The 72,089-nt window shown below is 38.9% G+C and overlaps 2 protein-coding genes across 5 annotated transcripts in view; one reads left to right on the top strand and one right to left on the bottom strand.

The window, feature by feature from the left end:
- LOC104228892 (B3 domain-containing transcription factor VRN1-like) overlaps positions 1-5,368 on the bottom strand; it is a 10,667-nt gene extending 5,299 nt beyond the window's left edge. Inside the window, exons 1-2 of the mRNA XM_070168219.1 lie at positions 5,153-5,368; positions 3,441-4,023 (exon numbers count right to left, since the gene is read on the bottom strand). Of these exons, the coding sequence (XP_070024320.1) occupies positions 3,441-3,984 (544 nt within the window). The 5' untranslated portion in view covers positions 3,985-4,023; positions 5,153-5,368. The remainder of the gene's footprint in view (positions 1-3,440; positions 4,024-5,152) is intronic.
- Positions 5,369-41,742: 36,374 nt separating this feature from the next.
- Positions 41,743-48,714, top strand: LOC104247636 (uncharacterized). 4 transcript variants are annotated; one of them, XM_070167499.1, is made up of 6 exons: positions 41,743-41,957; positions 42,937-42,994; positions 45,351-45,418; positions 46,315-46,390; positions 47,172-47,239; positions 48,452-48,714. In XM_070167499.1, exons 1-6 carry the CDS (start codon positions 41,782-41,784, stop codon positions 48,474-48,476), a joined length of 471 nt encoding a protein of 156 aa, XP_070023600.1. In that variant the 5' UTR covers positions 41,743-41,781; the 3' UTR covers positions 48,477-48,714. The 4 variants fall into 4 exon arrangements, 2 of the variants coding, with proteins under 2 accessions (XP_070023600.1, XP_070023601.1); XR_011405123.1 differs by lacking the exon at positions 45,351-45,418; XM_070167500.1 differs by lacking the exon at positions 47,172-47,239.
- Positions 48,715-72,089: the final 23,375 nt, after the last annotated feature.

The following is a 72,089-nucleotide window of genomic DNA, read 5'->3' on the forward strand; positions in this document are numbered from 1 at the left end:
CTCCGAATGAGGTATGGTCAGGTGAACCCTCTAACTATTCATACTTACGAGTATTTGGGTGTCCAGCTTATTATCACGTTAATGAAGGAAAGCTTGAACCAAGGGCTAAAAAGGCCATATTCGTAGGGTATGTGGATGGAGTAAAAGGGTACAAACTTTGGTGTTTGTCTTTACTCAAATTTATAGTTAGTAGAGATGTCACCTTTGATGAATCCTCTATACTTGATCCCCGTAAAGTTTCCGTGGAGTTTTCAGGAAACAAGAACGACGAGCAGGTGGAGCTTCCGGTGGAGCTTGCCAAGGAAAAGGATCAAGAGACTCAGGTTAAAGATGAGTCAGAAGATGTAGACCTTGAAGAACTTGCTGTCAATGAACCATACACAATTGCAAAGGGGAGGGAGAAGAGGCAAACACGAGAACCGGAACGCCTTATAGATCAAGCAAACTTGATTGCATATGCGTTCGTAGCTGCACAAGAAGAGATTAAGGATCTGGAGCCCTCCTCGTATATTGAAGCAACTTCTTGCAAGGATGTTGTACAATGGCGGTTAGCCATGACTGAAGAGATGGAGTCTCTTCACAAGAATCAGACATGGGTCTTAGTGAAAAGACAAAAGGGGAAGAGGACAGTTGGATGCAAGTGGGTCTACCGAAAGAAAGAGGGAATTCCTGAAGTGGAAGATGTTAGGTTTAAGGCGAGATTGGTTGCAAAAGGATTCGGTCAGAAGGAGGGAATTGACTACAATGAAATTTTCTCTCCAGTCGTGAAGCATAGCTCAATTCGCGTGCTACTAGCATTGGTTGCCCAATTTGACTTGGAGCTTCAACAGCTTGATGTCAAAACTGCTTTCTTACACGGTGATCTAGAAGAGACAATCTATATGGATCAGCCTGAAGGTTTCCTAGCTGAGGGAAAAGAAGATCACGTATGCCAACTAAAGAAGTCTTTGTATGGTTTGAAGCAATCCCCTAGACAGTGGTACAAGAGGTTTGATGCATTCATGACTACACATGAATTCTCAAGGAGTGCATTTGATAGCTGTGTGTATCACAAGAAGATGTCTGGTAACTCAATGATTTATTTACTGTTGTATGTTGATGATATGCTTATTGCTGCTAACAACATTACAGAGATAAATGCTTTGAAGAAACTGTTGAGTAAGGAATTTGACATGAAGGATTTAGGAGCTGCAAAGAAAATCCTTGGTATGGAGATTTCAAGAGAAGACGGTGTTGTACATCTTTCTCAGAAGAGGTATATTGAAAGGGTTCTCAAGAGATTCAATATGCATACGTGCAAGCCTGTAAGTACACCATTAGCTCCTCATTTTAAACTTTCAGAGTTACAAATGCCTCAGTCCGAGGATGAGGTGGAGCATATGTCAAAGATTCCTTATGCCAGTGCAGTTGGTAGCATTATGTATGCTATGGTATGCACACGTCCAGATATTGCTCAATCTGTAAGTGTGGTAAGTAGATACATGTCCAGCCCAGGAAAGAGGCATTGGGAAGCTGTCAAGTGGATATTGAGATATCTCAAAGGAGCTTCTGGTGTTGGTCTGACCTTTCGAAAAAGTGGTGGAGGTATTTCAATTCTCGGTTATGTAGATTCTGACTATGCAGGAGATCTTGACAGAAGAAGGTCCACAATTGGATACATCTTTACCCTCGTTGGCAGTGCCGTTAGTTGGAAGTCGACTCTGCAGTCGATTGCCGCTTTGTCTACGACAGAAGCAAAATACATGGCAGCAGCGGAGGCGGTGAAGGAAACTATCTGGTTGAAAGGTTTAGTAGCGGAATTGAGTTTGGTTCAGCTGGAATCAACTCTTAGATGTGATAGTCAGAGTGCTATTCATCTAATGAAAAATCAGAGATTTCATGAGCGCACTAAACACATTGATGTCAGATTTCATTTTATTCGAGATGTTGTTGAAGAGGGAACTATCAAGGTCGTGAAGGTTACCACAGACGATAATGTTGCAGATATGTTGACCAAGATAGTCTCACTCGCTAAGTTTGCACACTGCAAGGACTTGGCGAGGGTGTGCATCAACTGATGCAACTCCGAAGAAAACAGTTGTTAGGTGGAGGTGGTATGTTCAACAATGGTTTGATTCTTCTTGTTTCTTACAACGGGGTTGCCCAGTAAGCTTAGAAGTTTTGGCCAGAGTTGTTCACACACACGCTCGAAACACAAACCAAGGTGGAGATTGAAGGTGTTGATTTATGTTTAGTCAACAATGGCATGCCAATTGGAAGAGTTGGTGGAAAGAGTTGGTGTGGATGCTAGGAGGAAGCTTCCTCCTTTGATGTCACTCGTGACATCAAGAGGAGGTAGTTTGATGTCACCAATGACATCAAGAGGAGGTCTTTACCTCTATAAATAGATGCACTCCTTCAATTGTAGAAACCATCCCAAAAATAATACAACACATTGTAGTGAGTAGAGAGTTAAATGGAGAAATTCTCTTAAGTGTAATTGGGAACTCTCCCCTTCCTTTGTTAATATTAAAAAGGCAACTATTCTCTGGTGGACGTAGGATTATTTTGATCCGAACCACGTTAAATCTTGTGTTCTTTCTTTTACGTTTCCGCTAACAGAGAGATTTCAACTTTATCACCTTTAATTTTTTAGTTGAAACCATATGAAACTTCTCTCCGCTGTTTTAATTTCTTGGTTTGAACTACTTTAGGCTTGGAGTACATGGAACAGAATTATCAGTTTTGAAAATCTTGTTTTTACTATCAGAAATCTCTGGCACTTCTCGGCCATCTGTTTTATACACTCGTGTGCTCCCCAGCTGCTGGAAATATGGTAGCATCTATGAAGAGCTTAGTGCCCTTAATCACTTAAAAATATAAACATCACCAAATTTTAACTTGTTGTCCAGCACGAATGCCTCCCCTGCCGGGGACATGAAGAACTAAATCACCATAGTTCTCGAGGAAATACTTCCTATCAAATTTCAAAGGTATGGACTGCCAAAGGAGATGGCTCAGTACATTGATTTTTAGCTTGTAGCTTACCAGTTTGAAAGGAGAGTAGACGTGTGATGGTTTGCATAAAAGATACAATAAATGGATTCTTAGATTTAAAAGCTTTTGCTCTTTGATATGCTTGTCCCACTCTTTGTCCATTTCTATCTTGTTCAAACATTAAATTAAGATCATTGTTTTAATACTAAATGGAGTAAATTATATACAACTGACAGTGTGAAGATTATTTACACCGTCAATGTAGTATAACCTGTGACAGTAAGCAGTTACCATTTCATCGAGTTACTAAGATACCTATCATAAAGATTTACCAGTAATTACCTAATAAGTGACTTGATATTGTGTAAATATATTTGACACCATCAGTGCATAGAACTTAGACTTTATTAAATTATTATTTTTCAGTTCAGTTCATAGCCAAAAACAGCAGATAAAATACTCACTTTGGCCCTCTCTTGAGAAAGAGGGTGAAGCTACATCCTCTTGCAACTTCTCAACCTTGATTCTTTTGACATGCACGTCAACTGAAACATCATGCTCCGCATCCCCTTCTTGTCTTTTTCTTTTGCTGCATTGTCCTAACGGACAATGGCCTGGGTTTTCAACAGAACGCTCAACCACATCTGGAATTTTTGCTTTCGCTTTCTGGCTTCTTGGAATATCCTCTACGATCTCTACAGAATCATCCGACCCGGACTGGTCTCTTTTTGGTACATGGTGTGTTTCATGGCAATGGAAAATGGGAGTGTGTATACCATGTGCAGAACTGTATGGATATTCAATTTCTGATGCACTCAAATCAAATATACTGACATTAAAATGGGAACGAGCATTGTATCCAAACATCAAAAAGTGCCCGCAGCTTATTGAATAGAAGTCTCTGAAATCTTGCCATCCAATGCCTAGACAAATTTGGCCATGAGAAAGAACCACTTCAACCTCCCATACTTCTCCAGTGGGAACCTCAAGATACACAGGGTTTAGCATGTTCTTGCAATATTTGCTGGCAAAGTCTTCCGGAATCCTCTGCGTGCAAAGGAGATCTGAGCTCAGTTTCATACATCTCGAATTACAGTAAAATATGCCTGTTTTCTCGAGAAAATCCTGCAATATACTTGCATAGTGTATTCTCTGTTCTTTCAGAAATAACTATCAAAAGAAAAATATCCACAGTAATCTAATTAGGCCAACTAGAAAAGATAGTGGATATTTTGGATGTAATTAACATGTGAATTGTGCTATCTCAGTTGTACTATAGATTAGGTGACAGATATGATTTCATTCTTCTATATCAGACTATCTAAGCAAGACGTGTGTGAAAATAAAATAACGTATTCCTATAAGATTAACTATATATCTTCATAAAGTTGCTCATTCATGCTATTAGTGAAGCCTTAACCCCTTAATGTAGCTACCTGACTCTTCCATCGAAGTCTACACTTAAAATTGACAATGAATTCCTATAACTTGTAAAAAAACATAGGCCTAAATTTGTTAACGACCTGTGTTAGTTTCTCCACTATACTCTTTTCCCAACTTTTATATAACTTATTTCTCATTTTGTATCTTTGTCAGCAGACTGGCCCACAAGTTTTTTCTAACAGATCTGCAACTACTAGCCATGGGAAGTTAAATTGTATTTCTCTTTATTCAAACCAAATATTTGTAAATTCAGCGTCATTAGAAGCCTATATTCAAATTAGAGAAATAAAAAACTCTAAACATTTTCAGTAATACTATTTCCTTTTTACTAAGTTGAATGCACTTTTCTATACATGGAAACAATTTAACTTTGAACTTTCCCTTTTAGTCCTAATGACATGCTTGTATAGCCACAAAAATTAAATGAAATTTAGTACCACAAGTTTCAAAAGTTTTTATTTTTCTTCAAATTCTGTAGCAAGTACAACACTTCGGCCCAAATAGTCTGAGAGGGGATTTATTTAACTCCAAGGAACTAAATCTCTATTTTGCTTTGCGTGAAGTCAAGACATAAGATCACAGGTGAAATAAGAAGAACTAAATGATACAAAAAGAAATTGATAGCAGATGCATGTATACCAAAATCTTAGGTTCAACACACATAAGACATAGATTACAAATAGCAGCAAAAGAAGGAAAAAAAGGAAGAAGGAAGAAGGAAGAAAGTGATTACTAGACGGCAGCATTAATATAATCTTGAAGAACTTTGGTTGCGGAATTTTAGCAGTAGAAGATTTCCAATGGGAAGAGCCTTCGCCACTTTGCAATTGGGGCTTAGCTGCCATGACTGATCTAATTTGGAAGTTGGTACTATGTGATAGTAGAGCAACAGAGTTAGTTCTCTTTGTTTCTTAATTAATTAATGCTTAATAGGTAGGTAAATAGAGATATTATGATCCTTGATGTGATAGATTAACCCAGGATCGAGGAGACAAATAAATCTAATCCATATATATATATATATATATATATATATATATATAAAGGAAGGCCAACAAAAGTTGAGTTGGCAGCTCTCTTGAAGTCACCATTAACATTTATCGTTTTTAGCATCTTTTTGCCATTCTTTCCCCTTATTACTTCTTTTTCCTATTTAAAAACCGGTTGATGTCATATTCTTTTCGGTTCACAACAAGTGATCAATTTATTTTTAGCACGTCTGTTAAGAAAATATTACATTATATACAAAAATACCTATTATGACTAAATTACCCCTAATTAAATATTTACTATGAAGGGTAAAAAAACATTTTAGGGATATGTATATAGAGGTTATTTATAAAAATAAATTGAACTCTTTCTTGATTACATGATTTGAAACTTATTTTGAACCAAAATAAAAAAGCAAATTGATCACTTGCTAATTCAGAATTCCAAACGTTGCATCTTTAGCCAAAAGTTACCTCTTTAATTTTTAAATAATTACACTTTAAATGCCTTTTTAACAGATTTTACAAAGAGTCCAAGCGTTGCCTCTTTCGCCAAAAGTTTCCTCTTCAATTCCTAAATAACTACACCTTAAATGCCTTTTGCAGACTTTACAAAGATATTTCGAAATCCACTACCCAATATTATTTATCCATATTTTCCAAAGATGTTTTGGTAACTTATTATTATGGACCGGAGGAAGTATTTGTCTTCGACATCCCTGCAATAACCTCTTTCACTTTCTCATGTTCAAGTAATCAATGGGTTCTGGCGTGGACACCACTTATATGCAATTTCTCGACAGTCATCATTTTTGACTGAACAGGATGTCTGCACTACTTGAAATTAAGGATGTTTAAATTTCTCAAGTTGAAAAAAGTTGGGTGTAAATATCATTCACCGACAAAAAATCCTTCCTCGTATTCTATGGTAGTATAAATTTTTTTTTTGAAGTCACATGTTTTTTTAGTTTTTTATCTGCCACGTATATTTTTCGCTTTCTCACATGTATTACTTCAGTAAATGCACACATGATAATTAAGTTCGTCTAAGCTATACTTAAAAAATATTTATCTTTTTAATTTCATCGTTACATATTCTATGTCGACTAAATTTATAAAAAAGATTATTGTAAGTATCATTTATAACCGTGGAAAGTGCGAAAATAACGAAATTTATAAAGATATTATTTGACGACGCAAGTGCGAGCTACTTAACTAGTTACTTATAAGTGGCTTTTGGTTCATCATCATAAGTTGCCGCCATTTCTACGAAGACGGAAAAATCAACATCACATTAGAGATATTAGTAGTACTCCCTCCCTTAAGTTTTACTTGTCACGTTTTAATTTTGGTTAATCAAACTACATAAACTTTGATTAATATTATATATATATTACCATATTGATATGAGAAAATAAGGGTGTACAAACCGAACCGGAAAACCGCACCAAACCGAAAAGTCAAACCAAACCGATTAAAAAATCCGACTAGGTTTGGTTTGATTTGGTTTGGTATTGAGCAAAAAAATCCGAACCAACCCGGCACATAAATATATAATTTTTATATAGAATTTACTTTAAAAAATGTCTAGAAATATTTGGGATTCTCTTGCGTGATATAATATTTAATAGTATACTAAGTGCTACATATTTATTAACCTTAAATAATGGGTTGTATGATCACTTTCTCATCAAGTATTACTGAAATGCGTCAATCTCTTTGTTCTTTCATATTCATATCATATGTTAACATCTATTAAATTATTATATCTTTTCGGATGTGAAGTGATCATTATTATTTAGGTATCATATTTATTTTTATGTTTAATTACTAAATTCGGTTAACCTTGAAAGTGTGCATCAACGAAACATTATTGTCAGACGACTAAAAAAATAACTATTATATATTACTAAGAAAATTCTCTCGTAAGAATATTTTAATAGATAATATATTTGTCAATTTTTTATATTTTTATAAACATATATTTACTTATTAAAAAATTTACAAAGTAAGATCGAAATAATATTTAAGTAACAAAAAAACCCGAAAAATCCGACAAAACCGAACCAATCCAAACCGATATAGTTGGTTTGATTTGGTTTTGATAAAACCCGAACCAACCCGGTTCATGTACACCTCAAGAGAAAAATATAATTACAAATTATAAAACTTTTTATATAGTTTCTGAATTTTTAAATTTTAATTTTACAATATTAAGAAAATATAATACTTCCTCTGTCATATTGTATTTCTCTTTTACATGCCCCTTAAGAATTATTAATTAGAAAATGGATTTAACTATTCTACTCTTATTTATAATCTCTCGTCATTAAATATTTATTCTACTTATGTGTTATTTCCATCTTCAAGCACAATTATTATTAAGGGTAAAAAAGAGTAAAAAACAATCAATTTTGTTTTGAACTTCTAAAATGACAAATAATTTGAGACAACTATTTTTAGTAACCACGATTATTAATATGAGTCGGAGGTGGTACAATTTAGCTTAAAAGATTAGTCAATTTGATTCACAAAAAACGAAACGTGATAAGTAAAAGTGAACAAAGGGAGTAATTGTTTGAGAAACTAACCCTCTATAGCCCCTCAAAAATTTAATAGCCCATATTTTTTCCCATTGACACGAAATGGCCCTCCGACCCAAACATATTACATCTATTATCCCGAAATATCTATTGTATATTTTTTGTATAGTGACAGTCTATTATATATATTTTTTATATAATGACAGTCTATTTTGTATATATTTTGTATAGTGACAGTCTATTTTGTATATGTTTTGTATAGTGACAGTCTATTGTATATAAATTGTATAGTGACAGTCTATTTAGTATATTTGTGTATATTGACATTCTACAACAACAACAACAACAACAACCCAGTATAATCCCACTAGTGGCGTCTGGGGAGGGTAGTATGTACGCAAACCTTACCCCTACCCTGGGTAGAGAGGTTGTTTCCAAATAGACCCCCGACATTCTTTCCTCCAAGAACTCCCCACCTTGCTCTTGGGGTGACATTCTATTTTGCATATTTTGTATAGTGACAGTCTATTTAGTATATTTTTTGTATAATGACATTCTATTTTAATTTTGTATATATTTTGTATAGTAATAGTCTATTGTATATAAATTATATATTAATAATTTATTTTGTATAGTGACAGTCTATTTTGTATATATTTTGTAATATATCAATATTCAAAAGAAATGCTCTCCGGTCTAATACATAATCTAAATATGTAAGATGTAGGGTCTACCTCTACATTTGTCAAACTTTTGGGACTACTACTTGATTTGGAGTGATTTTTTTCCTTGTCTTTAAGTTGAAGGTTTCAAGAATTGAATACAAGATTTGTCAAATCTCAGCAGTTGCGGTATTAATACTAATGGTGTACAGGCTCCAGGTTCGACCTTATCGCAAATCGTGAAATCGAAATCAAAACCCAGTCAATCTAACCCACTGTGCTCGATCTCATTGGCTTCAGATCTAGACGGAAACTCACACACCGGGAACCCTCCATTAAATCCGACGACTCTTTCTTCTCGTTTTATTAACTATTTTTGGGGCTTTTGATATTATAAACAACCTTGCATATGGATGAATCCGGTTCGTCACCGGTTTCACCTTATAATTGATTTTGGGCTATTAATTATATGACTTATTTTGTGGCTACCGATTGTCATTAATTTTTTCAGCATGGCTATAAATGATAATTGCTCGATTATTTTTCGTGGAACTCAATTAGTGATGTATTCTGGACCGGGCCTAAATGGGCCAAACGGGCCAGGCTTAATGGGCCTGGGCTTAGCGGTCCCGGGCTCTGGCGGTCCCGGGCCTCACGGTCCCGGGCTTCTTGGGCTCAACGGGTGGAACCAGCCCGTGACGAGCCTAAGCCCATTTGTAATATATATATGTAGAAATCAAATTATTAAAGTGCTTGACGAAAAAGTAAAATAACAAAACAATAGTAAAACTAAATTGCCATGCATAATAAATTAATAAGAAAGTACAACATGAAGCATAAATATGTCTAATAAGTTTAAAATAACACAAATTGTTGAAATATCTTAAAGACGAATTTGCGGATAAATACCATCAACACAATACGTTATATGCCTCCTTAAAATGCCTGTGGTACACCCTGAACGAAAATTTAAGACTCTTCCACAGTTCTTGCATTTTAATATTTGGCCTTCTTCATTTTCTTCAAGCACTTCATAGTAGTGCGAAACAAATAAGCGCACTCTTTCCGAACGAGGCATGATGTAACTTGAAAATTAAGATTGAGACTTGAAGTCTTGAAAATTGGAGATTGAGAGAAATTTAGATTGAGAAATGAGTATTGAGTATTGAAATGAAGAAGAGGGAGGGAGGTATTTATAGTGTTAGAGAAGGTTAGTTTTGTAAATTGCAAGTGTAACGGCTATTTGTGCAATATGGCCGTTGGTGGTCATTGGGGGTGGGGCCCTCATTTTGAATTTTGAAAAATCTTGTTTTGTAGTATATATATATATATAGTATACTATATATAGTATGTTATGTATATATATTTCCAAATATAATTTCTTATAATGTTTTGTAGTATATATATATAGATTTTCTTGTAGTATATATTGTATGTTACGTATATATATTACCGTATATATATATATATATATATATATATATATATATATATATATATATAGAGAGAGAGAGAGAGAGAGAGAGAGACATAACATACAATATATACTACAAGAAAATTTATAAGATAATATATATACATAACATACAATATATACTACAAGAAAATATATACGGTAATATATATACATAACATACAATATATACTACAAGAAGATCTATATATATATACTACAAAACATTATAAGAAATTATATTTGGAAATATATATACATAACATACTATATATAGTATACTATACATAACATACTATATATATATACATAACATACTATATATAGTATATATTGTATGTTATGTATATATATATATATATTTTCTTGTAGTATATATTGTATGTTATGTATATATATTCCTTTATATATTTTCTTGCAGTATATATTGTATGTTATGTATATATATATAGTATATATTGTATGTTATGTATATATATTACCTTATATATTTTCTTGTAGTATATATTGTATGTTATGTATATATATTACCTTATATATTTTCTTGTAGTATATATTGTATGTTATGTATATATATTACCTTATATATTTTCTTGTAGTATATATTGTATGTTATGTATATATATTCCCTTATATATTTTCTTGTAGTATATATTGTATGTTATGTATATATATTATAGCTTATAAATAATTGCAAGTTAAAGACAAAAAAATATTGCAAAAAGATATTCAAGGGCATGTCTTATAATTTTTATTACCAAAAATGGCATATCTTTGTTAGTCTTCCTCCCCCCAATGGAATGAGCACAACAAGGTAGTAATACCACCATTAAAAGGGAAAAAAACAAAAAGAAGATATGCCAAAGTACAAGGTACACCATAATCTACATGGTATCTCTAACAAATTTCATAAATCCTTCAAGGTTCGGAGGAGGTTGCGTTGGTGGTGGTGGAAAAGAAGTTTGTTCATCACCACTTCCGGGCGAAGCAGCATCCTCCGCAAGTTCCACCATCATTTCTTCATAAGCTTCATCTATCGCTGGTTGTGATTCCGCAATTCGAAAGTTTCTTCTTTCCGAGCGGATCCAATCTCTGAACAATACAGATTTTTCCAAGCTCTCCCTCATTGACGCTCTATGATCACCTATTTGAAGTCTTGCTTGACTGAAAGCGCTCTCTGATGCAACAGTTGAAGCTTGAATAGATAAAATATCCTGAGTCATCCTTGCAAGAACCGGGAAATGTTTTTCCCTTGCCTTCCACCATTCCAAAAGATCAAAAGCGTCGTCTGGATTTTCATTTTCAAGTCCATGCGACAAATAAACTTGAAGCTCATTTAGATGTGAAGTTTCATCATAATTATCACCTTGAGAACCCCTGAACTCCGTCCAAGATTTAAGTGTTTTTAAGCCCGCAACTCTTTTAGACGATTGTGAACTAGACGAAGTAGGGGTTGGAACATTTGGCCTAGCATGCTCTAAGGCAAGTTGATAATCATTATAAATTGTTTGAGCATTGATTTTAATTGAGGCTTTTGCATCTGCAAGTGTAGCAAATTCCTCATTTGAAAGATCTAAAGCCTTATAAATATTTGAGTACAAAAAATGAGGACCTCCTAATTTCATTGTAGGATTTAACATTGAAGCAACACCATAAATAGGAGAGATATGGAAAAAATATTTTTTAAACTTTTCTTTCATTGCATTTATAGCAAGATGATAAATTTCCCCACCCTCCGAAAATTCAACAAACAAATCACATAGTGCTGCAATATGAACTAAACAGTTTGAAATAGTAGGATAATATTGCCCAGAAAATGCATTTGTAGCAATTTAAAACTGTTCTAAAATTTTAACATTCGTCCAATCTTGAGTAGTAAGCATTTCATCATCATCCTCACCACCTACCCGAGCATTAAACGTTGCATTAATTAGGTTTCTATATTCATATGCAACTACTAAACTTTCGTACATATAATTCCATCCAGTCGGGCAAGGTTTAGGAACTTTTCTTTCTCTAAGGCCATATTCATCACATTTTTTAAAATATTTTCTTAGTCTACTTCTACGGTTTGAATAAAAAAGCCAATTAAGAGCCATTCTAACCTTTTTAATTTCTAAATTTAAAATTCGCATACCATCACCGATAATTAAATGATAAATATGACAAATACATCTAACATGGAATATATTTCTAAATGCGAGATTTAGTGTTGTTGTAAGTATGCCTATAGCACTAGTGTTACTAGAAGCATTATCTATAGAAATTGATATTATTTTATCTCTAAAGCAAAAATATCTACAAATATCTGCAACAGTGTTAGCTATAAACTTACCTGTGTGACATGAATTAATTATTCTATACGCAATAATGCGTTTTTGCATTGTCCACTCCTCATCTATCCAATGACTTGTAACAGTTAGATAATCACAATCATTACCACTTCTACCAATATCAGTAGTAATAGAAATCCGATTACTTATATGAGTAAATAAATACCGCAAATATTGTTCATATTCATGTTTATATTTATAAATATCGCTCTTAACTGTTGCGCGAGGCCAACCTTTATAAGTAGGATTAAAAACTCTTCTAATATAATGCACCCAATTAGGATTAGAAGGAAAAGAATTCGGTAAGCACATAACGGTAACCATCTTTGCAAATTCTTCACGTTCTCTATTTGGATCGTAATATAAAATACCTCCGGTCATAGTGTTAATTCCTGATTGAACTAGATTTGAACCTGTACTAGGGTTAACATCAGAATCTACATGTGTTCCCTCTAGCTGCGCTTTCATTTGTAAATATCTAGCTTTATCTCTAGGGTGTGTTTTTATGTGCCTAGTCAAACTACCCGTGCCGCTACAGTCTCCAGTATATTTATGCGCTAGTAACTTCCCACATGTTTTACACTTAGCCTTATTTTGTTCTCTTACTTGAGTAAAAAAATTCCAAACTAATGATGTTTCTAGGCGTTTAGAAGGTTGTCTATTAAAATTAGGGGTTTCTACAGGTGGGTCGGACGGTACATCAGTTGGGTTATTAACAGGACTAGTAGGTATATCATCTAAATCCGGTTGGGTTTCATCTTCATCCTCATTTAAATCATCATTTTAAAAGATAGTTTCATTAGGATAAAGAGCATTCATAGTTTCATCATCTAGATTTTGACCTGGTGCAACATTATGGCAAAATTGACTATCGGAAAATTGAAAACAGGGGTTATCACTATCAAGAATAATAGGAGCAGCAGGACGTCTACCAGGTCTGGGTCGGGGAGCCGGGGGATGGGTAGTAGGTTGGCCACTACTTGTGAGCACGTGACTTTTGCCCTATATGAGAATTACTCCCAAAAATTCAAAATAAAACAATTTTCCTTTGTGTGCAATTTTTGAATTTTCGTGGCATTTTTGATAATTATTTGTATTTTTGCATGTGCATGTTAATGTGTTAAATTAATAAAAAATATAAAAATATGTCGCATTTGCATTTGATATTTATTTAAGTTTTTTTTACAAAATGAAAAAATCATAAAAAATAATGTACGTTGCATTTTAGCATTTAACGTCCAAATTGTGTGATTTTATCGTTAATTGCTACTTAAATGTGTGATAATTGTTATTAGGAGTTAATTAGTATTTTGAGATAATTTTGGGTTTTATAATTTAATCTTAGCATTTTTAGCTTTATTAATTAGGAAATTGAATAAATAGAAAAGAACAAAAAATAGAAGAAAACCGGATTGGGCCTTTTCTTCAAATTTAAACCACAAGCCCAAAAGAAACAAACCCATACCGGGTCAACCCGACCTGGTCCGCCCCATAAACCCAAAGATCCAACTCCCCCTCTTCATTTTCATTTTCATTTTCCCAAAATAAAAAAAAACCCCAAACCCTAAAAAAGCCACCCCCCTGTTGCATCATCTTCTTCGCAGCACCCTCCCTTGCCCCCTCATCTCCATCTCCAGCTCCAAGCCACCACCCCCATGGCAGCTGCTGCCTCTCCATCTACCCCAAGCGACCCCTCCAGCAGCAACCAAGCAACTACCCCCATAGCTGCTGCTTCGCTCATCTTCGTCCAAACAACCCCTCAAGCTCCCATGACTGCCCTCCTCACGTCCAGCTCCAACGACCAGCTCCTGTCACGACCCGGATTTCCCACCATCGGGTGTCATGATGGCGCCTACTATCGGAGCTAGGCAAGCCAAATATTTAAAACACCTTTCCTGCTTCTTTCAAACAATATAATAAACGAGACAAAATTTAAGCGGAAAACTTTAAATCTAAAGCAACTGAAAACCAAAAATGCGGAAGTTGAATACACATCACTACCCAAGGTCTGGTGTCACTAGCCCACAGACTACTACAGAATACTACAAACAATGTCTGAAAGGAAATACATCATGTTTGTCTGATACAAGATGAACAAACAAAAAATATGGAAAGGGACTTCGGCCTGCGAACGCCAGCTAGGCTACCTCGAGAGTCCCTGGACTGAAGATAGCTCCCAGAAGTCCTACTGCTACGGTCCGTAAGCTGCTCCCTGATCTGTGCACCAAAAATGCACAGAGTGTAGCATCAGCACAACCGACCCCATGTGCTGGTAAGTGCCTGGCCTAACCCCGGCGAAGTAGTGACGAGGCTAGACAGTACCTACCACAATTAACCTGTACAGATATATATACAACAAGTGCAAGAAAACAATAACAAGATAATACAAAGTAAAACTGGGAGGGGACATGCTATCGAGGAGTAACAGATAAAAATAAAATATAGGAAATAAGCAGAAGAGACTCCGGTTCCCATGATATATATATATATATATATAAGTGGACGGCGTGCCACACGATCCCATAATATCATATATAAGTGGACGGCGTGCCACACGATCCCATAATATCATATATAAGTGGACGGCGTGCCACACGATCCCATAATATCATATATAAGTGGACGGCGTGCCACACGATCCCATAATATCATATATAAGTGGACGGCGTGCCACACGATCCCATAATATCATATATAAGTGGACGGCGTGCCACACGATCCCATAATATCATATATAAGTGGACGACGTGCCACACGATCCCATAATATCATGTTTAAGTGGACGGCGTGCCACACGATCTCATAATATAGTTCATAATATCTGACTTCATATAGTAGACCCCTTCAGGGGAGAATAACAACTCAATACCTTTAACCCGGCAAGGGTACAACTAACAGCCCAAAATATCCCGACAAGGGAGAATATATATATCAGTCTACACATCCCGGCAAGGGAGTATTCACAACACATTCTCCTTTTTAAATCCATTCTTCCTCAACTAACACATTCATGTTCGAGCTAACGCTCCAAAAGTACACCAATCACAATTTTACTTCAACCGTTCACATTATATGAAACTCATCAAATAAACAAGGAGCTTGTGTCACATTATTCGAATTAAAAGCAATCAAGACTCATGGTCATGCTAGACTCCGGTGCATAGATAACCGTCACCATGCCTATACACCGTACTACACATTAGCAAGTAGCAAATATCATCCTAACCATATTCCCTCAAGCCAAAGTTAGAACAAACACTTACCTCGAATGCTCCAAACTAAACTCACGCTTCTAGTATAGCTTTACCTCTTGATTCCACCACCAATCCTTTCAAATCTAGTCATAAGTTACTTAATCACATTAATAATTACTAAATGAATCATCCCCAATGCATGAAAATAGATTTTTCAAGGTTTTCCCCAAAAAGGTCAAAAATACCCCCGGACCCACGTGGTCGAAACTCGAGGTTCGGACCAAAACCCGGTTACCCATTCCCCCATGAATCCCAATATATGATTTGTTTTTAAATCGGACCCCAAATTGAGGTCCAACTTCTCAATTTGTAGAAAACCTAGGTTCTACCCAAAACACCCAATTTTCCCCATGAAAATCTTTGATTTGAAGTTGAAATTATGTTAAAAGATGTTAAGGAATAAAGAAATTAAGTTAGAAATCACTTACCAATCGTTTTGGAGAAAAAAAGTTGTTTGGAAAATCGCCTCTTAGGTTTTGGGTTTTTGAAAAGTGAAAAATGACTGAGATTTTCCGAACTTGTATACCTTTCTGAGGACCTGGTGCGGACCGCACAAAAATGTGTTGCGGTCGCGCCGAGTGGGAGAAAAATTGGGGCTTCTCTGAACCCTTCCAGCGCGGACCGCACTGTTTTGGTGCGCGGCCGCGCTGGTTGACCTGAAACCCTAGCCCTCAGACTCAGCCACGCGGACCGCACAGAAAGGCATCGCGGCCGCACGGCTCCAGCGCGGACCGCGCGGAAATGACCGCGGCCGCGCTGGTGTCTGCAACACCTGAACCTGCATTTTCTTAAGTCCAAGACCTCCCGGGCCCCATTCAAAACTCACCCGAGCCCTCGGGGCTCCAAACCAAACATGCACACAACCTTAAAAACATCTTACGGACTTACTCGTGCGATCAAATCGCCAAAATAACATCATATACATAGGATCAAGCCTCAAACACATGATTTTCTTTCTTCAACTTTCATAACTCAAATTCTCCATTTTTAGTCCGAAACACGTCATATGACGTCCGTTTTTAGCCAAACTTTACAGATAGTGCTTAACACATATTTAAGACTTGTACCGGGCGTCGGAACCAAAATACGAGCCCGATACCTATATTTTCTAACCCCTTTTTTATTTCAAATTTTCATATCAAATTTCAGAAAAACAATTTCTTTCAAAAATTCATTTCTCGGGCTTGGGACCTCAGAATTTGATTCCAGGCACACGCCCAAGTCCCATACTACGGACCCTCCGGGACCGTCGAATCACAGGTCCGGGTCCATTTACCCAAAATGTTGACCGAAGTCAACATTATGCATATTAATACCAAAATTCATCAAATGCTTCACATAATTCACATATTCTAACATAAAAACTTTCCGGCTACGCGCCCGAACTGCGCACGCCAATCGAGGCAACTAAAAGCGAGGTTTTCAAGGCCTTGAAAGCGCGGAACAAGGAAGAACTACGGTGATGACCCTTCGGGTCGTCACAACTCCCATGGTTGCTCTTTCTTCTTCTTCGTCGTCTCCCTCAGCTCACGTCCAGATGAACCCCATCGTCTTCATCTTCTTCGTCCAACGAACTGCAGTCACCAAACGCTGCTGCTGCTCGATGACCCTAAAACCACCATCGTCGTCACGTCCAAACCACCATTGCTGTTGCCCTCCCCCGTCCGCCATTAACGAGCAACATGGTTGCTGCGTTGCTGCTCTTTCTTCTTCGTCCCAGCTCATCCATGAACACCACCCAAGCCACCATTGCTGCTGCCTTCGTCGAGCTCACCCCAAGTCGCCGGAAAAACCATCGAGGTGAGGGGGTCCGCGACAAGCAACGCTGTTGCTGTTGCTGTTGCTTCTTCTTCGTCTTCTTTTTCTTCACCATGACTGCCTCGTCGAGGTCCAGTCTGAGTTCGTCAAGGTTAAAGAGAAGGTGGTTTTTCATTGAAGTCGAGATCCATTAGGTTGTTGGCAGTCTTGGTTCGAGTTCGTCGTTGTTTATTTTCGGTTAGTTGGTTTAAGTTTCATTTCTGTCCGTATTTTGTTTGATATTCTCAGATTTGAAATCAGTATATGTTTGATTCCTTTCTTGTTCGTTGTTTTTCATTTCTTGATTATTTCTTCGGTTTGTTTTCATTTATTTGTTTTTGTTTAGTTTTAATATAGAAGGGTGTTAGTTTAATCACTTGAATCATTCATCTTTGTTGTTTAATTTAGATTTAATTCGTGTTCACTTTTTGTTTGAAGTTCGTTTTTAATCCAGTGATTTAATGTGAGTTTATGTTTTGGTTTTTAACTTTTTGATTTAGTTTGAATCCTTCATCTTGGTTGCAATATTGTTAGATTTAGTTGGAGGTTCAATTGAATTTGAGCTCAGTGATTTGAATATACTTGTTTGTTACTGTTGTTTGAATCTGAAAGTAGGTTTGTTGTTAAAAAATATTGTTCAGTCAAAATAATTCCAGTTGTTTCTTTGTTGTTCATCATTTAGTTTAAGTTTGTTCATAAAATTTGATTAGGAATTGGTTATAGCTGCTGTATTTTGTTTAGAATTGATTAGGTGAATTGGTTATAGCTGACGAGGTTAGAATGGTAAATTGCAGTATTTTCAGGGGTAAAATGGTAATTTTAGTAATTTCAGAGGGGTATTTTTGGAATCGAGAATCTGAACAATTATTTATTTTGAGTGCTCTATCCACTAAGTATTAAATAATATTTAAATAATATTAAAATAATACGTAGTGGGGGACAAGACATAATGGTGGGGAGTTAATACATTGTTTAATATAGTGGGGGACAAGACATAATGGAGTGAGAATAATGTATTTGTTTAATATAGTGGGGGACAAAACATATAGGTATGGGGAACAAGGGAATTAAATAAGAAAAACATTAAGTAGTGGGAGCAAGGCATGCAATTATGGGAATATTTCGGGTTAGTGGTTCAAGACAAGGGTCTTGGTTATAAATAGAGTCATTTTTACACAGTGTAGAGGAAGATAGAGGAGAAAGTTGAGAGAGTTGGCTGAATTTTGAGAAATCAGAATTTGAGAGCAAAAAAAGAAAAACAAGCTGAACTTTTACTTGAATAATTTCAGGTTGCTTTTCCTTGAGTGTTATTCAAAAATCAGTAAACTACTGCGTCTTGTATCCGTCTCTCTTCTGCTTTGACTGCGATTGCATTCTGGTATTGCTGGTTTTCAATCTGTTACTGGGTTATTCTACTGGTCGTTACTGGTTTTGCTGTTGTTGAACTTGTTGTTGCTGTGTATTTACGCTACTGCTGCTTCTACTGATCTTCCTCTTCTTTTACTTCCAATACTAGGTACATGGCCGTAACCTTATCGATATTGTAAGCTGAAATGTGAAAGCATGAATACATATGAAGAATGTAACTTTGAAGTTTTAATTTAGCTTTTTTTTCCTTTGTCTCTTTTACTGATTGTGTTTAGGTTATCTCATGTATTATTATTCTGTAAATTTCGGTTGCTTTGCATAACTAGGCATCTTGTAGTGATGTATTAAATAATACTCTGTTTTAGTTTGGTTATTAGGTAGTATATGTTTAAGCATGCTCATTACTGTCAAACTGTTTAACAATTGGAGTAAGAGGAAAATAACATAAGTTGGTGTTTAGTGAATCGGCTCGGTAAAACTGGTTAGTTCACTAGCTTGAAGGTTTTAATATTGTCAACAGTAGGTTAATCGTGAACATGTAGCTAAATTTAGTTAAAGCATGAATTTAAATTAATTTCGTGAATTAGGCATTATGGCATGATTTGAGTTCAAACAAGACGAGTTAACGTTTGAATTTAATAAACTTTCGAATATGCATTAGTAATTAAGATTGATTCTAGTTTCAAATAGTCGTAAATAATTAATTCCAACGGTTCAAGTCATCTAACAATGCGAGTTTAATCTAGTTATAGGATAATTAGTTTCTTTTGAACATATTATTTGTCGATTCCGTAGTTTATTTATAATTTCAATTTTAGTAATATTCCTTTCCGTTAACATTTGTCTTAATGTAGCATTTAATATGTTACGCCCTTTTTTAATCATGTAACTAATTAGGATTTTTTCTCTTTTTTTTTTTTTAGAAATGAATTTAATAGAAATGTAGTCACTTTAGGATATCCTTAAAATAAATGTGGCGAGCCTCGCCAAACAAAGACGCACAAACTGCGGGGCCCTCAATAGATGTTAATAATTACTTAGATTTCGGGAGTGGCCATTTAGCGAACATCACGGCTTTCCCCAAAGATAATAACGCGTTAGACTCTTTAGACGCGATTTTGATTAAATTACATGCTTAAATTCGGGTGCGCATTTATGTGACCCAAATCCAAATCTCAACGGAGTCGGAACGTATTAACAACCACAGGTGCATTGATTGTGACGTGGTTCGAGATGCATTTTCACGACGTTGCAATTCTATTAAAAAATAATAAAAAAAGCGGTTTAAACTTAATAAAAGCACACAAGTCATAACATGTATAAAAATCAGATATTTAGTCATTACAACAATTTAAGCGACCGTGCTAGAACCACGGGATTCGGGGGTACCTAACACCTTCCCTCGGGTCAACAAAATTCCTTACTTAGAATTTCTGGTTCGCAGACTTCATTTGGTAAGTCGAATATTTTCCTCGAATTGGGATTCAAGATAAACCGGTGACTTGGGACACCAAAAGCCAAACCTTTCCCAAGTGGCGATTCTGAATTAAATAAATAATCCCATTTCGAATATTGTCACTTAAATTGGAAAAACTCCCTCACGCATTTATCCTTCGGGGTAGGTGCGCAAAAAGGAGGTGTGACAGCTCTGGCGACTCTGTTGGGGACAAACCCAGGACTTCAGTTCAGGGTTCAAGAATTCGAGCTTAGAATAACTGTTATAGTTGGCTTGTTTTATTTGATTTTTACATGTTGAGCCTAATGTGCTAAATGCCGCTTTTACCGCTTTGATATTGTTTGGACTGTATATAATTTGCTACGAAATCTTCCTCTCTCTGAGTCTTCTAATTCATCTGGGAAGTGTGCACTTTGTGTGACTTCTTTTCTGTTAGAGTCTTATCCTAATTTTAGAACGAGGTTTGGACAAGTTGCAATGCCGGTAAAGCTTCTGTATTCCCGGTACGCTGCCCCCTCGGCTCGAGCTGTCCGCTCGGGTAAGCCAGGTCTAAAACAATAAACCCAGGTTTTTAAACCTAGTATAACAAGCCTCATGTTGGATCCCTAGTAGGAACGTTTGTTTGCATCATGTGCATTTGATGTTGGAGACTCAACACAGGGGTTGGGTCTGTCTAGGACAGGTGTACCCAAATGAAAAAGACCATCCTGATGCATCTTACGTGCTACTTGCACATCTGTTTATTTCGGCTTGCATGTTGACCGGCTTCTAGAACAGAGGAAGAAAATCAAAAAAAAAATCAAAAAATCAAAATAAATAAATAATAATAATATAGGAGTGAGAGGTAGGTATTTAGAAAATTCTGAAATTCTGCCGAAATTCCGAAAAAAAAGACTTCATATCCAAATGAGCCAAAGTTTTCAACTGCCATGTTCTGTCAAAACTGGCGAACTACGCGAGTCTGATTCTCACCGGATGTGATATACGTAGGCAAACCTCATCGGTTTCGGCCCATAATTTTCAAAAAAAAAAAAATCAAAAAAAGTATTTTCCTTTACTTCCTCTCTAGAAAGTTTTTCTTTCTATACAAAAATTATTTTTCTTTTAAAAAAAAAATTTCATTCTTCTTTCAAATTGGAAAGCAAATTCAAAATATATCATTTTTTAGAAGCATTTCTTTCATTAAGAAGGGTCCAACTTCATTTTTGTAAAAGTAGCCCAAAAGAACAAAATTTTTGTTTTGATTGTAAATAAGTAGGTGATGACATTCTTGTCTAAAATAGTTAAATGTCTCCAAAAGGATGCCGGAAGGCCGTTTTTGCAAGAACATCTACTTTAGTAGTTTTTTTAGGTTTTGGCCGTTTAGCAAACACAGCCTTAAAATCTTCTTCCCCGAAGTGCTGAAAGGCCGTATTTGCAAAGACGGATTTTTTATGAAATTTTGATAACCTTTTCTTGAGTCCAAATGAGTCATAACCTTTTAAATTAAATCACCCTAATAAATGTGCAGGATGAGCACAGATGAAAATGAACCCTTCGCAGCTCTTGAAGAGATCCCCTTACAACTCCACATGTGGTGGAATGACCTAGGAAAAGGTAGTCGAGGAACTGTGATAAAAGTTTTGGGTGGTCTTGTCGGACTTTTTAACATCAAGCCAAAATTGGACGTGATTGAAGCCTTGATACCTTTTTGAGATCCGACTCGCAATGTGTTTCGCTTTTCTGATTTTGAGCTCACACCCACGCTAGAGGAAATTGCGGGTTACGCCGGCCTTAGCGAAAACCTTAGAAGTCGGTACCCGGTGTCACCGAGACAAGTATCTCCTCACAAGTTTCTGGATATGTTGAGTATTAGCTGGGATGTACAAGATGAGAATTTATCTGAAGGGTTTTGCACTTTCCAGTTCCTGTACCAACGCTATGGCGATCCCCAAGGTTTTGAAGCACCGAATACTGGTCTGACCAATGCCAGAAATAAAGATAAATGGGAGGCAATGCGAGGTTTGGTTTTTATAGTAGCATTCTTGGGTGTTATAATATGTCCGCGAAAATATGGCAACATAGAATTGGGCCTCGTGGGAATGGTTGATGTCGCAATTAAGAAAGCTAATGGCACATTAGTTCCCCTAATCTTATATGAGATTTACCGAGCCTTGACCATCTGTCGAGAAGGGGGAAAATTCTTCCAAGGCTGCAACTTACTACTACAACTGTGGATATTGGAACATCTCTGCCACCGTGTCGGGTATATGAACTACGGCATGACCGGTTTGGATTGCATCAAAGAATTTGAAAGCCGAGTGGCGGGGGATGGCTCCCTGCCACCGAAGTCATATACATGTCAGCTAAAGTGTGCTACTTTCTCCTAATGGGCATCCAGAGCATTCAACCATATGCTCCTCACAGGGTTTTGCGCCAACTGGGAAGATTTTAAACCGTCCCCCATGACGAAGATTTGAGTATACATGTTGTCGAATTGGGCCCTAAGGCTGTATCCAGAAGGAGGAGTTCGCCAAGTTTGGAATGAGTGCAGATTTCTCGAACCCAAGACTATAGTGCGGGATCTAGCTAGAGGTGAGGTGGACCCCAATTATATGGTTTGGTTTGGCAAAAGACTTCAAATTCCTCGAGAGCCCGAGAGACCTGCTAAGAGACCTCATGTCCAACAATTCACTAACGACTCGCAGGAGCAGTAGGGCTGGTTGGCAAAAGAAGAAAGATATAGGGCTAAGATAAGTAAATTAGAGGGACAAATCAGGGACCTCAAATTTGGCCACAGTATCCAAGCTGCCGCAGATGAAGGGGAAAAGAAAAATCTAACTCAGGAAAACGAGGCTCTCAAAGCTCAAATCCATAAAATGAGAATGGCTGCTAGAAACCCGGAAAGAAGTCGGGCAGATGAAAGGCTTATAAGCGGTCTGAGAAAGAAATACTTGAGTGTCAAGATGACCTAGAAAAATCTGAGGCTAGTCTAGCAAAAGTCCGAGCACAGTTGGCAGAGAATGCAGAAGGGCGGGCAGAGTTTGTGCGACAAATGAAAAGAAAATATGAGGGGACAATCGCCAATTTAAAGAGAAAGTTAATCACCCTTGAAAGTGAGGCGGTCAAATAGGCCAGGAATTTTAAAGCCGACAGGGAACATTGTTATGCTTTGATGGCCCAAATGGACGAAGATATCCAACAATTGCGGAATCAAAATCACCATGACAATCAAGTGTTGGAAGCCCGGAGTCAACAAATCGGGCGTTTACTTCAGGAAAAGGGTATTGTCCGAGAGAGGGTTAGAGCCATTGCCGACTACATCGTCATGAAATGTCAAGCATGTGAGGATATGACTCAGATCACTTTCTTCACTGTTGTAATGACATTTGTCAGCCAGATAATGAATGATTTGAGGCAGCTTCAAGGGAATCTTACACTTAGGCCCGTGAGACCGAATGATGTCCCACGGGCCCCAGGAGTTGAAGCATTGATGTATTCATGATTTTTCACTTATTGAGTCTGTATTTTGGAAATTATTTTTTTAGGCTATTGGTAGTTTTAAAATTCCAAGAAAATGAGCAGTTTGAAGTCTTTGTAATAGAAAGTTTAGGAGATTATTAATGAAAATTTGAAAATTCCCAAAAAAAAAAATTGTTTCTTTTTCGCACTTGTTTTTTCTTGAACTATGTAATGATCTGATTCACGCGGCATCGTGATACGTAGGCAATCCTCATCGGATCCGGTCACGTTTTTGTAAATAACTTCAAATAAAAGTGGATAGAAAAAAAAAGAAAATTGGGAAAATAAGCAGAGCCGGGAAGAAACATGCAGCTGTTGCGAAACATGTAGAAACACATTTAACTGTATAGGTGCATCACACCCCAACGTGCGATTTCCTATGTGTTAATTGCTTCAAACTAACTAGTTTGTTGTCTTCCAATTCAGAGGTTCTATAGTAAGGTGGTTGGTTTTGTGGTAGTCTGGCTTCACATTCATACTTCACAGGGTCAAAAGGAAGCGTTGAAATGTCTTCAGAAATTCCTCTGCCAATAGTTCCTATTCCAGAAGATAGTCCGATCTCGGCCATCACAACTTCTGAGTCAACAACGGCTGAGGAAAATAGAATTCTGCGTCTCCGCATGATGGAAATGTGGGACGTCTAGGCCAATGGAAAAGAACCGCCCAGTGCAATCCCTGGATTCCCTGAGCTTTTCCCCAGGGCAAGTGGGACCTCCAACATCCCCATAAGTTATCCAAATACCCCACTGGAGTATCCTACCATTTCAGCCCACTTTGCTGGAACATCTTCTGAGTCTCGCCCCCAGGTTTTAGCTTCAAGCATGACTTCAAACATATTCACCGCGCCACCTTGTTCAGCTACGACACAACCTGCTTTACCCAGGCCTAACTTTGATTCATCTTCCTTCACATTTCAAGCACCATCTTTCCAAGTGGAACCTCCTCAGTTTCCTACTTATACTTACCCTCAACCACCCCAATTTGAGTTTGCTGCGGGGCAAGAAAAGACCACCAAAACTCCCGAGCAAGAAGAGATTGTGAGGAAGATGAGGAGTATGGAACAGAGTCTCAAAAGCATACAAGGTTTGAGCGGACAGAAAAGTGTATCCTATGCCGATTTATGCATGTTCCCTCATGTGCACCTACCATTGGGATTCAAAACCCCAAAATTTGAGAAATACGATGGGCATGGTGATCCTATTGCTCATCTCAAGAGATATTGCAATCAGCTGCGAGGAGCCGGTGGAAAGGAAGAACTACTCATGGCCTATTTCGGAGAAAGTCTGGTTGGCATTGCATCTGAGTGGTACATGGACCAGGATATATCCCGCTGGCACATCTGGGATGATCTTGCTAGAGATTTCGTCAGGCAGTTCCAGTACAAAATTGATATTGCTCCAGATAGGAACTCATTGACAAACTTGAAAAAGAAATCCTCAGAAAGCTTCCGAGAGTACGCAGTTAAATGGCGTGAGCAGGCATCCAGGGTAAAGCCTCCGATGTATGAAGTTGAAATGGTCACAGTTTTCCTTCAAGCTCAGGAAGCTGACTACTTCCAGAATATGATGTCCGCAATGGGTAAACCGTTCGCTGAAGCTATCAAGATTGGCGAAATGGTTGAAAATGGGCTAAAAACGGGTCGAATTCTAAGCCAATCTGCTATCAAAGCTACCTCCCAAGCCATTCAGGGTGGGTCTGGAGGAATAGAAAAGGGAAAGAAAAGGGAAGAAACATTCATGGCAGCGTCGGGTACAAGGAGAAACTATACTCCCAGATCCCTTTTCTCAGAAAGGACCCCGCAACACTATTACCCTCACCAAGATTTGGCCTATACTCCTTAGCCATACTCGGTCACGAATACTCTGCCTTATGTCCGGCCACAACAACAAGCCAACAGAAATCAAGCTCCATTTCCTAGAAACCAACCTCCTTACCAAACCCACTACAACCCCCGTCCTCCACAAAATAATTTCCACCCTCATGAACCGCCCAAGAGACCAAATTTCACACCAATTGGCGAAACCTACTCCAGCTTGTTACCAAAGCTTGTTCAAATGGGTCTTCTACAGCCTGTTCCTCAAACCAGGTTAAACCCAGCATAACCCGCTTACAGAGCCGGTACCTGATGCGCCTATCACTCAGGGGCAGAAGGGAATGACACAGATGATTGCTGGACTCTAAAGAGAGCCATGGAGAACTTGATAGAACAAAGGGAGATAGTGTTGAGGGATGAAGAGGTTCCCAATGTGACCAACAACCCACTTCCAGCCCACAACAACGGGCCGGTAATTGGAATGATTTGTGAGGATGAAGAATTTGACCCAGCATTGAAGGCCATCATTGCCATTGCTGACAAAGAAAAGAAACCAAAAGTTGCCTCGAAGCAAGATAAAGGGGAGAAAAAGAAAGAAACTACCCCTCCAAAGTCAGAGAAGAACATGGAAGTTGAGACCGGGGCAACGCCTCTCAAAGATGTTGTTCTCTACGTCCCTCAAGGCCGTAAAGAAAAGCAGATGACATTGAGTCCTCCCAGGAGATTCGAGCTGAACAAAACAACCCAGATGTATGTGCCCAAGGGGGTTTATGTGATGCAGGGGCCAATTAAACCATCAAGGCTGAATGAGCCCATGGTTATTGGACGCGCGCCACAGAAGCCCATGAAAGATCCTACTGCTGTGCCCTGGAACTATAACAAAACGATGGTGACCTATAAAGGCGAAGAAATCCCAGGAAAAGTTCAAGAAAATAACCCTGTTGAAAAGTATTCCAATTTGGAAGAGGTAAACAACGCTACTAGAAAGCGCTTCCCATTTAAGAAGCCTGTGAGTGCCGAAGAAGCGGAGGTTTTCTTCCAAAACATGAAAATGGCAGATTATGAGGTGATTGACCAGCTTCGAAAATCTCCCGAACAAGTCTCCTTGTTGGCTTTGTTGATGAATTCCGCCGAACATCAGAAGGTATTGATCAAGACCCTTAACGAAGCATATGTGCCTGTTGACATTTCTGTAGAGCAGTTGGAGAGAATGGCAGAAAGATTTTTCGCAATCAACCAGATCACTTTCAGCAAAAATGATTTACCCTCAGAAGGGGCCGCACATAACAAATCCTTGCACCTAACAGTCAAATGCAAAGGGTACTACGTGAAAAGGGTGATGTTGGACGGAGGCTCTGGAGTAGATATTTGCCCACTTTCAACTCTACAGCGCATGGAAATTGGGATCGAAATAATCCGACCCAACAATGTCTGTGTACGTGCCTTCGATGGTATCAAAAGGGACATAATTGGAGAGATCGATCTAATTCTGACCATCGGCCCAGTAGACTTTGAAGTAACCTTCCAGGTTCTAGACATGGACACATCCTACAACTTTCTTTTGGGGAGGCCATGGATTCATGCAGCGGGGGCTGTACCCTCCACTCTTCATCAGATGGTGAAGTTCAAGCATAAGGACCAAGAGATTGTGGTCCATGGAGAAGATGAGCAATCAATTTATTGGGACCCATTAGTCCCATGTCTTGAAGCAAGAGAGGGGAGTGCGCACATATTTTATCAGGCTTTTGAAATTGTGGTTGCAGACCAGTACAAAGAAGGAAACTCTTTCCCCCAACCCTTCCTTTCTAATGCATCAATCATGGTGGCCAAAGAGATGATCCGACATGGCTTCAAACTGGGGAAGGGACTTGGGAAATCATTGCAAGGGATAGTTGAACTTATCACCCTGCCCACCAGTGAAAAGTTCTTCGGGGTAGGCTTCCGACCCACTCCAGCTGATAGAAGATGGGCAAATGATAGAAAGAATGATGGTTGGGTTTTGCCTCAGCCGGTTCCGCATCTGTACAGAACATTTGTCAAGCCAAAATACCATAAGAAAGAAGAAGATGAGGCCTTTACTGCCGAAGAGATTGAGAAGATCTGTGGGGCAATGAGGAAGATACTATATGAAACCCACATGGTCCAGCCAGGGGAGGGCTCAAGCACCGCTGAGGTGCTATATATAGGACCCAATGCCAAGTTGCAAAATTGGAAGGCTACGCCATTCCCAATCAGGCGGGAGTCCCGGTAGACCTGTCTTGCCACTTTTTCTGCATCACGAGTTATTTTAGGGTGTAACTCGGATGTTTTTCTTTTGGTTTCCTGTCTTTTAAATACTAATGTGAACCTTGTTATCTTCAAAATTCAATGAAATGAAATTAATATTGCATCGTTCATCTCTCTTCATTCTTTCTGTTTTTTGTTACTTTTTCTTATTTCTTCTTTCAGTTCTAATAATGCGGCTTTAAATAACATAACATGCTTGTGGACTTCATGCCCAGATCCAAACACGCTGTCTAATTGCGAAATAATGAACCAAGAACCAGAATATGATGAAGAAGAGGCTTTTAAGGAAATAAATCGAGAATTGGAACAATTTGAGAATAAACCTAAGCCAAACTTAAATGAAACCGAGCTAGTGAATTTGGGTAGCTCGGAAGAGGTCAAAGAAACCAAGATAAGCATTCATACAGATGAAAGAACCAGGGACGCATTGATCCAACTTTTGTTTGAATTCAAAGATGTGTTTGATTAGTCCTACGATTACATGCCGGGATTAAGTGTCGATCTAGTGGTCCATAAATTGCCAACCTACCCCGATTATTCCCCTATCCAGCAAAAATAGAGGAAGTTCAAAGTTGATATCAGTGACAAGATTAAAGAAGAGGTCACAAAATAATTAAAGGCGGGGGTGGTTCGAGTGGTCCGATACACCACATGGCTGGCTAATATAGTTCTTGTGCCAAAGAAAGATGGGAAAATTCGGGTGTGCGTTGACTACCGAGATCTTAACAAAGCAAGCCCCAAGGACAATTTCCCTTTGCCAAACATCCACATCCTTGTTGATAACTGCGCCAAACATGAAATACATTCTTTTGTGGATTGTTACGCAGGATACCACCAGGTGTTAATGGATGAAGAAGATGCAGAAAAGACCATTTTTACCACACCATGGGGCACTTATTGTTATAGAGTCATGCCATTTGGTCTGAAGAATGCCGGGGCAACCTACATGAGGGCCATGACTGCCATTTTTCATGATATGATGCACCAAGAGATAGAGGTGTATGTGGACGATGTAATCATCAAATCCAAAACCCAGGACGACCACGTTCGGGACTTGAGAAAATTCTTTGGGCGGCTGCGCAAATATGATTTGAAACTGAACCCAACCAAATGTGCATTTGGAGTACCATCCGACAAACTCTTGGGATTCATAGTCAGTCGGAGGGGCATCGAGTTAGATCCAACAAAGATAAAGTCTATTCGGGATTTGCCTCCTCCAAGAACCAAGAAAGATGTTATGAGTTTTTTGGGAAGATTGAATTACATCAGTCGTTTCATCGCTCAGTTGACCTCCACGTGTGAACCCATATTTAAGTTGTTAAAGAAAGATGCGGCAATCAAATGGACAATTGAATGTCAAGAAGCTTTTTATAAAATCAAGGAATATCTGTCGAATCCGCCGGTCTTGGTCCCACCTAAGCCAGGGAGGCCTCTATTTTTGTACCTGACCGTCTTGGAAAATTCTTTTGGTTGTGTCCTCGAGCAACATGACGTGACCGGAAAGAAGGAGCAGACCATTTACTATATGAGCAAGAAGTTTACTAGTTATGAAGCCAAGTACACTTTATTGGAAAGAACTTGCTGTGCTTTGACATGGGTCGCTCTGAAGCTGAGGCATTATTTGCAAGCTTACACCACCTACCTCGTAACAAGGTTGGATCCTTTAAAGTACATATTTCAGAAACCAATGCCCACTGGGAGATTAGCAAAATGGCAGATCTTGCTTACGGAGTTTGACATAGTCTTTGTCACTCGCACGACAATGAAAGCCCAGGCGTTAGCAGATCATTTGGCTGAGAACCCGATTGATGATGAGTACCAACCATTGAGTACTTATTTTCCAGATGAAGAGATAAACACCATAGGAGTAGTCTCGGAAGACGCTCATGCTTGGAAGATGTTCTTTGATGGGGCTGTAAATGCCAAAGGTGTAGGAATTGGGGCAATCTTGATCTCACCCACTGGTCAACACTATCCGGCTACAGCTAGGCTTCGTTTCTTTTGTACGAACAATACAGCTGAATATGAAGCCTGCATCATGGGCATGAATATGGCGATCGATCAAGATGTTGAAGATTTGTTGATTATGGGGGATTCTGATCTGATTATCCGGCAAGCCCAGGGTGAATGGGAAACTCGAGATGTCAAGCTTATTCCTTACCGGCAGCACGTGGAGGATCTCGGCAAGCAATTCAAATCAATAGAGTTCAGGTATATCCCGTGGTGTCACAATGAACTAGCCGATGCACTTGCTACCTTAGCTTCAATGTTACCTTATCCAGGCAATGCCCACATCGATCCCTTGGAAATCCAAATCAGGAAAAGACACGGTTACTGTAATGTAATCGAGGCGGGACCAAGTACCCAACCATGGTACCACGATGTTAAGAGGTTCTTGAAAACACAAGAATACCCCGAACATGCTATTGGAGATCAAAAGAGAATTATTAGGCGGCATGCGAGTGGATTCTTTTTGAGCGGCGAGGTATTGTATAAAAGAACCCTGAATCTCAACTTGTTAAGATGTGTTGACGCCGAAGAAGCAGGAAGAATCATGCATGAAGTACACGCAGGAGTGTGTGGACCTCATATGAACGGGTATGTCTTGGCGAAGAAAATCCTTCGATCCGGGTATTATTGGATAACTATGGAGAAAGACTGCTTCAGCTTCATCCGGAAATGTCATCAGTGTCAGGTGCATGGAGATCTGATTCATGCACCTCCAACAGAGCTACATCCTATGTCGGCATCGTGGCCTTTTGTCGCCTGGGGTATGGATGTCATTGGTCCGATTGAGCCGAAAGCTTCAAATGGGCACAGATTCATATTGGTCGCTATTGACTACTTCACAAAATGGGTCGAAGCTGTCACTCTCAAATCGGTCACTAAGAAAGCTGTGGTGGATTTTGTACATTCAAATCTTATCTGTCGTTTTAGTATTCTTGCAACTATCATCACAGATAATGCGGCAAACCTGAATAGTCACTTGATGGGGGATGTATGCGAACAGTTCAAAATAACGCATAGGAACTCCACTCCTTATCGGCCCAAAGCCAATGGCACTGTTGAAGCGGCAAACAAAAACATCAAGAAGATTTTGAGAAAGACAATCCAGAGTTCCAGACAGTGGTATGAACAGTTACCTTTTGCCTTGCTGGGATATAGCACTACAGTGCGCACATGAGTAGGCGCAACCCCATACTTGTTGGTTTATGGGACCGAGGCTGTGATACCGGCAGAGGTAGAAATTCCTTCGCTCCGGACCATTGTTGAAGCAGAGATTGAAGATAGCGAGTGGGTTAAGACTCGATTGGAGCAGTTGACCTTAATTGACGAAAAACGAATGGCTGCGGTTTGTCACGGGCAGTTGTACCAACAAAGAATGGCCCGTGCTTACAATAAGAAAGTGTGACCCAAGAATTTTGAAGTAGGTCAACTAGTGTTAAGGCGCATTATTCCACATCACCAGGAAGCGAAAGGAAAATTTGCTCCTAATTGGAAAGGTCCGTACATCATCAGGAAGATATTGCCAAGAGGAGCTTTATATCTGGGTGATATTGAAGGAAATGATCCTGAAACAGCTGTGAATGTGGATGCAGTCAAAAGGTACTATGTTTGAGTTTACTTCGGTGATGTCTTGGCACATTTGAGATGATTAAGGCTTTTATTCCCGCTACCCAAACACTATCAACTTTTTTTTTACAAACCTTTTGAGCCGGTTACATTTCTTTGGCTAACCTCTTTGGAATCCAAAAACACCGTTGAACCCAAAAAAAATGATTTTGCCTGAACTACGTCTGACTTGATTTCGAAAGGATATGTAGGCAGTCTCTCTCTGGGGTTCAGTCACACCAAAACAAAAATCCAATTTTCCCTGAAGTTGAAACTGGGGCAGATGTTATAATGGTTCAACCACGGGCACACCAAATGGTTCCGAAGTTGTAATTTCATCCACAATTCTTTTTACCAAAAACCAAGTACAAGTCCTTCGGATCAATTGCCAAAGGCGGGGGAAACCAAGAAATATCATGGTTGGAAGCCGATGCATTCTAAAATTGAGAGAAATAAAATGAGATAATCTTGTCGGTGAAAACCTTCGGGCACCATGTGGCGACGAGAGTAGAGAAACCAAGAATGAGAGAGTCCGTTTAGTGAAAACCCGCAAAAAGTACTATCGGGCGACGGTGAGAAGAGAAATGAGAGAGGTCACTAGCGAAAACCCGCAAAGGGCGCTGTCGGCCGAAAAGATGATTTCACCACAGAAAGTTCTGGCAAGGTTCCCTGGTTGGGAAACATAGATCCGTTTTGGTTCATGAGGAAATGCAAGTTCGTGAGGTTCGGGTATCCAGTCCAAAAAGCATGTCATGTCAGTTTGAAGCCAGCATGCACCTCAGATAAGTCCTTCTTTTCCCCCAAAAGGGACGCTTATCTTTTAAATTCGTTTTTCCGCTCTTTGTTTACCTTTCCTTGAATCCCTTTCGGCTTAACCCTAAATTCCAAATGTGTTAGAAAGAAAAGGTGGCAGGACCGGTTTCACAGAGCTTCGTCTGCCAAGAGGTGAAGAAAATACCCAGCCTCAGTGGTGCGTTAGTCCAATCTTGACTGATCATGATGTTTGATTACCTCCAAAGTAAAGGCATTGAAAAAAAGAGAGAAGAAAGTCAAAGGCAAAGGTCTATAAAGCGGAATGAGAACCAAAGCCTTACACGGGCGAGTCATCATGAAATCCTGAAATCTGAGTCTTATCAGTTTGAAAGGGGGTCGCCTTTGAAGCCAATCAATGGCGAAGTTTCTCAACAGAAATGAGGCCGGGACCAAGCAATTGGAATGATCAAGACCACCGAACCAACCACCATTTTCAAACTAACAATTGTTCTTTGTTTGGAAAATTGAAACAAGTGCAATCCAAAGCAACCGTGCAAGAAGCATGTGCAACCAAAAGGGAAAAAAATGCACAAGTGCAAGAAACAGCTTTGCAGCAAGGAATAAACCCAAAAGGGAAGTTTCCTCCAAATTCTTTCCTGCATTTTTGCTGAACAAAAAATAATTAAAAAAAAACGAAAAGAGAAATAAGAAGAAAATTCCAAAAAAGGGGTTAGTTTAGAATCCCCAATATCAACCTATTTTTCGCCAACATTAGGGCTCCAATTCCTGAGTTGAGATTTTAGACATAGGGCCTCCATTCCCTAGTCACCTTTGCCAACATTAGGGCTCCAATCCCTGAGTTGAGATTTTAGACATAGGGCCTCCTTTCTCTAGTCGTCTTTAGCTGACATTAGGGCTCCAATCCCTAAGTTGAGCGATTTTCTTTTAGCCGACATTAGGGCTCCAATCCCTGAGTTGAGCAATTTTCTTTTAGCTGACATTAGGGCTCCAATCCCTGAGTTGAGCAAGTTTCCTTTAGTCGACATTAGGGCTCCAATCCCTGAGTTGAGAAATTTTCTTTTAGCCGACATTAGGGCTCCAATCCATGAGTTGAACAAGTTTCCTTTAGCCGACATTAGGGCTCCAATCCCTGAGTTGAGCGATTTTCTTTTAGCCGACATTAGGGCTCCAATCCCTGAGTTAAGCAATTTTCTTTTAGCCGACATTGGGGCTCCAATCCCTGAGTTGAGCGATTTTTCTTTTAGCCGACATTAGGGCTCCAATCCCTGAGTTGAGCAATTTTCCTTTAGCAGACATTAGGGCTTCAATCCCTGAGTTGAGCAAGTTTTCTTTTAGCCGACATTAGGACCCCAATCCCTGAGTTGAGCAAGTTTCCTTTAGCCGACATTAGGGCTCCAATCCCTGAGTTGGGCAATTTTCATTTAGCCGGCATTAGGGCTCCAATCCCTGAGTTGAGCGATTTTTCTTTTGCCGACATTAGGGCTCCAATCCCTCAGTTGCGTCTTTCAGACTTGAGGTTTCCAATCCCCTCATCAATTCTGTAGATTTTTATGGCAATTAACTCATGAAATTTTCCTAGTGAAACTGGAGCAGAAAAATTTCGTTCGTTTGTTTGTTTTGTTGTCTGAGCAGGTTTGACCTCGAGGCACATGGATCGAGATGACCTATGGAGTGAGTCTCAATCCAGATTAAAATAAAGGAAGAAAAGAACAAAAGAAGATGAGCCCAAATACTAGAACAAACAAAGTGCGTATCTCTCAAAATATGATTGAAGTCACGAGCTCCGCCAATCCCGCTTCACTCAATGCTGCAGAAATAAACAAGCGCCTACAACTTGCGAGCATCAAGATTCAGATCGAAGTCTACAAGCAGAATCAGCTAAGACTCAATTTACGAAAGAATTATAGATAGGAATCTTGTAACTAGTAGTTGATAGGCATAGCTAGCTTAGTTTTAATTCTCCTTTGGTGTAATAAGGAGGTCGGTAAAGCAGTAGTAACAGCATGCAACAGCAGTAACAACAGCATCGCAGTTCCATTGGTAGTCCCAACTACCAAAACTTCCCGAACTACATTGACCTGATTCCCGTTTAGCCCAGGATATGTCGGAAACCTTTGAAGCAAAGGTTCGGTCAAATCTTTCAAAAACAAAAAATGCTTCACACGGAGTATTCCAACGGGCAAAAATCGCTCGTATCCGCTCACTTTATCTTTGCACGAAAACTCTTCGTGTTTTCGGACAAAGAGGAACAGCTGTGAGCACGTGATTTTTGCCATATATGAGAATTACTCCCAAAAATTCAAAATAAAACAATTTTCCTTTGTGTGCAATTTTTGAATTTTCGGGGCATTTTTGATAATTATTTGTATTTTTGCATGTGCATGTTAATGTGTTAAATTAATAAAAAATATAAAAATATGTCGCATTTGCATTTGATATTTATTTAAGTGTTTTTTACAAAAACGAAAAAATCATAAAAAATAACGTACGTTGCATTTTAGCATTTAACGTCCAAATTGTGTGATTTTATCGTTAATTGCTACTTAAATGTGCGATAATTGTTATTAGGAGTTAATTAGTATTTTGAGATAATTTTGGGTTTTATAATTTAATCTTAGCATTTTTAGCTTTATTAATTAGGAAATTAAATAAATAGAAAAGAACAAAAAATAGAAGAAAATCGGATTGGGCCTTTTCTTCAAATTTAAACCACAAGCCCAAAAGAAACAAACCCATACCGGGTCAACCCGACCCGGTCCGCCCCATAACCCCAAAGATCCAACTCCCCCTCTTCATTTCATTTTCATTTTCCCAAAACAAAAAAAAAAACCCAAACCCTAAAAAAGCCACCAGCCCCCTGTTGCATCATCTTCTTCGCAGCACCCTCCCTTGCCCCCTCACCTCCATCTCCAGCTCCAAGCCACCACCCCCATGGCAGCTACTGCCTCTCCATCTACCCCAAGCGACCCCTCCAGCAACAACCAAGCAACTACCCCCATAGCTGCTGCTTCGCTCATCTTCGTCCAAACAACCCATCAAGCTCCCATGACTGCCCTCCTCACGTCCAGCTCCAACGACCAGCTCCCATGGTTGCTCTTTCTTCTTCTTCGTCGTCTCCCTCAGCTCACGTCCAGACGAACCCCATCGTCTTCATCTTCTTCGTCCAGTGAACTGCAGTCACCAAACGCTGCTGCTGCTCGACGACCCTAAAACCACCATCGTCGTCACGTCCAAACCACCATTGTTGATGCCCTCCCCCGTCCGCCATTAACGAGCAGCATGGTTGCTGCGTTGCTGCTCCTTCTTCTTCGTACCAGCTCATCCATGAACACCACCCAAGCCACCATTACTGCTGCCTTCGTCGAGCTCACCCCAAGTCGCCGGAAAAACCATCGAGGTGAGGGGGTCTGCGACAAGCAACGCTGCTGCTGTTACTGTTGCTTCTTCTTCGTCTTCTTTTTCTTCACCATGACTGCCTCGTCGAGGTCCAGTCTGAGTTCGTCAAGGTTAAAGAGAAGGTGGTTTTTCATTGAAGTCGAGATCCATTAGGTCGTTGGCAGTCTTGGTTCGAGTTCGTCGTTGTTCATTTCCGGTTAGTTGGTTTAAGTTTCATTTCTGTCCGTATTTTGTTTGATATTCTCAGATTTGAAATCAGTATATGTTTGATTCCTTTCTTGTTCGTTGTTTTTCATTTCTTAATTATTTCTTCGGTTTGTTTTCATTCATTTGTTTTTGTTTAGTTTTAATATAGAAGGGTGTTAGTTTAATCACTTGAATCATTCATCTTTGTTGTTTAATTTAGATTTAATTCGTGTTCACTTTTTGTTTGAAGTTCGTTTTTAATCCAATGATTTAATGTGAGTTTATGTTTTGGTTTTTAACTTTTTGATTTAGTTTGAATCCTTCATCTTGGTTGCAATATTGTTAGATTTAGTTGGAGGTTCAATTGAATTTGAGCTCAGTGATTTGAATATACTTGTTTGTTACTGTTGTTTGAATCTGAAAGTAGGTTTGTTGTTAAAAAATATTGTTCAGTCAAAATAATTCCAGTTGTTTCTTTGTTGTTCATCATTTAGTTTAAGTTTGTTCATAAACTTTGATTAGGAATTGGTTATAGCTGCTGTATTTTGTTTAGAATTGATTAGGCGAATTGGTTATAGCTGACGGGGTTAGAATGGTAAATTGCAGTATTTCCAGGAGTAAAATGGTAATTTCAGTAATTTCAGAGGGGTATTTTTGGAATCGAAAATCTGAACAATTATTTATTTTGAGTGCTCTGTCCACTAAGTATTAAATAATATTTAAATAATATTAAAATAATACGTAGTGGGGGACAAGACATAATGGTGGGGAGTTAATACATTGTTTAATATAGTGGGGGACAACACATAATGGAGTGAGAAATGTATTTGTTTAATATAGTGGGGGACAAAACATGTAGACATGGGGAACAAGGGAATTAAATAAGAAAAACATTAAGTAGTGGGGGCTAGGCATGCAATTATGAGAATATTTCGGGTTAGTGGTTCAAGACAAGAGTCTTGGTTATAAATAGAGTCATTTTTACACAGTGTAGAGGAAGATAGAGGAGAAAGTTGAGAGAGTTGACTGAATTTTGAGAAATCAGAATTTGAGAGCAAAAAGAGAAAAACAAGCTGAACTTTTACTTGAATAATTTCAGGATGCTTTTCCTTGAGTGTTATTCAAAAATCAGTAAACTACTGCGTTGTATCCATCTCTCTTCTGCTTTGACTGCGATTGCATTCTGGTATTGCTGGTTTTCAATCTGTTACTGGGTTATTCTACTGGTCGTTACTGGTTTTGCTATTGCTGAACCTGTTGTTGCTGTGTATTTACGCTACTGCTGCTTCTACTGATCTTCCTCTTCTTTTACTTCCAATACCAGGTACATGGCCGTAACCTTATCGATATTGTAAACTGAAATGTGAAAGCATGAATACACATGAAGAATGGAACTTTGAAGTTTTAATTTAGCTTTTTTTCCTTTGTCTCTTTTACTGATTGTGTTTAGGTTATCTCATGTATTATTATTCTGTAAATTTCGGTTGCTTTGCATAACTAGGCATCTTGTAGTGATGTATTAAATAATACTCTGTTTTAGTTTGGTTATTAGGTAGTATATGTTTAAGCATGCTCATTACTGTCAAACTGTTTAACAATTGGAGTAAGAGGAAAATAACATAAGTTGGTGTTTAGTGAATCGGCTCGGTAAAACTGGTTAGTTCACTAGCTTGAAGGTTTTAATATTGTCAACAGTAGGTTAATCATGAACATGTAGCTAAATTTAGTTAAAGCATGAATTTAAATTAATTTCGTGAATTAGGCATTATGGCATGATTTGAGTTCAAACAAGACGAGTTAACGTTTGAATTTAATAAACTTTCGAATATGCATTAGTAATTAAGATTGATTCTAGTTTCAAATAGTCGTAAATAATTAATTCCAACGGTTCAAGTCATCTAACAATGTGAGTTTAATCTAGTTATATGATAATTAGTTTCTTTTGAACATATTATTTGTCGATTCCGTAGTTTATTTATAATTTCAATTTTAGTAATATTCCTTTCCGTTAACATTTGTCTTAATCTAGCATTTAATATGTTACGCCCTTTTTTTAAGCATGTAACTAATTAGGATTTTTCTCTTTTTTTAGAAACGAATTTAATAGAAATGTAGTCACTTTAGGATATCCTTAAAATAAATGTGGCGAGCCTCGCCAAACAAAGACGCACAAACTGCGGGGCCCTCAATAGATGTTAATAATTACTTATATTTCGGGAGTGGTCATTTAGCGAACATCACGGCTTTCCCCAAAGATAATAACGCGTTAGACTCTTTAGACGCGATTTTGATTAAATTACATGCTTAAATTCGGGTGCGCATTTATGTGACCCAAATCCAAATCTCAACGGAGTCGGAACGTATTAACAACCACGGGTGCATTGATTGTGACGTGGTTCGAGATGCATTTTCACGACGTTGCAATTCTATTAAAAAATAATAAAAAAAGCGGTTTAAACTTAATAAAAGCACACAAGTCATAACATGTATAAAAATCAGATATTTAGCCATTACAACAATTTAAGCGACCGTGCTAGAACCACGGGATTCGGGGGTGCCTAACACCTTCTCTCGGGTCAACAGAATTCCTTACTTAGAATTTCTGGTTCGCAGACTTCATTTGGAAAGTCGAATATTTTCCTCGAATTGGGATTCAAGATAAACCGGTGACTTGGGACACTAAAAGCCAAACCTTTCCCAAGTGGCGACTCTGAATTAAATAAATAATCACATTTCGAATATTGTCACTTAAATTGGAAAAATTTCCTCACGCATTTATCCTTCGGGGTAGGCGCGCAAAAAGGAGGTGTGACACTACTTTCACCAATTTTAGCTTTACCCTTACAACTAATATTTTTCAAAGAAAATGCCATATTAATTATAATTATACTAAATAAAACTAACAAAACTATAATATTAAAACTTAAGAGTTGGAACGCGTTTACCGAATTGCCGAACAACTTCTTGAAAATTGAAAATCGTTGAAGACTTGAATACTTCAATTCACCAACTTCACAATTTTTCACGAAATTTCAACAATAAAATAAGCAATTATAGTAGAGAGATTGAGAGAGATTGATGAATTGGTGAGTAAAAATGAAAGAATGAGGTGGTATTTATAGTTGAGAATTAGGAAAAAGTGTAATTATATAAAGTTTGGGAGCCAAATGACTATTTTCTAAACAACCAAACGGTCAAAATTGCAGCCCAAACGGCTACGTTTTAAATTTTGACCGTTGGAATTTTTATTTTTTTTTAATAAAAACTAGTCGTTAGGCCCCGCCCAGGCCCGCCAGCCGGTCCCGGGCTTAGCGGTCCCGGGCTCGTGTGCTTTCTAGGAAGACCGGCCCGCCACGGGCTTTAAATACCCGTTAAGACCGGCCCACGAGAACCGACCCACCAGGCCCGTTAGGACCGCGGGCCCAGTCCGGTCCGGTTCAGGCCCGACCCACAGTACACCATTAAACTCAATTACTCTTTGAAAGTGAGGTAGTTTAGCACTTAATGGGCTCATATATATATATATAAAGCTGGGTCTAAGAGAGGCTTATGTGGCACCTCTCTCAGCCCAGCATTGACATTTATCTTTATTGTCATTTTTTTGACATTTTTCCTTTTAAAACTGATGAAAAAAAAGTTTTCCAATAAAGAAAACTCAACAGTCGCTTATTTTCCCTATAAAAGAAACGATCGCTTCTTTTAATGCTCTTAAACAGCTCCTCTCTTAATTCTTATCGCAAATCTTCTCTTCCCTTATAGGGTCTTCTTCTTCTCCTCTTCTTCCTCCCCTTGCCCAAGGTAAAATTCTTTCTTTGCTCTTCAGTATTTTAATTTTTCCCTTCAGTTTCTGTTTCTCTTTTTTCTACTACTGCTAGAGGTAAATCACTTCTCTTTGATTTTGTGATTTGATTATCTCTTCCTTATTTTTGAGATTTTTTTGGTTGGTATTCCTTGTATCACTGTATCCAATATTCTAGGATTTTGTTTATGTTCCCTTCTGATTGTTCTTTGCGATAAACTTTTATTTCTTAAATAGTTTTACTATATATCTTTTTCTTTAAACTGTATGGGGTGAAATATGACTAAGTTCTTTTTTAAAAATTTTTGTAGCTTCTAAGAGTTCTCGACTATATATCTAATCTTCTAATCCTTATTATGGCTATGTCATGATTGGCTTTGGAGATATTCTCTTTCCAGGTTTGCGATTTTATCTGAATTCAATAAAAGAGTGACCTTTGGTTGGTGCAATTACTGTTTCATATCTCTGTGTATATGATTTTTTTTTTTACATTCTTTAAGTAAGAACATAATTGCAAAGTATTAAATTTGAGTCTCTTATAATAGAAATAAATATACTTATATACATATATTTAATGCACAAAAGGAAAAATCATTTTATAATATCTGTCAAAGATATATCCACATAAACAAATCATTTTTTCTTAAATTTGTTTTATTGATTCAAGAATTGAGCAAGAGCTCTAGAGATTTCAGTTTACCTTTGTAAAATTTAATGAATTACATGGATGTAGACAACTTCGATGAAATTATTATAGGTAAAAGGTCACATGTTTAATATAAAGAATAATATGAATATAAAGCTTGAAATAATTTCCACTAGCTTTTACTTGAATTCAAGAAGCACCTAAGACCTGTCAAATTGAAGCTTGAAAATATAATGTATTAGTTCTTTTTCTTTATTTGACTCAAAAAATGCTAGGAAATCGTATAACTTGTCAGATGAATTAAGCTTCTATTTAAAGTTTATTATCTTTTGTCTATGTAATTAATGATTCCTTTTGTTATAAGGGAGAGATAATTTGTAGTACATGAAAATAGTTTTTGACATAAAGATTGAAATAGGGCACCTATCATATAACACTAAAAAAATTCTTTCATGATACATCTTAATCTTGGTTATTTAGTTACTAAAAGCCATGCTAACTTTAGTAATCAAAGACTGGGCAGAATTATATTGTTGAATTGATGAGAGAATTGCTTTATGTTGTGCGAATGGCATTCCTTCTGCACCTACAAAAATTTCAATAATGCAGGTTCTTTTTTTTTTTCTTGTGAGCGTTTGTTTGATATTGTCACTACTAAAAATCAGGTGATTTCCGACCGAAATTTTCGACCGTTTTTAATTGGACGGAAAAACAATGATCGCAAACGTAGACCGACCACAATTGGTTGCAAATTTCCGATCGAAATCGGTCGGAAAATATTGGTCGAAAATTTCCGACCGCAATCGGTCGATAAAATCCAATGCACTGACTGTCAGTCAAACTTTATTTTTTGACCCAAATCGGTCGGAAATTATTAAATATTTTTTTTTTAATTTTTAAATTTCCAACCAAAATCGATCAGAAAATATTATTATTTATTTATTTTTAATTTTAGTTTTCCGACCGAATTCGGTCAAACTCTTAAAAAATAATAATATTATTTAATTAAATAATTATTTGTAAATTGTTGATTTATTTAAAAAATAAATATAAATTTATAATTTTCGACCGAATTCGATCGGAAATTTCAATAATCTGGGGAATTTATTTGAAATTTCCGACCGAATTTGTTCGGAAATTATGAATTTCTGGGCAAAACAAATTAATTTCCGACCGAATTCGATCGGAAATCTGGGTAAAAACTGGGCAGAAAATGGCCGCTTTTAAGCTACACTACCTACCAATTTAAACCAATATACATCTTATAATGGCAGCTTACATTGCTACCATTCAACCATGAAAACTCAACAAAATAACAACTAATAACCACCACCAATAACAATTAACCAACAAATAATAACCACAACCACAATAACTAATAACCACAACAACAACAACTACTAAAGTGTTCAATAACAATATAATCATCATTCAAATAACCAACAACAAAATATTGACAAGTTCGCATTTTTGTTTAACAATACACAACATTCAATGAGTTTCTTATGTAGCATCATCTTCATCTTCGGTCCTAGGACCTTCATCGCAGGCAGGTGGGGGAAGGAGGAGGAGACCGGGGAATGGGGAAAGCACCACAAGCAAGAAGATTGGCAAGCTGACCTTGAAGGAGATCAAATTGTTTGTCCCTCCTTTCTAGCTCACCTTGAAGGGTATCAAAATTCTTCTTTTCTCTAGCCTTGGTCTCTTCAAGCTCTACTGTCAGTTTTGCGATCTTCTTTTCCATAGACGATATAGCTGAACTATCAATCGCCTCTCCTTGAGCGGAAGTCCCTATACCTTGCAATCCAGCCATGTAGCACCGAAACGATTTATCTAAAAGGCCGTATGTTATCCCCTTTTTAGGACCACCGACAATACTCAACCATATCCCCTTCTCTTCTTCGTCTGAAATGGGCGGTCGCTCGCCTTGCTCATTCAGTGGCAATCTCTGAGTATACCCCTCCAAATTGATCTTGTAGCGACTTTTTATTTAGAAGATAAAAAAATACTAACTATATAATATTAGAAATATTTATAGTAGTTATGAAACGTACATGTGTAGTCTCTGCTCGATCCTAGACCCATCTAGTTGGATCTGTCGGTGCCTTTTTCTTCCGGATGTGAGTCCCATGAAGAACTCATCATGACTCATCTTCCTCCCCAATTTTTTTCCTACAAATATAATAAACGTGTTAATGAAAGCTGTAGCTATACTCGCATTTTATTGTAAAAGCAGAGTGCAACTTAAGAGATAGGAATTTTAAGTAACTAGATCCTTGAGAGAAACATAGAATAAAAAATACAACATGAAGCTGGGATTATATGGAGTCCACTTGAGCTTCACTGAAAAAAACTTTGGTTTTTGATAGCCTAGAGCTGGTTAGTCTATATAATGTTTGGCCATACAACTCCAAGGTTGTGTTCTAGTTCCAATATTCTCTAATTAGTTTGTGTTGTATGTTAACCATTACTATGTTCTTTTCCCTTCTAAAATTGTGGTCTTCATAATTTTCTTCAAGATTTTAGATTTTTGTTGTAACAACCCGATCGGTCGTTTTGAACTTTTGCACTTTGATTGCCAATTTTCGGGCATGACTTGCCTCATGTGATGTATTATTACTTATGTAAATCATTGGTTTTGGTTTTCAGGGTAATCAGAATGAATTTGGAAGAAAACAGTTCTCAGTTGAATCTTGAAATTCGAAAGGTTTGACCAAGATTTGGCTTGTTTGTATATGATCTCGGATCGGAATTTTTATGGTTGGGTTAGCTCCGTTAGGTGATTTGGGACTTAGGAGCGTGATCAGAATGCATTTTGTAGGTCCGTGGAAGGTTTAGGCTTGAATTGGCGAAATTGAGATTTCAGCGTTTTCCGATTGATAGGCGACATTTTGATATTAGGATAGGAATGAAATTCCGAGAGTTGCAATAGCTTCGTTGTGTCATTTGGGATGTGTGTGTAAAATTTCAGATCGTTCGTACGAGATTTGATAGACTTTTTGATGGAAAGCATAATTTAAGAGTTCTTGAAATTTTTAGGCTTGAATCCTATGTTAAATTGGTGATTTGATGTTGTTGTGAACGTTCCAAAGTTCTGAACAAGTTTGAACGATGTCATGGGATGTGTTGGTATAATTAGTTTGAAGTTCCGGGGGTTCCGGGATGTTTTAGGCCGGAAATCATAGTTGTAGCAGGTTCAGAAGGGTTGCAGGCCTTGAAACCCACCAGCGCGGTCCGCACAAAAAGAATTGCGTCCGCGGTAGGTGCTGTGCGGACTGCACAAAATGTAGTGCGGCTGCGGTGGGCAACATTTCACTGGTTCTACTTCGGAAGCTCATATCTTTTGATCTATAAGGAATTTTGAGATAATTCAAAAATGAAAGTTGTAGTCCTTTGTGTCTTGTTTCCAGAAAGGTAAAGATATTGCAATTTGGGCATTTGTAGCGAAAGTTATGGCCAAATACTAAAGCCTATCACTGCAGATGAAAATCTGTGCGGCCGCAGTCGTTTTTGTGCGGACTACGCTGGTTTTGTGCGGACCGCGGTCATTTTTATGTGGTCCGCAGATGTGACGATCTGGCCAATCGTCTCATGAGTTACCGCTCCGTTTTCCCCATTTTAGCTTCTTTATGCTTCGTTATTCGTGTTTTTGTGGTGTTAGGTTGGTTGAATCGAGTCGGGAATGAGTTTGGTGAAGTTTGAGACACTTAGCCTCTTTTAAGAAGGCTTAAGTTGGAAAAGTCAACCGGATGTTGACTTATGTGTTAGAAGGCTTGGAAGTGAGTTCCGATGATTCGGTTAGCTTCGGGAGGTGATTTGTGACTTAGGAGCACGATCTGAATGAGTTTTGGAGTTGTAGAGAAGATTTAGGCTTAAATTGGCGAAGTGATATTTTGGCGGTTCCGGTTGATAGGCAAGACTTTGATATAGGGGTCGGAATGGAATTTCAAGAGTGACAGTAGCTTCGTTGTGTCATTTGGGACGTGTGTGCAAAATTTTAGGTCATTCGGACGAGATTTGATAGACTTTTTGATCGAATGCATAATTTAAGAGTTCTTGGAGTTCTTACGCTTGAATCCTATGTTAAATTGGTGATTTATGTTGTTGTGAGCGTTCCGAGGTTTTGAACAAGTTTGAACAATGTCATGAGATGTGTTGGTATAATTGGTTTGAAGTTTCGGGAGTTCCGGGATGTTTTAGGTCGAAAATCATAGCTGTAGCAGGTCCAGAAGGGTTGCAGGCCTCAGAACCCACTCGCGCGGTCCGCACAAAAAGAAGTGTGGCTGCGGTATGTGCTGTGCGGACCACACAAAATGAAGTGAGGCTGTGGTAGGTGTTGTGCGGACCGCACAAAATGCTGTGCGGCCGCGGTGGGGAAACATTTCACTGGTCCTACTTCGGAAGATCATATCTTTTGATCCACAAAACATTTTGAGATGATTCAAAAACAAAGGTTGTAGCCCTTCGAGTCTAGTTTCTAGAAAGGTAAAGATACAGAAATTTGGACATCTGTAGAGAAAGGCATGGCCAAAATACTAAAGCCTGTCACTGCAGAGGAAAGCTGGTGCGGCCGCGGTCGTTTTTGTGCAGACCGCAGTCGATTTTGTGCGGTCAGCGGAGATGAAAATCTGTGGGGTACTCTCTATAAATATGAGGTTTTGGGTTTTTATTTGATATTTTGACCTAGAGAGCTCGAACTTTGGTGATATTTCGAAGGTTTTTCAAGAAATTAATCGGGGTAAGTGATTCTAACTCATATTTGGCTAGAGTACATGAATCTATCATTGAATTCATCGTTTAATTCGTGATTTGGGATGGAATTTGGGAAAAAAATTGTGAAACCTTTCAAATATAAAATGATGATTTGAAGGATCAAATGGTATCGGAATTGGATAATTTTGGTATGGTTAGACTCGTGAGGGTACGAGGATTCTGAAAATGTAAATTTTACCCGATTCCGAGACATGGGCCTGGGGCTCGGGTTTTTTGATATTTTTCGAATGTTTTCGCTTGGGCTTTGTTCCCTTAGCATATTGTGACGTATTCGTTCTAATTTTGGATAGATTCGACACGCGTGGAGGCCGATTCGAGGGGCAAAGGCTTCGCGAGTTAGAGATTTAGCCGGTTCGAGGTGAGTAATAATTTTAAATGATGCTCTGAGGATTTGAAACCCCGGATTGCACATCGTAGTGCTATATTGAGGTGAGGCACACGCTTGATGACGAGCGTGGGGTCGTGTACTATTGAGGATTGTGACTTGGTCCAGCCCGATAGATGATTTTACCGCGCATTTGACTGAAACTTATATGTTATCATAATGATTTGGGCTGATTGCCATATTTGGGCTTCGTGCCAGCTATCTGAACCCTTCAGGGATTTTTATTACTATTTTCTCACTGTTTTGACTTACTAATTGAACTCAGTCATGTTATTTTCCACTGTTTTACTACTCAGCCATTTTTACTCCGTTTTTGAGACTTAAAAGATATTGTAAATGATTTTTGGGGCTGAGAAATACTATTTTACTAATGCTCGAGGGGTTTGTGAGTATTTTTGACTGAGTAAGGTCGAGGGCTTAGTTGTGAGGAAACACTGATACTGATTTGAGGCCGAGGGCCTGAGATATGTACGCCACTAAGTGGCTTGATTGATATGAGGCAGAGGGCCTAGATTTGATGCCACGAGATGGCTTGATATTGCGCTTGGGCCGTAAGGGGCCCCTCCCGGAGTCTGCACACTGAGTGATGGTACCCATTGTGATGTGAGATTGAGCCCGAGGGGCAAAAAATGTTGATACTGTGCCCGAGGGGCAAACTTCTATGTGTTTACTTTATCTTAACTGTCTGTCAATTACCTGTTTATTTGTTGTAGAAGTACTTTATTTTGTTTTTTATAGGTTTACTGCTTACAAATTACTTATTTGACTGCTTCATTATAGAATACCTTGTGTATACGTGATTTCTTACTTTCAGTCATTATTTATATTTATTACTCACTAGGTCGGAGTACTCACATTGCTCCCTGCAGCTTGCATGCAGATCCAGGTGCCTCAGAGGCCGAGTGCGAGCTTTTCAGTCGTTCAGCAATTGCCGGGGATTTCGAGGTAGCTGCATGGCGTTCGCAGTCCTGATTTCTCCCTTCTATCTTATTACTTTTCCGCATTCCTAGACTATCTATGTAGTAGGTTGTTCAGACTTGTATTAGAGGCTCTAGACTTGCGACACCAGATCAGTGTGGGCCGTGTAGTTGCTATGTCTTGTTGACTTCCGCGTATCTATCTTGCTATTTTAAAACACTTATTATGATAATTGGTAATTAAACCGTGTTAGCAAATGATTTATTTAAAACTGAAAATGGGTTGTGGTTCATGATTGGTACGGCTTGCCTAGTAATGTGATAGGCGCCATCACGACCGGTATTTGGGGTCGTGACAGCAGAGGTGGAAATCTGTGGGTACTCTATAAATACGAGGTTTTGAGTTTTATTTAATATTTTGACCTAGAGAGCTCGGATTTTGGCGATATTTTGAAGGTTTTTTAAGAAATTCATCGGGTAAGTGATTGTAACTCAGATTTGGCTAAAGTACATGAGTCTATCATTGAATTCATCATTTAATTCGTGATTTGGGAAGAAAATTTGTGGAATCTTCCAAAAATATAAAATGATGATTTGAAGGACCAAATGATACCAGAATTGGATAATTTTGGTATGGTTAGACTCGTGAGGGTATGAGGATTTTGAAAATACAAATTTTACTCGATTTCGAGACGTGGGCCTGGGGCTCAGGTTTTGGTAATTTCGGGAATTGTGTCATATTTTGATTGTTTTTGCTTGGGCTTTGTTCCCTTAGCATATTTTGACGCCCACGTTCTGATGTTGGATAGATTCGACGCACATGGAGGACGATTCGAGGTGCAAAGGTGTCGCGAGCTAGAGATTTAGCCGGTTCAAGGTAAGTAATGATTGTAAATGATGCTCTGAGGGTTCGAAACCCTGGATTGCACATCGTAATGTTATATTGAGGTGAGGCACACACTTGATGATGAGTGTGGGGTCGTGTACTATTGGGGATTATGACTTGGTCTGTCTCGATTTATGATTTTACCGCGTATTTGATTTAAAACTATTTGCTACCATTATTATTTGGGCTGAATGTCATATTTGGGCCTAGTTCCAGCTATTTGAACCCATCGGGGATTTTTTTGTTGATATTTCCTCACTGTTTTGATTTTATACTTGAACTCAGTCATGTTACTTTCCACTATTTTCAAAACTCAGCCAAGTTTATTTTGCTTTAACACTTGAAATGATATTTCAAATAACATTTTGGGCTGAGCATCATGTTTTACTGTTACCCGAGTGGGTAAGGTGATTTTTGACTGAGTAAGGTCGAGGGCCTATATTGTGAGAATACTTTTGGGTCGGGCTGCACGCCGCAACAGTGAGATACTGATTTGATTATGAGGCCGAGGGCCTAAGATATGTACGCCACGAGGTGGCTTGTTGATATTGATATGAGGCCGAGAGCCTGTTTATGATGCCACGAGATGACTTGATATTGCGCTTGGGCCGTAAGGGGCCCCTCCCGGAGTCTGTACACCCCCAGTGAGCGCGGGTACCCATTGTGATGTGAGATATAGCCCGAAGGGCTGATATTGTTCTATGTGATAGCCCGATGGGCTGGTATTGTTCTATGTGATCGCCCGAGAGGCTGGTATTGTTCTTTGTGATTGCTCGAGGGGCTGGTATCATTCTATGTGATTGCCCGAGGGGCTGATATTGTTCTGAGATATTGCCCGAGGGGCAGAGTTGTTGACATTGTGCCCGAGGGGCGAACCTTTATGTGTTTGTCTTTCTTATTTACTTGTCATTTACCTGTTAAACTATGGTATTTGTGCTCAAGGGGCGGATTTTTGTGCTTATCTGCACTACCTATTTTGCATTCATTTGCGTAACTGTTGAAAAAGTCGTTTTCAAAGAAGTTTAAACTGAGCTAAGATGTTTAAATGATTTTTACAGTTTCACCGCTTTCTTACTGGTTTTGAATTGCTTCTATACAACATCTTGATATGCTTTACGCGATTTCTTACCATTCAGACTTTAGTTAATGATTATTACTCGCTGAGCTGGAGTACTCACTTTACTCCCTACACCTTGTGTGCAGATTCAGGTATTTATACACCCGGTAGCGGAATTTGGCTGATCAGAGGCAGCGTCATCGGAGTTTAGCAAGGTAGCTGCTAGCGTTCGCAGCACTGCTTCTCTCTCTCTCTCTCTTCATTCATTAGTCTGTATTTGTACACTCAGACTTTCAGTTGTATTTATACCCTAGTAGATGCTCGTGACTTGTGACACTCCGGTTAGGGCTGTGTTGGGTTGTACTTCCGCACTTTATTATTATTCACTACTTAGTATTGCTATATCATGTTTCAGACCGCTTTTGTGTTATTTAACTGTTTAAAAAGTGAATTGGGTTTAATTGGCTGACCTTGTCTTCACGAGAGGCGCCATCACGACTGGGTCCGGGTTTGGGTCGTGACATTTGTGCTGCTGAATACAGATTCCTATCAACATGAATTTGCTCATTTAAAATAAACAACATATTAAAATATGATTCTTCAACAAATTTGGAACCAAGGTTTCTCAAATTGAAAGAGAGATTTTTCATGAACATCAGCGCTTATAAACATGAAAAATACATCAAATAGAAATCTAATAATAGATAAAGCAACATCTTAAACCTAATTAAAACAAATTTCATGTTTTTAGTGTACTGTCAAGAAACCAACACTTCGTAAATTAAGTGTCACGACCCAATTCCCCGAATCCGGTCGTGATGGCGCCTCTCGTGAAGACAAGGCCAGCCAGACCAAAACAGACCATCTTTTTTAAACAGTTAAATACCATAAGTAGTCCTAAAACATGATATAATAACCGTAATTTGCGGAATTAACGATAACAACAGTAGAAATCATCCCGACATGGCCCAAACCGGGGTGTCACAAGTCATGAGCGACTAGGAAATCCGGATACAAGTCTACTGAACACTAAATCCGACACAAATAAAAACATGAAAATGATAAGATAAGGGAGGCACGGGGCTGCGAACGCCAACAACTACCTCGTAGTCTTCGAATCACTGCCTGGACTAGGAGAATCAACACTCAAGAGCGGACTCTGCGATGCCTGAATCTGCACACATGGTGCAGGGAGTAATTTAAGCACTCCGATTCAGTGAGTAACAATTATATATAATGGCTGAAAGTCTGAAAACACATAAAGGCACAAAGCAATTCTATATCAAGCAGTAAAATAACTTAAAGCAGTAAATCAGTGAAGAAATCAAATGATATCCCTTTTTAAAACAAGTAAAATAGGTAAATACAAGTAGAAATCTTCCCCTCGGGCACAATATCAATCGCTCAGAATAGTATCAGCCCCTCGGGCTCACTCTCAGTACAGTATCAGCCCCTTGGGCTCAGAATCAATCACTCAGAACAGTATCAGCCCCTCGGTCTCACTCTCAGATCATAATGGGTACCCGCACTCACTGTGGGTGTGCAGGCTCCGGAGGGGCCCCTTATGGCCCAAGAGCTATATCAAGCCACATCGTGGCATCATTACTCGGCATCAGCCTCACATCACTCGACACTCGGCCTCACATCACTCAAGCCACCTCGTGGCACATAAAGTATTACAGGCCCTCAGCCTCATATCACTCAGCATATCCTCACATATGGCCCTCGGCCTCACTCAGTACAAAAATCATCACAAGCCCCTTGGGCATTAGTAAAACAGTAGTTCTTAGCCCAAAACATGATGTAGAAATATCATTTAAGTTTCAAATCTGAGTAAAAGTGGCTGAGTGTGTAAAACAATAGATATCAACACGACTGAGTTCAAATAATAAGTCAAGCAGTGAGGAAACAGTGATAAAAATCCCCGAAGGGTCCAAATAGTTAGCACGAAGCCCAAATATGGCAATCAGCCTAAATCATGATGATAACAAATAAATTCCAGTCAAATACGCGGTAAAATCATCAATCGGGACGGACCAAGTCACAATACCATGTAGTAAAAGACCCCACGCTCATCATCCAGTGCGTGTCTCACCTCAATATGGCACTACAATGTGCAATCCGGGGTTCCAAACCCTCAGGACATCATTTGCAATCATTACTCACTTCGAACCGGCTAATTCTCTAGCTCGCGACGCCTTTACCCTTAGAATTGGCCTCCACGCGCGTTGAATCTATCCAAAATCAGAACGAATACGTCACAATATGCTAAGGGAACAAAGCCCAAGAAAAAACATTCAAAAATATCAAAAATCCCGAAATTAGCAAAACCCGAGCCCCGGGCCCAGATCTTGGATCGGGTTAAATTTACATTTTCAGAATCCTTATACCATTACGAGTCTAACCATACCAAAATTATCCAATTCCGATAATATTTGGTCCTTCAAATCATCATTTTATATTTTGAAAGGTTTCACAATTTTCTTCCCAAATTCCATCCCAAATCATGAATTAAATGATGAATTCAATGATAGATTCATGTACTCTAGCCAAATCTGAGTTAGAATCACTTACCCCGATGAATTTCTTGAAAAACCTTCAAATATTCGCCAAAATCCGAGCTCTCTAGGTCAAAATATTAAATAAAACCCAAAACCTCGTATTTATAGAGTACCCCTCAGATCTCAGCCTCTGCGGGCCGCACCAAATCGACCGCGGTCCGCACAAGCTAGTGCGGTCCGCGCAAAAACAACCGCGGTTCCTCTACAGTAATAGGCTTTAGTATTTTGGCCATAACCTTTTTTTACAGATGTCCAAATTGCAATATCTTTATCTTTCTGGAAACTAGAAACGAAGGTCTACAACTTTCATTTTTATATCATCCCGAAATTCCTTGTAGATCAAAAGATATGAGCTTCTGAAGTAGGACCAGCGAATCGTTCCTCACCGCGGCCACACACCATTTTGTGCGGTCCGCATGACACCTACCGCGGCTGCACTTCTTTTTGTGTGGTCCGCAAGGCACATACCGTAGCCGCACTTCTTTTTGTGCGGACCAAGTGGGTGGTTTCCGAGGCCTGCAACCCTCCTGGACCTGCTACAGCTACGATTTTCGACCTAAAACATCCTGGACCCTACCCGGGACCCCCGAAACTTCAAACTAATTGTATCAACGCCTCCCATGACATCGTTCAAACTTGTTCAACACTTCAGAATGCTTACAACAGCATCAAATCACCAATTTAACATAGGATTCAAGCCTAAGAACTCCAAGAACTTTTAAATTATGCTTTCGCTCAAAAAGTCTATCAAATCTCGTCCGAATGACTTGAAATTTTGCACACACATCCCAAATGACACAACGAAGCTACTGCAACTCTCGAAATTCCATTCGACCCTTATATCAAAATCTCGCCTATCAACCAGAAATTGCCAAAATATCAATTTCGCCAATTCAAGCCTATATCTTCTCTACAACCCCAAAACCCATTCCGATCGCGCTCCTAAGTCACAAATCAACTGCCTAAGCTAACCGAACCATCATAACTCACATCCGAGCCCTCTAACTCATAAGTCCACATCCGGTTGACTTTTCCAACTTAAGCCTTCTTAAAAGAGACTAAGTGTCTCATTTCTTACCAAAACCACACCAAACGCAAACCAATCAACGCGACCACATAAAACACGAATAACAAAGCATAAAGAAGCAGAAATGAGGGAAACAGAGCGGTGACTCATGAGACGACTGGGTGGGTCGTCACATCCTCCCCAACTTAAACAAACGTTCGTCCTTGAACGAGTCAAGAAACATACCTGAAGCCTCAAACATATGAGGATATCTGCTTCGTATCTTCCGCTCGGTCTCCCAGGTAGCCTCCTCTACTGGCCGACCTCTCCACTGCACTTTCGCTGAAGCTATATACTTTGACGTCAACTTCCGAACTTGGCGACCCAAAATAACTACCAGCTCCACATCAAAAGTCAAATAACCATCCAACTGAACCGTGCTGAAGTCCAAATCATGAGACGAATCCCCAATATACTTTCGGAGCATAGAAACATGAAATACCGGATGCACACTCGACAAGCTAGGTGGCAAGGCAAGCTCATAAGCCACCTTCCCCATCCTCCGAAGCACCTCAAAAGGCCCAATGAACCACGGACTCAACTTTCCTTTCTTACCAAACCTCATAACACCCTTTATGGGCAAAACCTTCAGCAAGACCTTCTCACCAACCATGTAGGACACATCTCGAACCTTCCGGTCCGCGTAACTCTTCTGACGCGACTGTGCTGTACGGAGTCTCTCCTGAATCACCTTCACCTTCTCTAAGGCATCCTAAACTAAATTTTTCCCCAATAACCTAGCCTCGCCGGGCTCGAACCAACCAATTGGAGATCTACACCGCCTCCCATACAAAGCCTCATACGGAGCCATCTGAATACTCTACTAGTCGCTGTTGTTGGAGGCAAACTCTGCAAGTGGCAAAAACTCATCCCATGAACCTCCAAAATCAATAACACAAGCACGCAACATGTCCTTCAATATCTGAATAGTACGCTCGGACTGTCCGTCCGTCTGAGGATGAAATGCTATGCTCAACTCCACTTGAGCACCCAACTCTCTCTGCACGGCTCTCCAAAACTGCGAAGTAAACTGAGTACCTCTATCTGAGATGATGGAAACCGGCACACCATGCAACCGAACAATCTCCGGGATATAAATCCCTGCCAACCGCTCTGAAGAATAGGTAGTACACACAGGAATAAACTGCGCGGACTTGGTCAGCCGATCCACAATCACCCAAATAGCAGCAAACTTCTTCAAAGTCCGAGGAAGTCCAACCACAAAGTCCATAGTGATTCTCTCCCACTTCCACTCGGGAATAACCATCTACTGAAGCAAGCCACCCAGTCTCTGATGCTTATATTTTACCTGCTGACAGTTGAGACACCGAGCTACAAATCCCACAATATCTTTCTTCATTCTTCTCCACCAATAGTGTTGCCTCAAATCTTGGTATATCTTTGCGGCACCCGGATGGATAGAATACCGCGAGCTATGGGCCTCCTCCAGAATCAACTCTCTAAGCCCATCCACATTGGGAACACAAATACGGCCCTGCATCCTTAACAGACAATCATCAACGATGATCACCTCTCTAGCATCATCATGCTGAACTCTGTCCTTAAGGACAAGCAAATGTGGATCATCATACTGGCGCTCTCTGATGCGATCATATAAGGAAGACCGAGAAACCACACATGCCAACACCCGACTGGGCTCCGAAATATCCAACCTCACAAACCGATTGGCCAAGGCCTGAACATCAACTGCAAGAGGTCTCTCGCCAACTAGGATGTATGCCAAACTCCCCATACTCACTGCCTTTCGGCTCAAAGCATCGGCCACCACATTGGCCTTTCCCGGATGGTACAATATAGTGATATCATAATCTTTAAGTAACTCTAACCATCTCAGCTGCCTCAAATTAAGATCTTTCTGGTTGAACAAATGCTGAAGACTGCGATGATCAGTGAATACCTCACAAGATATGCCATACAAGTAATGCCTCTAAATCTTCAATGCATGAACTATGGCGGCCAACTCTAAATCATGAATAGGGTAGTTCTTCTCATGGGGATTGAACTGACGAGAAGCATAAGCAATAACTCTACCCTCTTGCATCAATACACAACCAATCCTAACTCTCAAAGCATCACAGTATACGGTATATGAACCTGAAGCTGATGGCAAAACCAACACTGAAGCCGTGGTCAAAGCTATCTTGAGCTTCTGAAAGGTCTCCTCACACTCGTCTGACCATACAAATGGAGCACCCTTCTGAGTCAACTTGGTCAAGGGCGATGCGATAGACGAGAATCCCTGAACAAACCGGCGATAATAGCCTGCCAACCCAAGAAAGCTACGAATCATTGTGGCTGAGGACGGTCTGGGCCAACTCTGAACCCCCTCTATCTTCTTCGGATCAACATAAATACCCTCGCTGGACACCACATGCCCCAAGAAAGCCACTGAACTAAGCCAAAACTCACACTTGGAGAATTTTGCATAAAGCTTCTCCTCCCTCAATCTCTACAATACAACTCTCAAATGCTCCGCGTGCTCCTCCTGACTATGCGAGTACACCAGAATATCATCAATGAATACAATAACAAACGAATCCAGATAAGATCGAAATACACTGTTCATCAAATGCTTGAACACTGTTGGGGCATTGGTCAAACCGAAAGACATGACAAGAAACTCATAGTGACCATATCTAGTCCTGAAAGCAGTCTTAAGAATATCTGAATCCCTGATCTTCAACCAGTGATAGCACAAATGGAGATCAATCTTAGAGAACACCCTCGCTCCCTGAAGCTGGTCAAATAAATCATCAATGCGAGGCAAAGGATACTTGTTCTTAATTGTTACCTTGTTCAATTGCCTGTAATCAATGCACATTCTCATTGTGCCATCCTTCTTCTTCACAAACAAAACCAGCGCACCCCACGGTGACACACTAGGCCGAATGAACCCCTTATTTAGGAGTTCCTGAAGCTGCTCTTTCAATTCTTTCAACTTTGCTGGTTCCATACAATATGGCGGAATAGAAATGGGCTGAGTGCCCATCACTAGGTCAATACCAAAATCAATATCGCTGTCCGGTGGCATGCCCGACAGGTCTGCAGGAAACACATCAGGAAAATCCCTCACAACTGGGACAGAATCGATACTAACATCCCTTACAAATGCTAGATATGAAAGACAACCCTTCCCAACCATACGTTGGGCCTTTAAAAAAGATATCACTCTACTAGGAACATAATTAGTCACACCACACCACTCGTTCCGCGGTACACCTGGCATAGCCAAAGGTACTGTCTTAGCATGACAGTCTAGAATAGCACGACATGGAGATAGCCAATCCATGCCCAAAATAACATCAAAATCTACCATGCTCAATAGTAATAGATCTACTCGGGTCTCCAGACCCCCATAGTCACCACACATGACCGATACACATGATCTACAACAACAGTATCACCCACTAGGGTAGATACATGAACAGGTAAAGCAAGAAACTCACGAAGCGTACCCAATAACGAGCAAAAGTATGATGACACATAAGAAAAGGTGGAACCTGGATCAAATAATACAGAGGCATCTCTGTGGCAGACTGAACCAATACCTGTAATAACAACATCTGAAGCAATAACATCGGGTCTAGTTAGAAGTGCATAGAAACGAGCCTGGCTACCGCCTGATCGACCTCCCCCTCAGGGGAAACCCCTGGATGCCTGACCTCCACCCCTAGCTAGCTGAGCGAGTGGTGAAGTAACTGTAGCAGAAGTCGAGGGCTGACCCCTCTGCTGAGATGAACTAGCAATATGACGAGGACACTGCCTCGACACATGTCCAAACTCTCCACACTCAAAACAACTCACAGGTGCTGGAGAAGGGGACTAAAGGGAACCCATCGCACCGGAGTGACCAGCTGATGCACTCGGCATAGAAGAACCCTGAGATAACGGGGCACAAGATGAACTCTAGGCTGGAAGGGCACTAAGTGATGATTAGCCCTGCTGAGTACCGTGATAACCATGACCCGAAGATGCCCCACGATAACTTGGGCGGGCTAACTGAGCAGGCCTGAAAGAACAGCCTCTTCCACGCTGAAACTGGCCCCTCGAAGGAGCACCATTGTAACTGCTAGATCCTCGAGGCCTCCCTCTCCTCCCGATCCTGACGGCGAACCGTCTCAATCTCGCGAGCGATATCAACCACCTCCTTGAACGTAGCACCCAACACTCTCTCTAGTCATCAGAATACAGAGATAGTAGTTAAGGCCATCAACAAATCTCCTAATCCTCTCGTGATCTGTCGGAACCATCCAAATGGCATGACGAGCCAACTCAGAAAACCTCGACTCATACTATGACATAGTCATATCCCCTTGTCGCAACCACTCAAACTGTCTCCACAACTCCTCTCTACGGGAATACGGTACATACTTCTCCAAGAAGAGAGTGAAGAACTCATGCCAAGTAAGGGGCGCTGCTCCAACTGACCTACGCCTCTCATATGCCTCCTACCAAGTGAAGGCAGCCCCAGTAAACTGAAAGGTGGTAAATTCCACACCACTAGTCTCAAGAATCCCTGTCGTACGGAGCATCCACTGACACTTATCAAGAAAACCCTAGGCATCCTCGCCCGCAGAACCACTGAATGATGGAGGCTGGAGTCTACCAAACCTCTCAAGACGACGCTACTCATCATTCGGCATAACTGGCACAACAAACTCCTGAGCTGGTGCAACCGGCTGGGCTGGAGGTGCCCCCGGTGTTTGTAGTCCCTACACTACCTGCTCAGGTGTGTGAGCAACAGGGGTCTGATTGCCTCCCCCGGCCTGTGAAGTAGCTACTGCTGTAGTGGCTGAAACTGCTTGAGCCAGGCTAGTGCAAACTGATAAGATCTGTGCCAAGGCCTTCTGAAGACCCGGAATCACGATGGGTACAGCTGGTGCCTGAACCGATGCTGCTGGAGCATCCATAGCTAGAGCCTGATTCGAAGCTAGGGTAGTTGGTGTATCTACAGGTGCTGCCCTTGCTGCTTTGCCTCTTCCACGACCACGACCGCGTCCACGACCTCTGGTGGCCTTAATGGGTGTGACTGGTGGTCGTCCACCTCGCCCTGTAGCTCGCGTCCTCACCATCTGTGAGAGAATGGAATAACAGAAGTTTAGTACTCGGACCAACACATTTGCACGACAAGAGTTTCAAGGCTATGAAGTTTTTCCTAGAAAGGTTCTGCAGACTCTCGAGGATAAATACAGACGTCTTCGTACCGATCCGCGAGATTCTACTAAACCCGCTCATGACTCGTGAGACCTATGTAACCTAGACTTTGATACCAACTTGTCACGACACAATTCCCCGAATCCGGTCGTGATGGCGCCTCTCGTGAAGACAAGGCCAGCCAGACCAAAACAGACCATTTTTTTTAAACAGTTAAATACCATAAGTAGTCCTAAAATATGATATAATAACCGTAATTTGCGGAATTAACGATAACAACAGTAGAAACCATCCCGACATGGCCCAAACCGGGGTGTCACAAGTCATGAGCGACTAAGAAATTCGGATACAAGTCTACTGAACACTAAATCCGACACAATATTTATAAAAACATGAAAATGATAAGATAAGGGAGGCACGGGGCTGCGAACGCCAACAACTATCTCGTAGTCTTCGAATCACTGCTTGGACTGGGAGAATCAACACTCAAGAGCGGACTCTGCGATGCCTAAATCTGCACACATGGTGCAGGGAGTAATGTGAGCACTCCGACTCAGTGAGTAACAATTATATATAATGGCTGAAAGTATGAAAACACGTAAAGGCACAAAGTAATTCCATATCAAGCAGTAGAATCACTTAAAGCAGTAAATCAGTGAAGAAATCAAATGATATCCCTTTTTAAAACAAGTAAAACAGGTAAATAACAAGTAGAAATCTTCCCCTCGGGCACAGTATCAATCGCTCAGAACAGTATCAGCCCCTCGTGCTCACTCTCAGTATAGTATCAGCCCCTTGGGCTCAGAATCAATCACTCAAAACAGTATCGGCCCCTCGGGCTCACTCTCAGATCATAATGGGTACCCGCACTCACTGTGGGTGTGCAGACTCCGGAGGGGCCCTTTATGGACCAAGAGCTATATCAAGCCACCTCATGGCATCATCACTCGGCATCGGCCTCACATCACTCGACACTCGGCCTCACATCACTCAAGCCACCTCGTGGCACATAAAGTATCACAGGCCCTCGGCCTCATATCACTCAGCATATCCTCACAAATGGCCCTCGGCCTCACTCAGTACAAAAATCATCACAAGCCCCTTGGGCATTAGTAAAACAGTAGTTCTTAGCCCAAAACATGATGTAGAAATATCATTTAAGTTTCAAATCTGAGTAAAAGTGGCTGAGTGTGTAAAACAGTAGATATCAACAGGACTGAGTTCAAATAATAAGTCAAGCAGTGAGGAAACAGTGATAAAAATCCCCGAAGGGTCCAAATAGTTAGCACGAAGCCCAAATATGGCAATCAGCCTAAATCATGATGATAACAAATAAATTTCAGTCAAATACGCGGTAAAATCATCAATCGGGACGGACCAAGTCACAATACCATGTAGTAAAAGACCCCACACTCATCATCCAGTGCGTGTCTCACCTCAATATGGCACTACAATGTGCAATCCGGGATTCCAAACCCTCAGGACATCATTTGCAATCATTACTCACCTCGAACCGGCTAATTCTCTAGCTCGCGACGCCTTTACCCCTAGAATTGGCCTCCACGCGCGTCGAATCTATCCAAAATCAGAACGAATACGTCACAATATGCTAAGGGAACAAAGCCCAAGCGAAAACATTCGAAAATATCAAAAATCCCTATATTAGCAAAATCCGAGCCCCAGGTCCATATCTCAGAATCAGGTAAAATTTACATTTTCAGAATCCTCATGCCCTCACGAGTCTAACCATACCAAAATTATCCAATTCCGATACCATTTGGTCCTTCAAATCATCATTTTATATTTTTAAAAGGTTTCACAATTTTCTTCCCAAATTCTATTCCAAATCATGAATTAAATGATGAATTCAATGATAGATTCATGTACTATAGCCAAATCTGAGTTAGAATCACTTACCACGATGAATTTCTTGAAAAACCTTTGAAAAATCGCCAAAATCCGAGCTCTCTTGGTCAAAATATTAAATAAAACCCAAAACCTCGTATTTATAGAGTACCCCTCAGATCTCAGCCTCCGCGGGCCGCACCAAATCGACCACAGTCCGTACAAGCCAGTGCGGTCCGCGCAAAAACAACCGCGGCCGCACAGGCCTTCCTCTGCAGTGACAAGCTTTAGTATTTTGGCCATAACGTTTTCTATAGACGTCCATATTTCTATATCTTTACCTTTCGGGAAACTAGATACAAAGGGCTACAACTTTCGTTTCTGAATTATCTCGAAATTACTTGTAGATCAAAAGATATGAGCTTCCAAAGTAGGACTAGCGAATCATTTCCAACCGCGGCCGCACACCATTTTGTGCGGTCCGCATGGAACCTACCACGGCCGCACTTCTTTTTGTGCGGTACGCACAGAACATACCGCTGCCGCACTTCTTTTTGTGCGGACCGCGTGGGTGGTTTTCGAGGCTTGCAACCCTCCTGGACCTGCTACAGCTATGACTTTCGGCCTAAAACATCCCGGAACCTACCCGGGACCCCCGAAACTTCAAACTAATTTTACCAACGTATCCCATGACATCGTTCAAACTTGTTTAACACTTCGAAATGCTTACAACAACATCAAATCACCAATTAAACATAGGATTCATGCCTAAGAACTCCAAGAACTCTTAAATTATGCTTTCACTCAAAAGGTCTATCAAATCTCGTCCAAATGACTTGAAATTTTGCACACACATACCAAATGACACAACAAAGCTACTACAACTCTCGAAATTCCATTCCGACCCTTATATCAAAATCTCGCCTATCAACCAGAAATTGCCAAAATATCAATTTCGCCAATTCAAGCCTAAATCTTCTCTACAACTCCAAAACCCATTCCGATTGCGCTCCTAAGTCACAAATCACCTACCGAAGCTAATCGAACCATCGGAACTCACATCCGAGCCCTCTAACTCATAAGTCAACATCCGGTTGACTTTTCCAACTTAAGCCTTCTTGAAAGAGACTAAGTATCTTATTTCTAACCAAAACCATACCAAACGCAAACCAATCAACTCGACCATATAAAACATGAATAACGAATCATAAAGAAGCAGAAATGGGGGAAACAGAGCAGTAACTCATGAGACGACTGGCCGGATCGTCACATTAAGGTCTTTTCAAGGCTTGGGAATGAGAAAAGGAAATAAGCTAAACTTCTGTAATAACCTGTGTTGTAATCTGAAAAAAGCATCTAAGCTTCAATAACTATGGATGAAGATGGTTTGCTTACATTATTTAATTCTGAATTACAATACTAACTATGAAATCCTACTCCTTAAATATCAAAAACACCTCTAGATGCAGGAAACAAATAAAACATCTCCAAGAGCAATCTGTAAGTAGACAATGACGAAAAAGTTCACCTACCAGTTTGTGTTAAGCAACAATTCAAATGAGGAGTATGTTACATAGTACCAGCCCAAACAATAAATATTATTATAACCTAAGTTTCTTTGTTGGTAGAAGTTTAACATAGACATGTTATTCCATGCATAATGCTCAACCATTTTGTTCTATTTTGGAGCAGCAACGCATAAGGAAACAATTGGAAGACGTGCAATTTCCAAAGTAGGAACATATATGATGCTCTTTGTATCTTTTTTCACTTACATGAATGCAATGTTAAGAAAGAAATCGGTAGGCTTCAAGCCACATCAAAGAAGAGGAATAAGACGGCAAAGGATCTAATACATACATAGTTGAAGTGAGCTACCAATTGTTTGTTTATATAAGCTAATTGTCACTAATACACTTCTATGTAATATAATTATCAATTTACGGTCGAATCAAACTTAACATTACTTAAGGATACTACTATCGGACTTATACTTAGTGTAATGTCAATCTATAATCTAGTTACAACTAGTACACTTACTAATTACTATAAGCGACAGAAAAAAGTCAGTCGGTATTGCTGCGTCGGTAAACCATTGTTTTTAGTAGTGTGTGTAGTATATATATATATATATATATATATATATATATATATATATATATATATATATATATATATATACACTATACATTTAGGTAGTGTGATTACGAATTTAGAATAAATCATCGGCAAATCCACTTATGCTTATTGTAATTATCAATTTATATAAGCTAATTTATATAAGCAAATCCACTCAAATGCTTCATATTGCTATGAAATTTGTTTCAGGCAAATCAGTATCAATCCAATTATCTTTTATCTAAAAATTATCTAAAAATTAGTTGAAATAGGGAATGTAGTTGATTTTGTTTAACTGGGGTGCATCTAGTGGTTAAGAGTTAAAAAGATTAAAATTTGAAGGGGGAAGAGTGACAATGGTTTTGGGCGAGCCCTTATAATTGATTTTGGGCTGTTAATTATATGACTTATTTTGTGGCTATCGATTGTCATTAATTTTTTCAGCATGGCTATAAGTGATAATTGCTCGATTATTTTTCGTGGAACTCAATTGCTTTTTGAAAGTGAGGTAGTTTAGCACTTAATGGGCTCATATATATATATATATAAAGCTGGGTCTAAGAGAGACTTATGTGCCACTTCTCTAAGCCCAGCATTGACATTTGTCTTTATTGTTATTTTTTTGACATTTTTCCTTTTAAAACTGATGGAAAAAAAGTTTTCCAATAAAGAAAACTCAACAGTCGCTTATTTTCCCTATAAAAGAAACGGTCGCTTCTTTTAATGCTCTTAAACAGCTCCTCTCTTAATCCTTATCGCAAATCTTCTCTTCCCTTATAGGGTCTTCTTCTTCTCCTTTTCTTCCTCCCCTCGCCCAAGGTAAAATTCTTCTTTTGCTCTTCAGTATTTTAATTTTTCCCTTCAGTTTCTGTTTCTCTTATTTCGACTACTGCTAGAGGTAAATCGCCTCTCTTTGATTTTGTGATTTGATTATCTCTTCCTTATTTTTGAGATTTTTTTGGTTGGTATTCCTTGTATCACTGTATCCAATATTCTAGGATTTTGTTTATGTTCCCTTCTGATTGTTCTTTGCGATAAACTTTTATTTCTTAAATAGTTTTACTATATATCTTTTCCTTTAAACTGTATGGGGTGAAATATGACTCAGTTCTTTTTTTAAAATTTTTGTAGCTTCTAAGAGTTCTCGACTATATATCTAATCTTCTAATCCTTATTATGGCTATGTCATGATTGGCTTTGGGGATATTCTCTTTCCAGGTTTGCGATTTTATCTGAATTCAATAAAAGAGTGACCTTTGGTTGGTGCAATTACTGCTTCATATCTCTGTGTATATATTTTTTTTACATTCTTTAAGTAAGAATATAATTGCAAAGTATTAAATTTGAGTCTCTTATAATAGAAATAAATATACTTATATACGTATATTTAATGCACAAAAGGAATAATCATTTTATAATATCTGTCAAAGATATATCCACATAAACAAATCATTTTTTCTTAAATTTTTTTTATTGATTCAAGAATTGAGCAAGAGCTCTAGAGATTTCAGTTTACCTTCGTAAAATTTAATGAATTACATGGATGCAGACAGCTTCGATGAAATTGTTATAGGTAAAAGGTCACATGTTTAATATAAAGAATAATATGAATATAAAGCTTGAAATAATTTCCACTAGCTTTTACTTGAATTCAAGAAGCACCTAAGACCTGTCAAATTGAAGCTTGAAAATATAATGTATTAGTTCATTTTCTTTATTTGACTCAAAAAATGCTAGGAAATCGTATAACTTGTCAGATGAATTAGCTTCTATTTAAAGTTTATTATCTTTTGTCTATGTAATTAATGATTCCTTTTGTTATAAGGGAGAGATAATTTGTAGTACATGAAAATAGTTTTGACATAAAGATTGAAATAGGGCACCTATCAGATAACACTAAAAAAATTCTTTCATGATACATCTTAATCTTGGTTATTTAGTTACTAAAAGCCACGCCAACTTTAGTAATCAAAGACTGGGCAGAATTATATTGTTGAATTGATGAGAGAATTGTTTTATGTTGTGCTAATGACATTCGTTCTACACCTACAAAAAATTTCAATAATGCAGGTTATTTTTTTTCTTGTGAGCGTTTGTTTGATATTGTCACAACTAAAAGTTAGGTGATTTCCGACCGTTTTTATTTGGGTAGAAAAACAATGGTCGCAAACGTAGACCGAACCGCAATTGGTCGAAAATTTTCGATTGCAATCGATCGATAAAATCCAATGCACTGACTGGCAGTCAAACTTTATTTTCCGACCGAAATCGGTCGGAAATTATTAATATTTTTTTTAAAATTCAAATTTCTTACCGAAATCGGTCGGAAAATATTATTATTTATTTATTTTTAATTTTAGTTTTCGGACCGAATTTGGTCGAAACCTTTAAAAAATAATAATATTATTTAATTAAATAATTATTTGTAAATTGTTAATTTATTTAAAAAAATAAATATAAATTTATAATTTCCGAACGAATTCGATTGGAAATTTCAATAATCTAGGGAATTTATTTTAAATTTCCGACCGAATTCGGTAGGAAATTATGAATTTTTGGGAATTTTTTTTTATTTCCGACCTAATTCGGTCGCAAATCTGGGTAAAAACTGGGCAGAAAATGGATGCTTTTAAGCTACACTACCTGCCAATTTAAACAAATATACATCCTATAATGGCAGCTTACATTACTGCCATTCAACCATGAAAACTCAACAAAATAACAACTAATAACCACCAACAACAACAATTAACCAATAACTAATAACCACAACCACAACAACTAATAACCACAACAACAACTACTAAAGTGTTTAATAACAATATAATCATCATTCAAATAACCAACAACAAAATATTGATAAGTTCACAACTTTGTTTAACAATACACAACATGCAATGTGTTTTTTTATGTAGCATCATCTTCATTTTCGGTCCTAGGACCTTCATCACCGACAGGTGGGGAAGGATGAGGAGACCGGGGAATAGGGAAAGCACCACAAGCAAGAAGATTGGCCAGCTGACCTTGAAGGAGATCAAATTGTTTGTCCCTCCTTTCTAGCTCACCTTGAAGGGTATCAAAATTCTTCTTTTCTCTAGCCTTGGTCTCTTCAAGCTCTACTGTCAGTTTTGCGATCTTCTCTTCCATAGACGATATAGCTGAACTATCAATCGCCTCTCCTTGGACGGAAGTCCCTATACCTTGCAATCCAGCCATGTAGCACCGAAACGATTTATCTAAAAGGCCGTATGTTATCCCCTTTTTAGGACCACCGACAATACTCAACCATATCCCATTCTCTTCTTCGTCTGAAATGGGCGGTCGCTCGCCTTGCTCATTCAGTAGCAATCTCTGAGTATACCCCTCCAAATTGATCTTGTAGCGACTTTTTATTTAGAAGATAAAAAAATACTAACTATATAATATTAGAAATATTTATAGTAGTTATGAAACGTACATGTGTAGTCTCTGCTCGATCCTCGACCCATCTAGTTGGATCTGCCGGTGCCTTTTTCTTCCGGATGTGAGTCCCATGAAGAACTCATCATGACTCATCTTCCTCCCCAATTTTTTTCCTACAAATATAATAAACGTGTTAATGAAAACTGTAGCTATACTCGCATTTTATTGTAAAAGCAGAGTGCAATTTAAGAGATAGGAATTTTAAGTAACTAGATCCTTGAGAGAAACATAGAATAAAAAATACAACATGAAGCTGGGATTATATGGAGTCCACTTGAGCTTCACTGAAAAAAACTTTGGTTTTTGATAGCCTAGAGCTGGTTAGTCTATATAATGTTTGGCCATACAACTCCAAGTTTGTGTTCTAGTTCCAATATTCTCTAATTAGTTTGTGTTGTATGTTAACCATTACTATGTTCTTTCCCCTTCTAAAATTGTGGTCTTCATAATTTTCTTCAAGATTTTCGATTTTTGTTGTAACGACCTAACCGGTCGTTTTGAGCTTTTGCACATTGATCGCCAGTTTTCGGGCATGACTTGCCCCGTGTGATGTATTATGACTTATATAAATCGTTGGTTTTGGTTTTCAGGGTAATCAGAATAAATTCGGAAGAAAACAGTTCTTAGTTGAAGCTTGAAATTCGAAAGGTTTGACTAAGATTTGACTTATTTGTATATGATCTCGGATCGAACTTTTTATGGTTGGGTTAGCTCTGTTAGGTGATTTGGGACTTACGAGCGTGATCAGAATGCATTTTGGAGGTTCGTGAAAGGTTTAGGCTTGAATTGGCGAAATTGAATTTTCGGCGTTTTCCCGTTGATAGGCGAGATTTTGATATAGGGGTCGGAATGAAATTCCGAGAGTTGAAGTAGCTTTGTTGTGTCATTTGGGATGTGTGTGCAAAATTTCAAGTCGTTCGGACGAGATTTGATAGACTTTTTGATCGAAAGCATAATTTAAGAGTTCGTGGTGTTTTTAGGCTTAAATCCTATGTTAAATAGGTAATTTGATGTTGTTATGAGCGTTTCGAAGTTTTGAAAAAGTTTGAACGATGTCATGGGATGTGTTGGTACAATTGGTTTGAAGTTCCGGGGTTTCCGGGTAGGTTCCGGGATATTTTAGGCCGAAAATCATAGTTATAGCAGGTCCAAAAGGGTTGCAGGCCTCAGAACCTACCAGCGCGGTCTGCACAAAAAGAAGTTCGTCCGCGGTAGGTGTTGTGCGGACCGCACAAAATGCAGTGCGGCCGCGATGGCGGAACATTTCACTGGTCCTACTTCGGAAGCTCATATCTTTTGATCTACAAGGAATTTTGAGATGATTTAAAACAAACGTTGTAGCCCTTCGTGTCTAGTTTCCAGAAAAATAATGATATTGCAATATGGGCATCTGTAGCGAAAGTTATGGCCAAAATACTAAAGCCTGTCACTGCAGATGAAAATATATGCGGCCACAATCATTTTTGTGTGGACCGCGGTCGTTTTTGTGCGGTCCGCAGAGGTGGAAATATGTGGGGTACTCTATAAATACGAGGTTTTGGGTTTTATTTAATATTTTGACCTAGAGAGCTCGGATTTTGGCGATTTTTCGAAGGTTTTTCAAGAAATTCATTGGGGTAAGTGATTGTAACTCAGATTTGGCTAGAGTACATGAATCTATCATTTAATTCGTGATTTGGGATGTAATTTGCGAAGAAAATTTGTGGAATCTTCCAAAAATATAAAATGATGATTTGAAGGACCAAATGGTACCGGAATTGGATAATTTTGGTATGGTTAGACTCGTGAGGGTATGAGAATTTTGAAAATGTAAATTCTACCTGATTCTAAGACGTGGGCCCGGGGCTCAGATTTTGGTAATTTCGGGAATTGTGTCATATTTGATTGTTTTCACTTGGGCTTTGTTCCCTTAGCATATTTTGACGTCCACGTTCTGATTTTGTATAGATCGACGCGTGTGGAGGCCGATTCGAGGTGCAAAGGAGTCGCGAGCTAGAGATTTAGCCGGTTCGAACTGAGTAATGATTGTAAATGATGGTCTGAGGGTTTGAAACACCGGATTGCACATCGTGGTGCTATATTGAGGTGAGGCACATGCTTGATGACGAGTGTGGGGTCATGAACTATTGGGGATTGTCACTTGGTCCGTCCCGATTTATGATTTTACCGTGTATTTGATTGAAAACTATTTGCTACCATCATTATTTGGGCTGAATGTCATATTTGGGACTAGTGCCAGCTATTTGAACCCTACGTGGCTTTTTTGTTGATATTTCCTCACTGTTTTGACTTTATACTTGAACTCAGTCATGTTATTTTCCACTATTTTCAATACTCAGCCAAGTTTATTTTTCTTTAACACTTGAAATGATATTTCAAATAATATTTTGGGTTGAGCATCATGTTTTACTGTTACCCGAGTGGCTTAGGTGATTTTTGACTGAGTAAGGCCAAGGGCCTGTATTGTGAGGATACTTTTGGGTCGAGCTGCACGACGCAGTAGTGAGATACTGATTTGATTATGAGGCCGAGGGCCTGAGATATGTACACCACGAGGTGGCTTGTTGATATTGATATGAGGCCGAGAGCCGGTTTGTGATGCCACGAGGTGGCTTGATATTGCGCTTGGGCCGTAAGGGGCCCCTCCCGGAGTTTGTACACCCCTAGTGAGCACGGGTACCCATTGTGATGTGAGATATAGCCCGAGGGGCTGATATTGTTCTATGTGATAGCCCGAGGAGCTGGTATTGTTCTATGTGATTACCCACTGGTACCGTTCATGTGATTGCCCGAGGGGCTGGTATTGTTCTGAGACATTGCCCGAGGGGCGAAGTTGTTGATATTGTGCCTGAGGGGCGAACCTTTATGTGTTTATCTTTCATATTTACCTGTCATTTACCTACTAAACTATGGTATTTGTGCCAGAGGGGAGGATTTCTGTGCTTATCTGCACTACCTGTTTTGCATTCATTTGCGTAACTGTTGAAAAATTCATTTTCAAAGAAGTTTAAACTAAGCTAAGATGTTTAAGAGATTTTTACAGTTCACTGCTTTCTTACTGGTTTTGAACTGCTTCTATACAACATCTTGATATGCTTTACGTGATTTCTTACCATTCAGACTTCACTTATAATTATTACTCACTGAATTGGAGTACTCACTTTACTCCCTACACCTTGTGTGTAGATTCAGGTATTTACACACCCTGTAGCGGGTTTTGGCTGATCGGAGATAGAGTCATCGGAGTTTATCAAGGTAGCTGCCGGTGTTCGTAGCACTGCTTCTCTCTCTCTCTCTTCATTCATTAGTCTGTATTTGTGCACTCATACTTTCAGTTGTATTTATACCCTAGTAGATACTCGTGACTTGTGACACCCCGGTTAGGGCTGTGTTGGGTTGTACTTCCGCACTTTATTGGCATTATTCGCTACTTAGTATTGCTATATCATGTTTCAGACTGCTTTTATGTTATTTAACTATTTAAAAAGTGAATTGGGTTTAATTGGCTAGTTTTGTCTTCACGAGAGGCACCATCACGACCGGATCTGGGTTTGGGTCGTGACATTTGTGCTGCTGAATACAGATTCCTATCAACATGAATTTGCTCATTTAAAAAAAAAAAATATTAAAATATGATTCTTCAACAAATTTGGAACCAAGGCTTCTCAAATTGAAAGAGAGATTTTTCATGAACATCAACACTTATAAACATGAAAAATACATTAAATAGAAATCTAATAATAGATAAAGCAATATCTTAAACCTAATTAAAATAAATTTTATACTTTTTAGTGTACTGTAATGAAACCAACACTTCATAAATTAAGGTCTTTTCAAGGCTTGGGAACGAGAAAAGGAAAGAAGCTAAACTTCTATAATAACCTGTGTTGTAATCTGAAAAAAGCATCTAAGCTTCAATAATTATGGATGAAGATGGTTTGCTTACATTATTTAATTCTGAATTACAATACTAACTATGAAATCCGACTCCTTAAATATCAAAAACACTTCTAGATGTAGGAAACAAATATAACATCTCCAAGAGCAATCTGTAAGTAGACAATGACGAAAAAGTTCACCTACCAGTTTGTGTTAAGCAACAATTCAAATGAGGAGTGTGTTACATAGTGCCAGCCTAAACAACACATATTATTATAACCTAAGTTTCTTTGCTGGTAGAAGTTTAACATGGACATGCTATTCCATGCATAATGCTCAACCATTTTGTTCTGTTTTGGAGCAGCCGCGCATAAGGAAATAATTGAAAGACGTGCAATTTCCAAAGTAGGAACATATATGATGCTCTTTGTATCTTTTTTCACTTATACGAATGCAATGTTAAGAAAAAAATCGATAGGCTTCAAGCCACAACAAAGAAGAGAAATAAGACGGCAAAGGACCTAATACATACATAGTTGAAGTGAGCTACCAATTGTTAGTTTATATAAGCTAATTGTCACTAATACACTTCTACGTAATATAATTATCAATTTACGGTCAAATCAAACCTAGCATTAATTAAGGATACTACTAAAGGACTTATACTTAGTGTAATGTCAATCTATAATCTAATTACAACTAATACACTTACTAATTACTATAAGCGACAGAAAAAGTCCGTCAGTACTGCTGCATCGGTAAACAACTATTTTTTTAGTAGTGTGTATAGTATAGTATAGCATATATATATATATATATAAATAAATATATTATATATATATATATATATTATATATATACATATATATTAAGATGTGTAATGTCAATCTATTATCTAATACAACTAATAAACTTACTAATTACTATAAGCGACAGAAAAAAGTCTGTCGGTACTGCTGCGTCGGTAAACAACTATTTTTTAGTAGTGTGTATAGTATATATAGTATAGTATAGCATATACATATACATACATACATACATACATATATATATATATATATATATATACATACACACACACACAAACTATATGCTATACATTTAGGTAGTGTGATTACGAATTTAGAATAAATCATCGGTAAATCCACTTATGCTTATTGTAATTATCAATTTATATAAACTAATTTATATAAGCAAATCCACTCAAATGCTTCATATTGCTCTGAAATTGTGTTTCAGGCAAATCAGTATCAATCCAATTATCTTTTATCTAAAAATTATCTAAAAATGAGTTGAAATAGGGAAATGTAGTTGATTGTTTTAACTGGGTTGCATCTAGTGGTTACGGAGTTAAAAAGTTTGAAATTTGAAGGGGGAAGAATGGCAATGGTTTTGGGCTAGCCCTTATAATTGATTTTGGGCTATTAATTATATGACTTATTTTGTGGCTACCGATTGTCATTAATTTTTTCAGTATGGCTATAAGTGATAATTGCTCTATTATTTTTCGTGGAACTCAATTGCTTTTTGAAAGTGAGGTAGTTTAGCACTTAATGGGCTGTCATGATCTAGATTTTCTACCCTCGGGAGTCGTGATGACGCCTACTAGTAAAAGCTAGACAAGCCAACCAACTGAACTATTTACCTTGTTTCCATTTTTAATCCGATAACAGTTAAGAGCCAATAATTAGATAACAATAGAATTGAATAAGCGGAAGGCTGCATTGTAAAGTTTTAATAATACTGCTAATACCAATCCATAATAAATCTACCCAAGACTGGTATCACAACTTCATAGACTGTCTAGGAGTACTACAAATAAAAGTCTGAAAGAAATAAATACAATTCTGTCTCTGGAAATACATGAAAGAAACATGAGTAGTAGATAGAAGGAGACACCAAGGCCTACAGACGCCTGCAGGACTACCTTGGGTCGCCTTATGAACAAGAAATAGCAATCTCACTGCGGTCCGAAATCTACAACACTGGAATCTGCACAAAAGAGTGCAGAGTGTAGTATCAGCACAACCGACCCCATGTGCTGGCAAGTGTCTAGCCTAACCTCAGCGAAGTAGTGACGAGGCTAGGACCAGACTACCAAATAAACCTATGCAGTTAAATCATATACAACGGAAAAGAAGAACACTAATATACAGTTAAGTATGGGAGGGGGTAACATGCTGCGGGGACATCGAATAATAACAGAAGAACAACAAGTAAACATGGGGATCACCACAGTTCAATTGAAAATTGTACTTATTTTTAAACGAAACTCCGTGTTCTGAGACCTTGAAAACCTCATTTAGAGTCACCTCGATTTGCATGCGCAGTCCAGGTGCGTAGCCGGAAAGCTTAAATATGATATGTGAAAAACGATAAGTTTTGATTATAGAATGAGCTAATTTGACTTTGGTCAACATTTTGGGTAAACAGACCTAGACCCGTGATTTAACGGCCCGGAGGGTCCGTAGTAAAATATGGGACTTGGGCGTATGCCTGGAATCAAATTTCGAGGTCCCAAGCCCAAGAAATGAATTTTCAAAGGAAATTATTTTCTGAAATTTATTTAAAGAAATTTGAAATGAAATTTGATTAGAACATGATAGTATCGGCCCCGTATTTTGGTTGTGGCACCCAGTACAGGTCATATATATGGTTTAAGTCATTTCTGTAAAGTTTGATTGAAAACGGACGTCGTTTGATATGATTCGAACCTAAATTGCTAAATTTGATACTTGATGAAGTTTGAGAAAAAGTTCTTGATTTTGAGGTTTGATTCATTGTTACTGAGATTATTTTGGCGAATTGATCGCACGGATAAGTTCGTATGATGTTGTTGAGTTAGTATGTGTGTTTGGTTTGGAGTTCCGAGGGCTCGGGTGAGTTTCGGGTAGGCTTCAGGATGTTTTAGGCTTAAAACTGGAAAACAATTGCAGGTCTTTGAACCCCACTAGTGCGGTGCGCGGTCGACCTTGTGCGGTGCGCGGTGAAGGCTGTGCGGCCGTGGTCGGCTTTTTGCGGTCTGCACAGGGATCTGCAGTGCGGTCCGCGATCGGTTGTGTGCAGAGCGGGGTGGAGACCTATGCGGCCGCGGTCCATTTTGTACGGTCCGCACAGGAGGTCTGAGAGGGGTATAAATAGACGGGATTTTCAGTCATTTTTCATTTTTCAAAACCCCAAAAACATAAGAGGCGATTTTTCAAACAACTCTTCTTCTCCAAATCAATTGTAAGTCATTTTAAACTAGTTTTCTTCAATCATTAACATCTTTTAACATGATTTCAACTTCAAATCAATGATTTTAATGGGGGAAATTGGGTGTTTTGGGTAGAACCTAGATTTTTAAAAAATTGGGGATTTGGACCTCGATTTGAGGTCTGATTTCAAAACAAATTATATATTTGAGTTCGTGAGGGAATGGATAATCGAGTTTTGGTTCGAACCTCGAGTTTTAACCATGTGGGCCCCGGGGCGATTTTGACTTTTTGGGTAAAACTTTGGAAAATCCATTTTCATGCATTCAAATTGATTCATTTAGCATTTATTGATGTAATTAAGTAACTTGTGACTAGATACGAGCGAATTGGTGGTGGAATCAAGGGGTAAAGCTATAATTGAATCGTGAATTATGTTCGTGGCATCGAGGTAAGTGTTTGGTCTAACCTTAGCTTGAGGGAT

The sequence above is a fragment of the Nicotiana sylvestris genome, chromosome 2 (assembly GCF_000393655.2).
Source record: "Nicotiana sylvestris chromosome 2, ASM39365v2, whole genome shotgun sequence".
In the NCBI taxonomy this organism is placed as follows: domain Eukaryota; kingdom Viridiplantae; phylum Streptophyta; class Magnoliopsida; order Solanales; family Solanaceae; genus Nicotiana; species Nicotiana sylvestris.

Excerpts from the sequence above, each read along its gene's own strand:
- LOC104247636 (XM_070167499.1), top strand. The coding sequence starts at position 41,782 with ATGAGTTTCTTATGTAGCATCATCTTCATCTTCGGTCCTAGGACCTTC. Across the intron at positions 45,419-46,314 it reads AGAGATTTAGCCGGTTCGAG|CTTGCATGCAGATCCAGGTG; the intron begins GTGAGTAATAAT and ends TGCTCCCTGCAG. Across the intron at positions 46,391-47,171 it reads CAATTGCCGGGGATTTCGAG|ATTCGACGCACATGGAGGAC; the intron begins GTAGCTGCATGG and ends GATGTTGGATAG.